Source organism: Nicotiana tabacum, chromosome 23 (genome assembly GCF_000715075.1).
Source record: "Nicotiana tabacum cultivar K326 chromosome 23, ASM71507v2, whole genome shotgun sequence".
Lineage (NCBI taxonomy): Eukaryota > Viridiplantae > Streptophyta > Magnoliopsida > Solanales > Solanaceae > Nicotiana > Nicotiana tabacum.
The window spans coordinates 82,620,814-82,684,843 of record NC_134102.1 but is presented as its reverse complement, the minus strand read 5'-3'; the positions used below and the strand labels follow the sequence as shown (position 1 = coordinate 82,684,843).

General features: G+C 39.4%; 2 protein-coding genes and 1 long non-coding RNA gene across 3 annotated transcripts; 2 read left to right on the top strand and 1 right to left on the bottom strand.

The window, feature by feature from the left end:
• The first annotated feature begins 10,334 nt into the window (after positions 1-10,334).
• On the top strand, positions 10,335-12,874 carry LOC142177629 (uncharacterized). The gene is made up of 3 exons (XR_012706189.1): positions 10,335-10,591; positions 11,483-11,550; positions 12,679-12,874. It is a non-coding gene; the product is annotated as an uncharacterized LOC142177629 (long non-coding RNA).
• Positions 12,875-23,054: 10,180 nt separating this feature from the next.
• On the top strand, positions 23,055-36,450 carry LOC107793287 (delta-aminolevulinic acid dehydratase, chloroplastic). Its single transcript, XM_016615614.2, has 13 exons — positions 23,055-23,195; positions 24,032-24,345; positions 25,373-25,484; positions 25,565-25,638; positions 31,209-31,277; positions 31,352-31,435; positions 31,552-31,621; positions 33,473-33,528; positions 34,515-34,636; positions 35,064-35,135; positions 35,230-35,311; positions 35,394-35,471; positions 36,027-36,450. Exons 2-13 carry the CDS (start codon positions 24,052-24,054, stop codon positions 36,192-36,194), a joined length of 1,281 nt encoding a protein of 426 aa, XP_016471100.1. The 5' UTR covers positions 23,055-23,195; positions 24,032-24,051; the 3' UTR covers positions 36,195-36,450.
• Positions 36,451-50,048: 13,598 nt separating this feature from the next.
• LOC142177242 (uncharacterized) lies at positions 50,049-53,648 on the bottom strand. Its single transcript, XM_075245713.1, has one exon. The coding sequence runs from the start codon at positions 53,646-53,648 to the stop codon at positions 50,049-50,051; it is 3,600 nt and encodes a 1,199-aa protein (XP_075101814.1).
• Positions 53,649-64,030: the final 10,382 nt, after the last annotated feature.

The window sequence follows — 64,030 nt, the reverse complement described above, 5'->3', positions numbered from 1 at the left end:
TAGGAGACAATTTAAGTGGGAAACACAACATAGTGAGAGACAATTGGAAGTGCTGCTCCTTTCTTTGATAAAACAATGAAGCACTCCTTGGATTAATTAATCCACCCTACCAAATAAGACAACTTGAAGTGCTGCTCATTTTCGGCATGGAACAGAGCACTTCTTGGATTAATAAATCTAGCCCATCTCTCTTGAAGGAATCTGAGATACATTCCTCGAACCAAATACCAAATACACAACAATACTCATCTATAAGAACACTGGCAAACTCAAGGACTGAACTGCGCAAATACAAACACTGTCTTCTAAGTCTCTCTAGTTCTTATACAAACACTGTATTCTTAAGTCTATAAGTGCCACAAAAGATAGGAAGAACTAGAACACAAAAGAGAGTTGTGTCAACATCCAGAAATTATTGTTGCTAAAATATCGTTGGTGGTGAACGAGCTAAAACCATCACTGTTGTAATTCTTTATCAAAGATCTAAGAGAACCATTGTAACCCAAAAGAAACTGGACGTAAGTACCACACCAATACTGAACCAGTATAAGAACCATTGTATCTTGTTCTGCTTTCAATTCATTGCATTCATCTCTATCTTATCTGTGTGTTGTTCGAAAACCAGTCGACTAAACTCAAACTTAGTCAACTAAGTTTTAATAGCCCACAATTCACCCCTCCCCCTATTGTACTTTCAATTAGTATCAGAGCCAAACTCACAAACTTTGCTTAACAACTAGTGAGGAAAAGATCATGGGATCAAACACAATCGCCGGTGCATTATTTCAAGAAGGAATCTCTCAGGTATGACCTCCATATTTCAACGGACAACATTTTCTTCACTGAAAAGTTCGTATGGAAACATACACTATGTCATATGACATCAAAGTTTGGCGCGTTATAAAAAAGAAAAATCTTCCAACTGATCCACTTGACTTAGATGATTACACTAATGAACAAGTTGTTGTTATAACTGTGAATGCCAAAGCAAAAAATCTACTATATAATGCTATCAGTGGAGAAGAGTATGAAAAAATTTCAAGCTGTGAAACTGCCAAGAAAATGTGGGATAAATTGGAGATCACATATAAAGGAACCAACAAGGTGAAAGAAACAAGTATTAATCTTCTAGTTCGTGACTATGAACTATTTCAAATGAAGGATGGAGAATCAGTGAAAAAAATATTCTCCAGGTTTAGCAAAATTCTTGGAGATCTAAAATCCTTTGGTAGACCAATAAAGAGCGGAGAACAGGTTAGAAAAATTCTTAGAAGTCTGCCCACAATTTGGCAGCCCAAGTTTATTGCTCTGTAATGTCAGGACCTTGACAAAGTGTCTTATGATGAACTTAGAGGTGATCTAATTGCCTTTGAGAAAACTCACTTCGACAGGCAAATTCAATAAGAAAAGAAGAAAATAGTAGCCTTTAAAGCAACTGTGGCTGAACCAGAAAATGAAGAGGAAAAGGAAGGAGGAGAATAGGATGAAAACATAGCCATGCTTTCCCAAGTTGTAGCAAACATGATGAGGAAGAACAGATATAGCATAAAGGGAAAATCAAACTTCAGAAAATGAATGACAAATAATGAAAATGATAAAAATAATAAAAGATGCTATGAACGTGAAAAACATGGACATATTCAAGCTGATTGTCCTGTACTGAAGAAGAAACTCAGTAGGAACCTTCAAAAGAAGAAGTCTTTTGGAGCCCGGAGTGATGAAGAAGAATATGACCATGAAGAAGTTGCAAACATGTGTTTCATGGCCATAAAAGAAGATAGAAATAAGGACTCAGGAGAGCTCGGGCTCATGACGGACGAAGGAGCAGATGAGGAAGAAAACTCAGGTGAACTTGGTCTTATGGCAGACGAGGGAACCAGTGAGGTAGGTCTCCTTACATGTCCCAATTGTTATGAACTTCAAGAATTTGTTGATATTGCTCTTACAGATATTGAAAGAGCTTTAAATGAACTTAGAAAAATCCAAAGAGAAAAAAAAAGATTGGGCTTTGCAGCTGGAAGTTTGTGAAATTGAGCGTGACATGCTTTAAGATGAAGTAAATGAACTTCAACTTCAACTAAATGGATTACAAAAATTCACTAGTCATAGTTCTGTCAAATCAAATCAGACTACTCCTCATAACTCTTTGATTAGAACTAGAAACTCTCATGCATGCTCTTACTGTGGTAAAAATGGTCACAACACTAACCAATGCAGGAACAAAATTAGAGCAGAAAAAGGCTATGAAAATTTCAATAATCCGTCGTGTTTTTATTGTGAAAAACGTGGTCACACCTCTAAGCATTGCAAGTTCAAGGACAACAGGAGATGGGTCTGGCGACCTAAATCCTTTCGTCAAGCTAACACTCAGAAATCTAACCATTCAGGACCCAAGCAGGCTTGGGTACCTAAAAATAAGCAATCTTGTTTTGCAGGAATACCGGAAGAAGAATCGAAAAGGAAAATGGTATCTTGACAGCGCGTGTTCCAGACATATGACTGGTGACAAACAATTATTCAAAACAGTCACCAAACTAGATGGAGGAACATTTTCCTTTGGAGATAAATCAAAAGGAAACGTAATTGGAGTTGGAAAAGTTCCTCTAAGCTCAACATGTGATGTGGACGAAGTATACCTTGTCAATGAACTCGGTTACAATCTTCTCAGTATCAGTCAACTATGTGACAATGACTATGAAGTTCGTTTTAAGAAACATGGCTGGTTTATAGAAGACAAATCAGGTAAAGTTATTCTTTCAGGTAATAGAGACAGGAATGTCTATACTATCAGTAATGTAGATAGTCTTGGTGATCAAATTTGTCTTGCTTCTATGATTGATGACCCTTGGGCTTGGCATAGAAAGCTTGGACATGCTAGCATGCATACTATTAAAAAACTTTCTAAACATGATCTTGTCATTGGTCTTCCAAAGCTAGATTTTTTAAAAGATCATATTTGTGATGCATGTCAACTAGGAAAACAAACTCGCTCATCCATCAAATCAAAAACATTGTTTCTACTACTAAACCACTTCAACTTTTGCATATGGATTTGTTTGGTCCAACTAGAACTGCTAGTATAGGTGGTAGAAAATATGCTTTTGTCATTATGAATGATTTTTCTCGATTTACGTGGGTTATTTTTCTAAGTCATAAAGATGAAGCCCTAAGGAATTTTGAAGTTTTCTGTAAGAAGGTCCAACATGAAAAAGGATACTACATTTCCACTATAAGAAGTGATCACGGAGGAGAATTTGAAAGCAGAGCTTTTGAAAACTTTTGCAATGACCAAGGAATCTCTCATAACTTCTCTTCACCAAGATCGTCTCAACATAATGGAGTGGTAGAACATAAAAATAGAACCTTACAGGACATGGCAAGAACCATGATTGTGGAAAACTCTCTACCTCACCACTGCTGGGCAGAAGCTATGAGCACAGCATGTCATATTATCAACAGGTGTTTGATTCGACCCATTCTTAAAAAGACTTCATATGAGCTATGGAATAGTAAGAAACCCAACATCAGTTACTTTCATCCTTTTGGATGCAAATTCTTCATTCACAATAATGGAAAGGACAATCTGGGTAAGTTTGATCTAAAAAGAAACGAAGGTATATTTCTTGGATATTCTCCCTCAAGTAGAGCATATAGAGTTTATAATAAAAGAACCTTATGCATAGAAGAATCAATTCATGTTATTTTTATTGATACTAACCCCCGTTCAAGGAATGAAAAACTTCCTGAAGATGAGGAAATTTCTATTGTTCCAAAGTCTGTTGTTGTAGGAAAAGACTGTCAAGAGGAGTCAACTGGTCACCAAAATCAGTCAATTGAGGAACATAATGAAATTCAGGAATCTTCTTCAACAGAACAATCGACTACTGAGGAAAGGGAACCAACCACAAACATCCCAAATGAATGGAAAAGTGAACCTGGATATCCTCACAAATTCATTATTGGAAATCCACAGGAAGGAATCACTACCAGAAGATCTCAAAAGCTCAACTCTCACATGGCTCTAATTTCTCAACTTGAGCCAAAGAAAGTGGATGAAGCACTGAAAGACGTTTACTGGATCAAAGCAATGAAAGATGAACTTAATCAATTTGAAAGAAATAAAGTAAGGAAACTAGTTCCAAAACCTTCAAGTGCTTCTATTGTAGGAACCAAATGGGTAACATAAATAAATTAAATGAATCCGGACTAGTGGTACGAAATAAAGCATGGCTTGTTGCGCAAGGTTATTCCCAGCAAGAAGGAATCGACTACGATGAAATATTCGCACCTGTAGCAAGATTGAAATCTATTCGAATATTACTTGCCTTTGCTTCTCATAAAGGATTCAAACTATTCCAAATGGATGTAAAAAGTGCTTTTCTAAATGGATACATCTCTGGAAAAGTTTACGTAAAGCAACCTCCTAGATTTGTAAATGACACTCTCCCAGATCATGTATATAAGTTGACTAAAGCTCTATACAGACTCAAGCAAGCTCCCCAAGCCTGGTATGAAAGATTAAATTTCTTCCTTCTAAATCAAGGTTTCAAACGAGGTAATATCGATACAACTCTATTTATTAAGCACACAAATTCACGTAATCTTATTACTCAAATTTATGTTGACGATATTATTTTTGGAAGCCCTAACTCTGTTCTATGTGAAGAATTTGCTCATTCTATGAAAGGAGAATTCGAAATGAGTATGATGGGAGAGCTAACTTACTTTCTTGGACTACAAATCAAATAGTCTCTCAAAGGGATATTTATCAGTCAAAACCAAGTACATCAAGGAGCTTATAAAGAAATTTGGCATAGAAAATGATAAGCCCATTGGGACTCCAATGAGTCCAACAACTATGCTTGATGAAGATAACAATGGAAAAAGTGTAGATCAAACTATGTATAGAGAAATGATTGGATCTTTACTATATCTCACTACTAGTCGACCAGATATAATGTTCACTGTGTGTAAATGTATAAGGTTTCAGTCAGCTCCAAAGGAATCCCATCTTACTGTTGTTAAACGCATTATGAGATATCTTATTGGGACCTCTAAATTAGGATTATGGTATGCTCACTCTAACAATTTTGTCTTAAAAGGTTTTTCAGATGCAGATTTTGCAGGTGATAAGACGACAGAAAAAGTACTAGTGGCACATGCCAACTGTTGGGAAATGCACTAGTTTCCTAGCATAGCAAGAAACAAAATTGTGTTGCCTTGTCAACAAATGAAGCGGAATATTTAGCTGTTGGAAGTTGCTGTACACAAGTTCTTTGGATCATGCATCAACTTCTCGACTATGATTTATCTCTTACCTCTACTCCTATATGTTATGATAATACGAGTGCTATATGTTTGGCAAAAAATTTTGTGCATCACTCCAAAGCAAAGTATATAGAAATCAAGCATCATTTTATCCGTGATCATATTGCTAAAGGTGGTATTGTATTAGAGTTCATTGGTACTGAATCTCAACTTGCTGGTATTTTTATAAAACCACATTTAGAAGAAAGATTTTGTCTACTACGGAAAAAGATTGGAATTATGTCTATTTTATAAAACAAATCATTTGTATATGTTTGAAATATTTTATTTTCATTATTATGTGTGTTTAATTTTACCTTGATGTAAGTATAATTATTACACCTCCATCAGTACCGCCGAAACATCTCCTCAGAAAAGTCACTTCCTTCTGAATCTGTCATTTCCTTTAACCAATGCAACTCTTAAACCTTCCCAACGCCTAGATAAGAACCCTCTTCTCTTCCTCTCACTCTTCATCCTTTCTAAAGAAACCCTCACCATGGAAAAAAGAAACCTCTCATCTACCACTACCACCAGACGAAGCAGAAGGTTTCGGAAAACCCTCAACCTTGAAGAAACTGTAGACTTGAAATCATCCATCGACTCAGATTTTCTCAAAATCGACAATGAAAACAGTAAATCTTCTGAGGACCTTCTTATTAGCCAAAAAAAGGCAGTAAAGAGGCCCATGGAGCAGACCCCCAAAAAATCTGCATGCAAGAAAGGGAAAGTGGAGAGTAGAGAATTTGGGTCAGAGGAAAAATTAATCTTCTATGGTCCAAGTGAGAAATCAAGGTTTGAGTGCTATAAGTCAAAATCTATGGCTTATGGACGCACTGTAATCTCTCGCTTATGAAAAATCTGCATTATGATGTGATTGCTATTTTTGATTTTCAACATCTTTCCTCTCTGTTCGATACTATTGAGAGCTCTGTGTATGAAGAGCATGTGAGAATGTTCTATGCAAATTTGTTTGTGAATGATAAAGATGACTTGGAATCCATGGTTTTAGGCACTCAAATTGTTCTTGACTCTTATAATTTGAGAAGATTTTTTCTGCTAAGTTTAATGGGTATGAGGTTTTTGTGCAAAATTCCTGGCCAAAAGACTTTGAAGTTTCCTTAGAAGAAGTAAAAGCCTTCCTGTCTGATAATCCTCTCGACATTGGTCCCAAAAATCTAAAATTTGAACACCGGGTTTTGGCCCACATGATAGCCACCACTTTACTTCCTATAACTGGGTCCCTCAGCACTTTGTCTACCAGAGATATCTTTGTTCTTTACTATCTTGTGAACGATAAAAGACTCAACTAATTTGTATGGATTCGCCAATATATGCTTGAGAGTATCAGGGATATATCCTCTTCTGATGCTTGTCTACCCTATGGCCTACTTATCTCACATATTCTCGAAGTTATGAAGGTTGATCTGGCACCTTTTACACCCAAGCATATTACCAATACCTATGATAAGACAGCTTTTTCTATGATGGGTTACACTTTAAGTAATGATGGATGGATCAAGTGCGCCAAAGTTTAAAGTGTCCCAGCACTGGTTGAAGCTCCCACTGAACCACCAGAATCTCAGTCAACCGCCTCTCAAAATCTTCAGCAGATTCAGCAATATCTAGATGGTATAAAACTCATGCTCGTGGAGATGAAAGAGCAGGTAGACAAAATCAGGGAAGTTACCAAGGAAACAGGTACATGTGTGGCCAAGCTTAGGATAGATATGGGAGCCACACGGAGACAAGGAACCAGGGCATTCAACTCTATGACAGAAAAAATGGACAAGCTCGTCAAAGATGTTGAAACCTCCTATGACTCTTTCTATACCAAAGTGATCAATACCCTCAAGTACTTCCTGAGGAGAAATTAAGGCATGTTTGTGTGTGTTAAAAACAATCTTTTTTGTGCTTGCTTTTGTTTTAGGACCTTTTTTTTTTGCATTGGTCTGTATGAACCATCACTCTATGCCTCTGCTGAAGGCATTACTTTTGTTGTCCTAACTAGTATGCATATTCTCTGTATATATTTTCCTGTGTTATATATACTGGGCTTGCATTTTCTTTTCTTTTTATTGATGTCAAAGTGGGAGAACAATATGGAGAAGTAAATCAACAACTCAGGGGAGCAGTAATGAGTACAACAACTCAGGAGGAGTAAGGGAGCAGGCATCTCAAAGTGATGAAAGGGAAGTATACTTTATTTACTCTCTCTTTATTGTCTTCATCAAAAAGGGAGAGATTATTACATCTAAGTTTCAATGATGACAATTGTGCAAAACTAATTCCTATCTAGTTTGATTGTAGGAATCAAGGCACCAACAGAAGAAAATGAGATCAAAGAAAAGTTGGTGATGCTAAATCAAAGGAGATGATACTAGGACAAGAAGCTATCAAAAAGGAAACCAAATTCCAAAAGATTCAGCAGAAGCACAAGCCAAAACGACCAAGAAGGAATGACAAAAGCAATGGGAGACAATTTAAGTGGGAAACATAACATAATGGGAGACAATTGGAAGTGTTGCTCTTTTCTTTGATAAAACAATGAAGCACTCCTTGGATTAATTAATCCACCCACCAAATGAGACAACTTGAAGTGCTGCTCATTTTCGGCATGGAACAGAGCACTCCTTGGATTAATAAATCTAGCCCATCTCTCTTGAAGGAATGTGAGATACCTTCCTCGAATCAAATATCAAATACACAATAATACTCACCTATAAGAACATTGTCAACTCAAGGACTGAACTGTGCAACCACAAACACTGTTTTCTAAGTTTCTCTAGTTCTTAGTACAAGCACTTTATTCTTAATTCTATAAGTGCCACAAAAGATAGGAAGAATTAGAACACCAAAGAGAGTTGTGTCAACATCCAGAAATTATTGTTGCTAAAACATCATTGGTGGTGAACGAGCTAAAATCATCACTGTTGTAATTCTTTATCAAAGATCTAAGAGAACCCTTCTGACCCAAGGAAAACTGGACGTAAGTACCACACCGGTACTGAACCAGTATAAAAACTGTTATGTCTTGTTCTGCTTTCAATTCATTGCATTCATCTCTATCTTATATGTGTGTTATTCGAAAACCAGTCGACTAAACTCAAACTTAGTCAAGTAAGTTTTAATAGTCCACAATTCATCCCCCTCCCCCTTACTTTCAAGATATAGTTAAGCAAACATTAGAAAGATTCTTTCAAGACAAAGACAAGCAAGACAAATATATTATCAAAAATCCCAGTCCAGAAAGAAATCCCAGTCCAGAAATAAATCTCAGTCCAGAAATGTCCCAAAGATCAAGAGAAGATGATAATTACGAAGATGAGAACTACCTAGACTATCAAGATGCTCAGGATCCAAATGATGATTCGAAAATGAGTTTCGACTCAATAGCTCTACATAATCTTGACACGTAGAATAAAATTTTGAGAACAAAACAGAAGACAAAACGACAAATAGTGAAGAATCACTCTGGCACAGAAGGTACAATAATGCAAAAGACATGTGAAAAAAGAAGAAACGACATAAAGTAGTGATGAGAAGACGTTAGAGTGTTTGAGTGGAAAAAATAATTACAAAGTGACAAATAAAAAGGAATCATCTTTGCTCAAGCCATGTGACGATGGGGCCTAATGAAGTACCCGACAAGGCTAGAAAAGAAAGGTTTCTGAAGATGTTTGAAGTCTGTTTTAAAATCTGCTAAAAAGACTCGGCTATATAAGAAGAGCAAGAATGAAGAAGAAACAACACAACTACAACAGCCATCCGAAGAAAACACACTCTCTCCTTCACCATTTCCTTCACCCAAAGCCACCAAAAAACCATCCTCCATCCATAACTCCCTTTGTAAAATATTTCCCTATGTATACTTTAGTATTATCTGTCTCAAACCTGTAAAATAAATAAAAGTTTTATGCTTTAGTGTGCAAGTTTTTATTCAAGTCAAGTAAACTCTTTTGGGTTTACCGAAAGAGAAATCTCTCTCCTGTAAACATGTAAGTTACTGTTTTATCTATAAATTATGTTACTGTTTATTATCCCGATTTATTTATAGCTTTATATTATGTCCATGTCTTATATATTTAATTTCTTAGTTGCTAGTTTGTAAATAATCAAAAAATCACTCTAAGTATATGGTTATCTTTTCAATTTCTTAATAACTCTAATGGATTAACCTGTAAATTCCTAGGAGAGACCAGTTAAAGCCCAAAATATTACCACAAAAGTGTTAGAATGGGCAAATGTGTTTAACTGTGGCCAGGGTGATGTTAAAGAAAGAGATATTAAAAAAAGATCCAAATCTTTAAAAAAATTGGAGAAAAGATATGAACAGAGTTAAAAAATTTAAAAATTTAAAAAAAAAAGAGTATATTAAGGGGTAATATCAGTTCATATAATTTTGATAAAATATTAACAATACAAGTTTATAAATTAAGAGAGAGAGAGAGAGAGAGAGAGAGAGAGAGAGAGAGAGAGAAACTGAGAGTACCGAGTAGGATTTTGCATATATATAAGAGGGCCTAGAGAGGAGTGATGTGGCACTTCCCATCAACCAGAAAATGCATTTATCTATTATCTCAATTTTTTGGTTTCTATCCTCTCATTTTAACACAAAAATAAATTATTGCATTCAAAAAATAAGGGGTCGTTTGGTTTGAATATAGATTATGCTGGGATTAGTTATATTGAAATTAGTTATGCTGGAATTATTTTTTATCCATTGTTTGGTATGTTGTATTAAAAATGACATTTGCATAATTTCTAATAAGAAGGTATAAGTTATCCCGGCACTAATTACCCTATCCCCTACAAGGTATAATTTATTCTGGTATTAATTTTAATTCTGGGATAACTTATTCCAGATTTGCTAACCAAATAAAGTATTAAGGTGATATTAAATTTTTATCTCAATATTATTTGTACTTATACCTCATACCAAACGATCCCTAAGGATATTAGTTGTACCCTAATAAATAAGAAAAGTTGCTGCTTCAAACTTTAACCAAACGTTCCTTTCAAAATGTAATCAGACGTACCGTTTCAAAATTTTATCAAACGCCAATTTAAGAGGTTTGCCTTTTCAATTTCTCAATTTAAGAGGTGCAGGGTATAAATAAAAATAAAGAGAATTCCAGAATGTCCGCAAGCCAATCATCAAATAGTCCCCCCCACACAAAAAGAACACAAGAACGTTTTCATTCTCAAGGAACTCTCAAAAGATTTGTGATGAATTCTACACCAGCTTTAAATTGTGATTGGGGAACAAGTCAAGAAGATATCAGTAATAACTCACTTTTGTTATCTGCTTACTTTGCATATATTTATGATTATTCTCAATATGATCTTCATTCACATGTGTTTGAGTCGAATATGACTGTAACTCAGAAACTGAGTTGTGCGAGTTCTGAGGCTTTCTACTTGGAGAAGTATTTTTGTAAGTTCTGACGTGTAACGACCCAGATGGTTCTGGAAATTGGAATAGGTCAGTTATTTCATTTATAATTTGTGTGTAAAATTTGAGGTCAATCGGACTTGATTTGATAGGTTTCGGCATCGAATATAGAAGTTAGAATTTTTTAGTTACATTAAGCTTTAATTGGGGTATGATTCATATTTTTAGCGTTGGTTGATGTGATTTAGAGGTTCGACTAAGTTCGTATGATGTTTTAGGACTTGTTGGTGCATTTAGTTGACGTCCCGGGGGCCTCGGGTGAGTTTCGGATGGTTAACGGATTGAATTTTGGACTTTGAACTTTGCTGGAATTTTTCTGATGCACTGTCTGATTTTCTTCTTCGCGTTCGCGATGGGGTTCCCGCGTTCGCGAAGGAAAACTGGAGGCAAATTGTTCTTAACTCAATTTTGGTCAAATTACCCGAATCTATTGCTATTTTTAGCATTTAATTGGTGTTTTAAGTTGGGAAAATTTTGAAAACCCTTAAGTTTAAATTGACGATTTGAGGGTCGAGTTGATATCAGAATTTGGTAAAATTGGTATGGTTGGACTCGTGGTCAAATGAGCGTTCATATTTTGTAACTTTTGTCGAGTTACGAGATGTGGGCCCCACTATCAATGTTTGAGTGGAATTTCGGATTTTATTGGAAAATTAGTATTTTCATATGGAATTAAATTTCTATAATTTATATTGACTGAATCTAATTAATTGTGACTAGATTCAAGGCGTTCGAAAGCCGATTCGCGAGGCAAGGGCATAATGGAATAAAGAATTACACGGTTTGAGGTAAGTAACATTTCTAAACTTGGTCCTGAGGGTATGAATCCCTGAATTTTGTGTTATATCAATTATTTGGAGGTGACGCACACGCTAGGTAACGGGCGTGTGGGCGTGCATCGTAGAAATTATTATTTAATTGATTCCGTGGAGTTGTATAATTAAATAAATGTCATTATCCACATATCCTCCACGTGTTAGAGAAATTGAGCTGAGACTCATATTGAAGATCATGTTCAGGCTACGTGCCGATATTTTTGGGACCCACATGGGTCGTGTTGTTGTGAAATTATTTGTTTAAATTGTAATTGTGTACTCAGTCACATCCATCATTTGCATATCATATCTTAGTCTCTTTGTCATTCATTGATACATCAAATCATCATGTCGGGTTGATTTTCATGTCATTGAGAGCCCGAGAGACTGGAGATTTTGAGTGATATTTATGGGATCGGGCTGCACGCCGCAACATATTTTATTTATTTATGCCTGAATCTGGCTTATTATAGCGTTTGGGCTGAAGGAGCTCCTCCAGAGTCTGCACCCCCACAGTGAGCGCAGTTTATTTATTTTTGGGATTGAGTTCCTAGGCATGGAGTTGCCTTATTTATTTATATTAGGGATGGAGTTCTCTAGCATAGAGTTACCTTATTTATTTACATTTGGGATGGAGTTCCCTAGGCATGGAGTTGCCTTAATTTACTTATACTTGGGGTAGAGTTCCCTAGGCTAGATTGGCCTTGTATAATACTGAGTGACTGATTGACAGTTGATATATATATATATATATATATATATATATATCTGTGATGGAGTTCCCTGGGCTAGATTGGACATATACAGTACTAAGTGATTGAGTATTCGGAGAGTGTGAATACACGAAGTTTCCATTGTGGTACATCACATACATCATATATTTTGGCATGTAGATATAGAAATGTCATATTACTCATATCATGCAGAATTTATCTATTTTACCTGTACTGAGTTTAACTGGAAAACATGCCTACATTTCTGTACTATTATTTCTATATTAAATTGTACCTGTTGAGCTCGTCACTACTTTCAGCCCAAAGGTTAGTCTTGTTACTTATTGAGTTGGTTGTACTCATATTACACTCTGCACCTCGTGTGCAGATCTAGGTACTTCCGGATACGGCGGTTGCCAGATTTGAGGATTTATCTATTGGAGACTATCAAAGTAGTTATTTGGCGTCCGCAGACCTTGACTCTCTTTCCTTTCAGTTATTGTATTGTTCTATATTTTCACATAGTGTTCTTATCAGTCAGACTTTGTTACTATTTAGATGCTCATGTACTTAGTGACACCGGGTTTTGGGAGTATTTTATATAAGTATTTGTAAGATTTTCTTATATTGAATGTTAATATTATGTTTTCAAACTTATATTGAGATTGTCGGCTTGCCTAGTATTGAGATAGGCGCCATCACGATATGCGAATTTTGGGTCATGAAAAGTTGGTATCACAGCCTAGGTTACATAGGTCTCCCGAGTCATGAGCAGGTTTAGTAGAGTCTTGCAGATCGGTACAGAGACATTTGTACTTATTTTCGAGAGGCTACCGAACCCTTAGGAAAACTTTCACTTTCTTGCATTCTGTCGTGAGAATTTGTTTATTTTGAAAACTAAACTTTTGTTATTCTATTCCCTCTCAAATGGTGAGGACACGTACTACCGGATCGAATGGTTAGCCACCAGTGCCACCAGTTAGGGCCATGAGAGGTCGGGATCATGGTAGAGGCCGGGGCTGTGGTAGAGGTCGAGGTGTAGCTCGTACAACAGTAAGAGCAGCACCTGTAGAACCACCAGTTGCTCCAGCTCAAGAGCAGGTTCCAGATATAGTAGAGCCGGCGGGGCCAACTTAGGTACCAGCTATGCCTATTGTGATCCCAGGCCTTCAGGAGGCTTTAACACAGATATTGACTGTTTGCACTAGCCTTGCTCGGGTGGTTTCGGGTCAGGCCGCACCAGCCACTTCTCAGGACGGGGGAGGTACTCATACCCCTGTCGCCCGTACTCCAGAGTAGGTAGTGCTGGGACTTCAGATATCGGGGGAATTACCAGTCCAGCCTGTTGTAGTTGCTCAGGCCCAGGTGGGTCCTATTCTGAATGACGAGGAGTAAAAGAGATTAGAGAGATTTGGTAGACTTCATCCTCTAACTTTCAGTGGAACTGAGTGAGAGGATGTTCAGGATTTCTTGGACAGATGCCAATGGATGCTTCATAAAGCGGGTATTCTGAAGACCAGTGGGGTCTCATCTACTACTTTTCAGCTGACCGGGGCAGCCTTCAGATTGTGGGAGACTTATGAGAGGAGCAGACCAGTTGGTGCAGCACCACTATCATGGCATGAGTTCTCCGTATTATGTTTGGAGAAGTTTATGCCACAGACCCGCAGAGAGGAACTGCATAGGCAATTCGAGTATTTACATCAGGAGGGCCTGTCCGTGACTCAGTATGAGATGCAATTTTCAGAATTGGCTCGTCATGCAGTTTGGTTGGTTCCCACTGAGAGGGAAAATATCAGGAGGTTCATTAATGGCCTCAACCATTAGTTCCGTTTTGTTATGACTCTGGGAAATGTAGTGGGTGCTAAATTCGAGGAGGTGGTTGATAGTGCTCGACGGCTAGAAATGGTCCGTACTTCGGAGCGTGAGGAGAGAGAGGCCAAGAGGTCTCATGGTCTGGGTAATTTCAGCGGTGTTTCTTTTGGGGGACAGACCTATCACAGTAGGGGTCGACCTTAAAGGCCCACTCAGATGGCTCGTCCAGCTCATCGTGGCGCATCAGCTAGCCATGGTTCATATAGTGCTCGATCGAGTCAGTCTTCTCTTAGTGCACTTCCAGCTCAGAATTCATCTCGTGCACCATCAGTTCAGGGTTCATCTATACCAGGTTCTTCTGGTAACTATTCTTAGCAGAGGAGTCAGGTTGCGGCTCCCGCACCAGTTAATTCACTACTCGCCCAGCCAGCATGGGGTGGGGCACATGCAGCTAGAGGTCGCCCTAGAGGGGGAGGTCGATCCGGTGGCGGTCAGTCCCGATTTTATGTTATTCCTCTCAGGCCAGATGCTATTGCTTTAGATGTAGTGATCACATGTATTGTCTCAGTGTGCCACATGGAAGCTTCTATATTATTTGACCCTGGTTTCACATATTCGTATGCTTTCTCATATTTTTTTCGTTATCTGGATATGACCCGTGAGTCCTTAGTTTTACCTGTTCGTGTATCTTTGCCTGTGGGCGATACTATTATTGTGGACCGTGTGTATTGGTCATGTGTGGTAAGTATTAGGGAATTAGAGACTAGAGTGGATCTCTTATTGCTTAGTATGGTTGATTTCGATGTAATCTTGGGTATGGATTAGTTGTCTCCATGTCATTCTATTCTGGACTGTCACGTAAAAATCGTGACGTCGGCGATACCAGGATTGCCGAAGGTTGAGTGGAGAGGTTCTCTAGATTATGTTCCCAGTAGGATAATTTCTTATTTGAAGGCCCAACAGATGGTTGGGAAGGGGTGTTTGTCATATTTGGCCTTTGTGAGAGATGTTGATGCAGACACTCCTACTATTGATTCTGTACCGGTAGTGCGAAGATTTTTCGGATCTATTTCCTGCAGACCTGCCGGGTATGCCACCTGACAGGGATATTGACTTTGGTATTGACTTGGTGTCGGGCACTCAGCCCATTTCTATTCCTCTGTATCGTATGGCACCTACCGAATTGAAAGAGCAACTTCAGGAACTTCTTGATAAGGGGTTTATTATGCCTAGTGTGTCGCCTTGGGATGCACCGATTCTATTTGTAAAAAAAGATGGTACTATGTGGATGTGCATCGACTACAAGTAGTTGAACAACGTTACAATCAAGAACAAGTATCCTTTGCCCCGTATTGATGATTTATTTGATCAGCTCCAGGGAGCGAGGTTGTTCTCTAAGATTGATTTGAGATTTGGGTACCACTAGTTGAAAATTCAGGACTCGGATATTATAAAGATGGCATTCAGGACCCGTTGTGGTCACTATGAATTTCTCGTGATATCTTTTGGGCTAACCAACGCCCCAACAATATTTATGCACTTGATGAATAGTGTGTTCCAGTCGTATCTTGATTTGTTTGTCGTAGTATTTATTGATGATATCCTGGTGTACTCACGTAGCCAGGAGGAATATGCACAGCACTTGAGTATTGTACTACAAAGGCTGAGGGAGGAGAAACTTTATGCCAAATTCTCCAAGTGTGAGTTTTGGCTTAGTTCGGTAGCATTGTTGGGACACATAGTGTCCAGTGGAGGAATTAAGATGGATCCGAAGAAGATAGAGGCAGTTCAGAGTTGGCCCAGGCCATCTTCAGCTACTGAGATTCGGAGTTTTCTCGGCTTGGCTGGTTATTATTATCACTTTATGAAGGGCTTCTTGTCTATTGCAGCACCTATGACTAAATTGACCAAGAAAGGTGCTCCATTCAGGTGGTCGGATGAGTGTGAAGAGAGCTTTTAGAAGCTCAAGACTGCCTTAACCACAGCTCCAGTTCTAGTTTTGCCTTCAGCTTCAGGCTCTTATACAATGTATTATGATGCTTCTCGGATTGGTATTGGGTATGTCTTAATGCAGGAAGGTAGAGTGATTGCTTATGCTTCGCGCCAGTTGAAGCCACATGAAAAGAACTACCCTGTTCATGATTTAGAATTGGCAGCCATTGTTCATACATTGAAGATTTGGAGGCACTATCTCTATGGTGTGTCTTGTGAGGTATGTACAGATCATCGGAGCCTTCAGCACTTATTCAAACAGAAGGATCTAAATTTTAGGCAGCGGAGATGGTTGGAGCTGCTAAAGGATTATGATATTACTATTCTGTATCATCCCAGAAAGGCAGTGTGGTGGCCGATGCCTTGAGTAGAAAGGCGGTGAGTATGGGTAGCCTCGCATTCATTCCTATTGGTGAGAGGCCTCTTGCAGTTGATGTTCAAGCCTTGGCCAACCAGTTCGTGAGATTAGATGTTTCGAAGCCCAGTCGGGTTCTAGCTTGTGTGGTTTCTCGGTCTTCTTTATATGATCGCATCAGAAAGCGCCAGTATGATGATTCTCATTTGCTTGTCCTTAAGGACACCGTTCAGCATGGTGATGCCATAGATGTTACTATTGGGGATGATGGGGTTTTGAGGATGCAAGGTTAGATTTGTGTGCCAAATGTAGATGGGCAGCGTGAATTGATTCTTGAAGAAGCCCACAGTTCGCGGTATTCCATTCATCCGGGTGCCGCTAAGATGTACCAGGATTTGAGGCAGCACTATTGGTGGAGAAAAATGAAGAAAGATATAGTTGGGTATGTAGCTCGGTGTTTAAATTTCAACAGGTGCAGTACAAACATCAGAGACCGGGCGGATTACTTCAGAGACTTGAAATTCTTGAATGGAAATGGGAGCGTTTACCATGGACTTCGTAGTTGAACTCCCACGGACTTTGAGGAAGTTTGATGTTATTTGGGTGATTGTGGATCGGTTGACCAAGTTCACGCATTTTATTCCGGTCGGCACTACTTATTCTTCAGAGCGGTTGGCCAAGATTTATATCCGCGAGATTGTTCGCCTACACGGTGTGCCAGTGTCATTCATTTCAGATCGGGGCACGCAGTTTACATCACAGGTTTGGAGAGCAGTGCAACAAGAATTAGGCATACAGGTTCAGTTGAGTACATTATTTCACCATCAGACGGATGGACAGTCCGAGCACACTATTCAGATATTAAGATATGCTACGTTCTTGTGTTATAGATTTTGGGGGTTCTTGGGATCAGTTTCTTCCACATGCAGAGTTTACCTATAACAACAGCTACCAATCGAGCATTCAGATGGCTCTGTATGAGGCTTTATATGGGAGACGGTGTCAGTTTTCGGTGGGTTGGTTTGAGCCGAGTGAGGCTAGGCTATTGGGTACTGATTTAGTTTAGGATGCTTTGGAAAAGGTTAAATTAATTCAGGATAGACTTCGCACGGTACAGTATAGACAAAAGAGTTATGCCGACCGGAAGGTTCGCGATGTTACTTCAATGGTAGGAGAGAGGGTACTACTTTGAGTTTCACCTATGAAAGGTGTTATGAGATTTGGGAAGAAGGGCAAGTTGAGTCCTAGGTATATTGGGCCTTTTGAAATACATAAGAAGATTGGAGAGGTGGCTTATAAACTTGCATTGCCACCTAGTCTATCGGGTGTTCATCTAGTGTTTCATGTATCTATGTTCCGGAAGTATGTCAGAGATCCGTCTCATGTTTTGGATTTCAGTACAGTGCAGTTGGATGATAATTTGACTTATGATGTGGAGCTAGTGGCCATTTTGGATCGACAGGTTTGAATGTTGAGGTCAACTAACATAGCTTTAGTGAAAGTACAGTGGAGAGGTCAGCCAGTCGGAGAAGCTACTTGGGAGACTGAACGGGAGATGCGGAGCAAATATCCACACCCATTTGAGACTCTAGGTATAATTCTAAACCTGTTCGAGGATGAACGTTTGTTTAAGAAGGGGAGAATGTAATGACCCGGCCGGTCGTTTTGAGTATTACAGCACCGTTCCCTCATTTATTGCTTATCCTGTGTCAAATTATAATTATGTGACTTGTCGGGGAGGTTTCAGAATGAATTTGGAACACTTAGTTCCAAGATTTAAAGCTTAAGTAAAAAAAAAATAGGCTGGATGTCGACTTATGTGTAAACGACTCCGGAATAGAGTTTTGATGATTCCAATAGCTCTGTATGGTGATTTTGGACTTAGGAGTATGTCTGCAAAATTATTTGGAAGTTTGTTGTTAAATTAGGCTTGAAATGGCTAAAATAGAAATTTAAGTTTGGAAGTTTGACCGAGGAGTTGACTTTTTGATATCGGGGTCGAAATCCGATTCTAGAAATTAGAATAGATCCGTTATTTCATTTATGACTTGTGTGCAAAATTTGAGGTCAATCGGACTTGATTTGATAGGTTTCGGCATCGAATGTAGAAGTTAGAATTTCTTAGTTTCATTAAGCTTGAATTGGGGTATGATTCGTGTTTTTAGCGTTGTTTGATGTGATTTAGAGGTTCGACTAAGTTCGTATGATATTTTAGGATTTGTTGTTGTATTTGGTTGAGGTCCCGAGAGCTTCGGGTGAGTTTCGGATAATTAACGGATTGAATTTTGGACTTTGAACTTTGCTGAAATTTTTCTGATGCACTGTCTGGTTTCTTTCTTCGCGTTCGCGATGGGGTTCCCGCGTTCGCGAAGGTTGAGGGTCAGTGTGCATCGCGAACGATAGAAGGCGGTCGTGTTCATGAAGAAGAAGAGAGAGGGCTGGAGTGTTGGCCTACGCATTCGCGAGTGAGGCTCCGCGTTCGCGGAGACCTGGGATCTCTGGTCATCGCGTTCGTGTAAGAGAAATTTTTGGGCAGTGAAGTTTTGTGCTTCGCGAACGTGAGGGAGCTTCCGCGTTCGCGAAGAAGGAATGCCTGGGCAGAGAGTTTAAGTTCTGAAAATGGGACTTCTATTTTTAATGATTTGGAGCTCGGGGAGAGGCAATTTTCGGGAGATTTTCAAGAAAAACAACGGGGTAAGTGTTCTTAACTCAATTTTGGTCAAATTACCCGAATCTATTGCTATTTTGAACATTTAATTGGTACTTTAAGTTGGGAAAATTTTGAAAACCCTTAAGTTTAAATTGACGATTTGAGGGTCGAGTTGATATCAGAATTTGATAAAATAAGTATGGTTGGACTCGTGGTCGAATGTGCATTCATATTTTATATCTTTTGGTGGGTTCCGAGACGTGCCCCCGCCCCGGCAATTTTTGAGTAAAATTTCGGATTTTATTAAAAAATTATTATTTTCATATGGAATTAAATTCCTATAATTTATATTGACTGAATCGAATTAATTTTGACTAGATTCAAGGCGTTCGGAGGCAGATTCGAGAGGTAAGGGCATATTAGAATAAAGAATTACACGGTTTGAGGTAAGTAACATTTCTAAACTTGGTCTTGAGGGTATGAATCCCTGAATTTTATGTTATATCAATTATTTGGAGGTGATGCACACGCTAGGTGACGGGCGTGTGGGCGTACACCGTAGAAATTGTGATTTAATTGATTCCGTGGAGTTGAATAATTAAATAAATGTCATTATCCACATATCCTCCACGTGTTAGAGAAATTGAGCTGAGACTCATATTGAAGTACATGTTCAGGCTACGTGTCGATATTTTTGGGACCCACATGGGTCGTTTTGCTGTGGAATTATTTGTTTAAATTGTAATTGTGTACTCAGTCACATCCATCATTTGCATATCATATCTCAGTCTCTGTTGTCATTCATTGATACATCATATCATCATGTCAAGTTGATTTTCATGTGTTTGAGAGCCTGAGAGACTAGAGATTTTGAGTGATATTTATGGGATCGGGTTGCATGCCGCATCATATTTTATTTATTTATGCCTGGATCTAACTTATTATAGCGCTTGGGCTGAAGGAGCCCCTCCGAAGTCTGCACCCCCCACAGTGAGCGTAATTTATTTATATTAGGGATGGAGTTCCCTAGGCATGGAGTTGCCTTATTTATTTATATTAGGGATAGAGTTCCCTAGGCATGGAGTTATCTTATTTATTTACATTTGGGATGGAGTTGCCTTAATTTACTTATACTTGGGATGAAGTTCCCTGGGCTAGATTGGCCTTGTACAGTACTGAGTGACTGATTGTCAGATAATATATATATATATATATATATATATATATATATATATATATATATATATATATATATATATATATATATATATATATCTGGGATGGATTTCCCTGGGCTGGATTGGCCATATACAGTACTGAGTGATTGAGTAATCTGAGAGTGTGAGTACACGAAGGTTTCCATTGTGGTACATCACATACAGCATATATTTTGGCATGTAGATATAAAGATGTCACATTCCTCATATCATGCAGAATTTGTCTATTTTACCTGTACTGAGTATAACTGTTGAATTGGAAAACATGCCTACATTTTTGTACTATTATTTCTATACTAGACTATACTTGTTGAGCTCGTCACTACTTCCAGCCCAAAGGTTAGTCTTGTTACTTATTGAGTTGGTTGCACTCATACTACACTCTGCACCTCGTGTGCAGATTCAGGTACTTCCGGATACAGCGGTTGCCAGATTTGAGGATTTATCTGTTGGAGACTATCAAGGTAGCTGCTTGGAGTCCGCAAACCTTGACTCTCTTTCCTTTCAGTTATTATACTGTTTTATATTTTCAGATAGTATTCTTATCAGTCAGACGTTGTTATTATTTAGATGCTCATGTACTTAGTGACACTGGGTTTTGGGAGCGTTTTATATCAGTATTTGTGAGATTATTTTTATATTGAATGTAAATATTATATTTTCAAGCTTATATTGAGATTGTCGGCTTGTCTAGTATTGAGATAAACGTCATCACGACATGCGAATTTTGGGCTGTGACTTGAGGCTTTCTAAAGGGAGCAAGCCTTAGGTGATCAGGGTCCAATGGCTTGACATAAAGAGTGAGTCATAGACTTGTAGCTAATTAGTTGTTTACAGAACTTAAAATTGCAGTATCCTCCGAAGTGGACATATAGGATGCTAGCCCTTTTCTTTTGCTTGTAATAATCACATGCTGACTGAAACTTAATAATTGGTAAGCCATCAAGAAGTGTAAATTGAGACTTAGATCAAATTATCAAGTTTGCTTTAGGTGGGAATTAGATCATGTTTGTCCTCTATCCTTAGGTATTTCTCTTTGTTGCTCAAGTTTTTTTGGCCAAAATGGAATATGGGCATGTTTCGGATGCCAAAGTACGACTGTCTTCTTTTTGGTATGTTATTTTTTCTGAAAGAATTATTGGTGGTCAAAGTCTCATTTCTTCAATTCATTCGTTTGATCTCTTATTTTTTTTGCAAGTTTGATATAGCATTTAGAATTTACAGATCTGTTCTTCAAAGTTCTAAGAATAAATACCTTTTAAAATAGTTATTTGGTGCCTAATTGAGGAATTAATGTGCCGCTGCAGATTATATTATCGAAAAGCTTGGTTATCATTCTTGTGAAAGTTGTTAGTACGTTTCTTTCTCTCTTTTTCTATAAAGGCGGGCTAAGATTAAGTTCTTATTTAGATGCTGCAATATAATGCAAAGTCCAAACTTTTGCTGATAAAGCTATGGATATTTGGTGGCACATAACGAAAATGTATCCTTTTGCAAGTGTTTTAAACGCGAAAAATAGATTTTGATACCTCATTATCACTATACCACTGTGGACAAATATCACACACTTCACCAACCAAAAAAAAAAATCACATGCATATGCTTCACAAACTTAGAGTATATATAGATCTCCATATAAACCATGTTTCACCCTAATGCAAAATCTATTATCTGTAAGAACCCATAGTAATCAACATTCAGTCTAGAGAAAGAAGCCTCTGAACAAATCAACTGTTTAATTTCGACAAACTGAAAAGACTCAAATTCAAAGAATACACTAACATACATTTTCACTCTTAATTCTGATGCACGACTATACTTGCTTTGCATAGAGTTGGTGGTCGCGAGTACTTTTGGAGTTGATTCTAATATAAACCGTTTATCATATATTGGAGACATTTGAAGGATTTAATTTCTTTTATTCTAACCTTATTGTCGAATAACTTGTCTTTCCTTTTTATTTTTCATCATAACTTTATGGTCAAAGAGTAATTTATTTTGTTTGAAATACTAAAACAAATTTAGTAGAAAAAATGTAGTCGACCTTTAAAATAAGTAAAAAGCATATGAAAGAATTTATGATTTTGAAAGTTTGTAACCATAATAGAAACATTAAGTGTTTTTAAGAAATCAACGTAGGACGCTTAACTTGAAACTAAATCTTGATGAGAACTATTTCTAGAATAAATTACAAATACGAAATTGGTTTTGAGAAATTTAATTTAGGATAAGCTAATGTGAAAGTTAAAATCTGATGTTGTTTTTAGTCAAATATCTTAACATAATTGATTTATTCACGTTGTGCACTGGTATGTCAAATTGATGATATGAAGAGGGTTCGAGCTAATTGTAAAAAGAGTATTTGCTGTTATCAATATATAAAACTAATTTTTTGGCATACATATACGTGAAAACTTTATATTTATATTGACTACATTTAAAGAGAAAACTTATGTAATAATTTTACTGATTTCTTCATCATTGCGCGAAGCGCAGACAATATTCTAGTTTTGTTAATTAATTTCGAAACAGTAATAATAAAAGAAACTTACACCAAATCAACATTGACAAACAAATAATAATTCAAAGTTATATCCCTAAATCCAAAATTCAAGATTTCTTTTGTTACCGTCGAAAATTCAAGATTATGAGTGATAAAGTACTCAAACGGACGGTAAGAAACTAACAAAACAGGGCCCCAACAAGAAGCATACGATATTTGACTGGACGAATAGAATGGAATAGATTTTATATGTACTTAGAAAATGCCAACCGAAATCTATCTTCTTGTCAGAAGTTCACGTCAATTGGCCTTCTTTATTGATAAGATTCTTCAATTCTCCTTCTCCCTCTCCCTCTCTTCCTCTATTCTGAAGGTAAAATTTTCCTTCTCTTTTTCTAGATTTTTTCTGCAAAATTACTTGCGAAAAATCACATCCTTAGCTCAATTTTGCTCTTCAATGCCTCAAATTTTAATTCTTATAATATAAGCTAGTTGGGTTTTACTGCAGTTCATTGATGCATATTAGAATTTATTGTGTTCTGCAAAAATTACTTGAGAAAAATCACATCTTTAGCTCAATTTTGCTTTTCGATGCCTTAAAGATGAATTCTTCTAATATAATCTCTGTTGGGTTTTACTACAATTCATTGATGCATATTGGAATTTTAACCAAATTTTCAACAAAAAAAAAATCATATCTTTAGCTCAATTGTGGTTTGGAAAGCTCAAATTCAATTCTTGTAATTCAATCCTTTTTTTGGGTTTTTTGTTATTGGATTTGCTTAAGTGGATAGATGAATTTGAAAGTTTCCATCTTTTTTGGGTTTTCTCCAAATAACTTAAGAAATCATATGTTCATCTCCATTGTGCTTACTAATGCTAAAATTTCTAGCCTTGTAGTGATACTTTTTCTTGGTTCTTTTTGTTATTGGTTTTACTAATAGAATCATTAGACACTTTCTGGGTTTTGGTCAAATTTTGGAGATAATCACAACTTAATCTGAATTATGTTTTGGAATGCTCAAATTTCAATCTTAGTGATATATTTTTTTTCTTGGGCTTTTGCCAAGTTAATTAAGAAATCACTTCTGTTGCTAAATTATGCTTTGTAAAGCTCAAATTCCAATTTGTTTTATAATGTAATCTTTTTTGGTTCTTCATGTTATGGATTTGGGACCCTAATTTGTGCATTTTTCGTCATACTTGTAGAGCTGCTTATCTGAGCAATAATGGCTTCCGCAGCAATGTTGAACTCACCTTGTAATATTAGAGCTGTGAAGTTTGAGGTGACAGTGAAGCCATCGCCAAATTTGTTTTGTGCACGGCCTTCTATTAGGTTGAACCGTAGGAGGGTGTTGACCATAAGGGCTAGCAGTGAAGGGTCTGGTTCAGGGCCCTTGAGAAAGATGGGCTTGACTGATGAGGAGTGTGAGGCTGCTGTGGTTGCTGGAAATGCGCCTGAAGCTCCTCCAGTTCCACCAAGGCCGGCTGCACCTGCCGGTACTCCTGCCGTGTCTTCACTGGTTAGTTTGAGGCTTATCATTACTTGTAAATTTGTTGAATGTCCATTTTGGAAATGGTGAGGAAGTGTTCAAAATATCCATCTTTTTCATTCTATGCTGCTGAAAGTCAGTTTCTAATTTCTTATCAAATTGTTATCAGAATTAGATATTAAAGAGTTCAGAATGTTCTATTTGTTTTTAATTGAACTTGCCAGATGTATTTGACTGTGGTGTAATTACATTTCTTTTACATTGTTTCTGAATGAAATCTAACTTACCAACTGTACATGGGAATAGCAAAAGATGTGGAGAACAAATATGATGTGATAACTTAGTCACAATTGAGTACAGGCATCTCAATAAATGATAACTAGCTTAGGATATAAAAAATTTGTTCACCTACTCAATTGAAATGATATAATGGGAGTTTCATAAATAATACTTAGTATGGTATTGGAAGACTGCGAAACTGATGCTGAAGGGTGTTATTACATTTTGAGGCATTATCTAACCTTTCCAAGATTTTGTGTAACATTTTCAAGAGTTCCTGCTACAGAAAGCCTTATAGCGGAAAGCAACCACACTTTAAAAATTATATCGAACTATAAAATCTTGAAGTGTACGTATAAGGTCTAACAACTTCTTTGAACATCTTTGGCTATTCTTATCTGGACGCAGGGTGCGGAATGTTCAAATTGATACTTGCAAATTAAATGACATTTATGTATAGGGTGTTTCTGGTAATTTTAGAAACGTCAAAGTGTCTTAATTCCATTTACACAATCAAAACTTGACTTTGAAGATGGTGTAACTAAAGCTTAATCCTTCAAGTTCTAGTATGTTTTCAGTGCGTACCACGTTTATTATTTAGTAAGTAGTATAGTTTTTACTTGTTTTTTGTATAAATGATATCATCTTGGTTGAATTGGCAGACTGTATTGTGAATTTTTGGTGGTAATGTTTTTATATTGACGCAATACTGCATTGGAAGTTGATGTGATTGATTTTCTATGTGCCTGTAGCTAATGATCAGATTTCTCTTGTATAGCCAATTAATAGGCGACCACGCCGTAATCGTAAGTCTCCAGCAGTTAGGGCTGCATTCCAGGAAACAAATATAAGCCCTGCGAATCTTGTATATCCACTATTTATTCATGAGGGTGAGTATCTGACTGAACTATGTTCTTCTCTACTAAAACACCTCTCTCAATCTGTTTTTACAAATTGCACGCACTTGCAGGTGAAGAGGACACACCTATTGGAGCAATGCCTGGATGTTATAGGCTTGGATGGAGGCATGGTCTTGTTGAAGAGGTCGGTGACTCAGCTATTCCTAGGATTCTTCATCCTCCATTTTGGCTTTGCCTTCTTTGACCAGAGTTTCAGCATTTTGATTCCTTAATTCGATTCTTCTCTCCCTAATTGATCTGGTAGTATAATAAATCCACTTCCCCCTCCTCTTCAAAGTTTTAGCTGGTGAAAAATGAAGTACCTGATGCATTAGATCACATAAATAGCAAGCAAACATACTCTATCAAGTATCTAATGTGTAGCATAGGTGGGAGGTGGTGACAAACAATGACCACTCCTGAAAGACCACCTTTTGTCTAAGGATGACAAACCGCCGCACCTCCACTTTGGGCCATAAGTAGCTCTCTCCTTAATTTTGATATGATCGACTTTGTAGGCATGCTTTGTATTGGTTTCATAGTGTTCCTAATTTGATGATGATGTGCTGCAATAATTGTCATGTTGCTATGATTATGCTAAATCTCGATGGTGATGTATTTTCCGTTGTCTATGTTATTATGACTAAGACCACTATCATAACAATATTGCTACTATTAATGATAAAACTTTTGCGATAGCATTAGATTTACAAAACGCTATCCTTGTTGTAGGTTTTATTGTTTCTGGGCTGGGCAGATAAACTACTTGATCTGTTAGGAACTGAGGGTGTTGCACATAGACTTGGAGCGTAGGTTATATAACGACTATGATCCTTTTTGGGTATCACTCAATCTTGTCAGTAATATCAACAAACATGAATGTCTATGTTCTCTTTTCTATTTATATAGTTCTGAGAATCATACATACTTTGCTCTTCTTTGGCAAAATATCAAAATAACACTGTCAGAATTTCTGCTATTAGATTCTTTACAGTCACTTTACTGTGTGTAATAATGGTCCCTACTTTGATTAGGATAGGCATGCAAGCTGGATATGCGTTTCAGTATTCTAGATATATACAAGACTTCAATTTTAGCTACCGGAACTATGTTTAAACTGGGATTCAGGTCTAGATATTCATTTTCACTTTTAAGGGGTTGAGCAGGGTGAAAGACTGATTTATTCACTGGAAGAGGATTATTAAGTACTGTTTTGGTAGAAATTTCTGTAGGTGCAGGTATGAGCGTGCAGATATCAGGAACAAGGAAAAGAGTATAAACAGAGAAACAAAGAAACTCATGTATGTACTTAAAAGCTGCTAATAGTTTAAGAATGTATAGGACGAGTCTTCTAATGGAGGAATCACCTTGGGACTAAGAACTGCTTTTGGCAATAATTGGTACTAAACAATTCTTATTGTCCTACTTATAAAAAATAAAAAAAAATCTTCCTCACATGCAATACTTGAGGAGACTCACATTTGATAAAGCAGAAATTAAATACATGGAAAATAAAATTAGATACTGTAAATCTGTTGTAACAGAAATGAGGTCTGCTAAATAAGAACAACAACAACGACGAACCCAGTGTAATCCCATAATATGGGGTTTGTGGAGAGTAGTGTGTACGCAGACCTTACCCCTACCTTATAAAGATAGAGAGGCTGTTTCCGATAGACCCTCGGCTCAAGGAACAATGGAGATAAGGCAAAAGTAGCAAACAATAGTAACAACAATATATTAAGGTAACATGCACGAATGACACAACATGTAATAGTAAAGAATCATGAATAAGATAACACAAAAATAGTCCTAGTACTACTGGTAAGCCTAGGAGGAACACACTACTAACTGTCAACCTTTTATCGTAATTCTCGACCTCCACGTCTTTCTATCGTGGGTCATATCCTCGGTAAGGTGGAGTAATGACATGTCCCGCCTAACTACCTGTCCCCAATACTTCTTAGGCCTGCACCTTCCCTTTCTCAGACCCGCAATTGACAACCTCTCACACCTCACACCTCATGACCGAAGCATCTATGTCTCTCCTCTTCACATGCCCGAACCATCTCAGCCTCGACTCCCGCAACTTGTCCTCCGCAGATGCTACTCCTACCTTGTCCCTAATAACTTCATTCCTGAACCCGTCCTTCCTGGTATGACCACACATCCATCTCAACATCTTTATTTCAGCTACTTTTATCTTCTGGACATGGGACTTCTTGACAGGCCAGCACTCAGCCCCATGCAACATAACCGGTCTAACCACCACTCTGTAGAACTTGCCGTTAAGTCCAGGTGGCACTCTTATCACACAAAACCCCCGAGGCGAGCCTCCACCTCATCCACCCCGCTCCAATACGATGGATAACATCTTCGTCAATCTCCCCATTGCCTTGAATAATCGACCCAAAATACTTGAAACTATCTCTTTTGGGGACGACTTGAGTACCAATCTTCACTTCCACTCCTTTTTCATGCATCCCATCACTGAACTTGCACTCCAAGTACTCAGTTTTCGACCTACTCAACTTAAAACCCTTAGACTCCAGCGTCTGTCTCCAAACTTCCAACCTAGCGTTAACTCTGTCACGCATCTCATCAATCAGGACTATGTCATCAGCGAATAGCATACACCATAGCACCTCCCCTTGCATGTGTCGCGTCAGCACCTCTAACGCTAAGGCAAACAAAAACGGGCAAAGAGCCAATCCTTGATGCTACCCATCTCCACTGGAAAATGATCTGAGTCTCCTCCCGCAGTCCTCACCCGAGTCTTCGCTCCCTCGTACATGTCCTTAATCACCCTAATGTATGCCACTGGGACACCGCTAGCCTCTATACATCTCCATAGGACCTCTCTCGGGACTTTATCATAGGCCTTCTCCAAGTCTATGAATACCATGTGCAAGTTCTTCTTCCTTTCCCTATACTGCTCCACCAATCTCCTCACAAGGTGAATGGCTTCTGTAGTAGACCTTCCCGGCATAAATCCGAACTGGTTCTCAGAAATAGTAACACTACGTCGCACCCTCCTCTCCATCGCCCTCTCCTAAATTGTCATAGTATGACTCAGCAGCTTGATACCTCTATAGTTGTTGCAGTCCTGAATATCACCTTCGTTCTTGTACAACGGGATCATCAAACTCCATCGCCACTCCTCGGGTATCTTCTTCCCCTTGAAAATGACATTAACCAACCCAGTAAGTCATTCCAAGCCTGCTCGCCCCACTTCCTTCTTAAATTCTACTGGGATCTCGTCAGGCCTAGTTGCCTTACCCCTGCTCATCTTCCGCATTGCCCTCTCAACCTACTCGCTCCTAATGCGCTTGCAAAACCCAAAATCGCTCTGACTCCCTGAGTTTTCCACTCTCCTAGCATGATGTTCCTGTCCCCTTCCTCGTTCAGGAGTCTATGAAAGTACTCCTACCATCTACGTTTAATACACGCCTCTTCCACCAGAACCCTACCATCTTCGTCTTTGATGCACCGCACTTGATACAGGTCCCGAGCCTTCCTCTTCCTAATCTTGGCTAACCTGTACAGCTTCATGTCGCCTTCTTTGCCCCCATGATCCTCATACAATCGCTCAAAAGCTGCAGTCTTAGCCGCAGTGACTGCTAATTTTACCTCTTTCCTTGCCATCTTATAATGCTCCCTACACGTCCTCTGCTCCTCATCTGTGCTCCCCACTAGCTTCAGATATGCCGCTTTCTTAGCTTCCACTTTTCTTTCGACCTCCTCATTCCACCACCAGTCCCCTTTGTGGCCTCCCGAATAACCCTTCGATACCCCTAACATCTCTCTAGCAGCTTCCCTAATACAGTTCGCTGTCGTGGTCCACATACTACTCGCGTTCCCATTACTCCTCTAGGCCCCCATGGCCAACATCTTTTCCCCCAACTCCTGCGCCTTTGCCTTAGTCAAGGCTCCCTACTTAATCTTCGGCTGGCCGTACACTGCTCTCTTCTTCCTTACTCTCTTGACCTCCAAGTCCATTATCAAGAGTCCTATGCTGCGTCGACAGACACTCACTCGGGATAACCTTGCAATCAGTACAAAGGCCCCTATCACCCCTCTTAAGGAGAAGGTAATCAATCTGAGTCCTGGAAACCTTACTCCGAAAAGTGACCAAGTGTTCCTCCCTCTTCTGGAAACACGAATTAGCTAACACCAGGTCAAACACTTTAGCAAAATACAACAAAGAGGTACCACCCCCATTCCTAACTCTGAAACCGAACCCGTCATGCACCTCGTCATAACCCCTAGCAGTCACCCCTATATGGCCATTAAAATCACCCCAATGACGAGCTTCTCGGAGTGTGGAATACCACGCACAACCTCATCTAAATCCTCCCAGAAGTGCCTTTTGACTTCCTTGCCCAGGCTCACCTGAGACACGTAAGCGCTAATCACATTAAAAGTGACCCCACCAACCACTAGTTTAATACTCCTTCTGTTCCAGTTTATGTGAACTTATTTCCTTTTTGGCCCGTTCCAAAAAAAATGACCTCTTTCTAAATTTGGAAATAATTTAGCTTAAACTTTCAATTCTACACTTAATGAGAAACTTTTATAACCACACAAATACTCTGGGCCCATTTCTAACATGTTTAGGACCACAAATTCCAAAAGTCTTCAATTTTTCTTAAACTTCGTGCCCAGTCAAACAGGTTCACATAAATTGAAACGGAGGGAGTAGTAATTAGTCTATCATTCACCCTCCTAAACATACCGACCCCATTCTTGCCCGTTGCTCCTCCTGAATACCATAGCTTAAACCTGTTAACATCCCGTGCCCTCGTACCTTTCCATCTAGTCTCCTGAACACATGCTATATTAATCTCCCTCTTATGAAGAATCTTCCCTAAAAGGAGATATAAAGGGTAAAGAAATGGACATGCTAAAATCTAGTGGGTGATAAATGGATAGGCTATAGATGGGTTTGTACTTTGTAGGCAACAATTAATTCCTATGCTTGCTGCCTCAGACTGAGAACTAAATACCAAATGGAACTGCAGCATTTCTAGAATTTAACCAGCTTTCAGAATGTCACCATTCTATTTTATGCTTTTAGATGCCCATATAAATTTTCTTAGTGCTTCAATTTCAATCTGGCCATTTGCCAAAGATGGCTTGGTTAAATACTATGTCGCGCGGACTCTTCATTTTAGCCGCCGCACTTATGTCGACATGGCACTAGTACTAGTAAGTGTGTGGGATTCGTACTGGGTGTGGTCAATCAAGATATGGGTACTTTGACCACAATCCATGGACAAATTTGACGAAAAATGGAAGATTGAATTGTAGTTGCTGCCTACTAGTGCCTAGTGCCTACAACTTGAGAAATTCTCAAAATGAAAGATTGAATTATTGGCTGCACTCCATTACCAATAAGTTTCCACATAATATCTCTCATAACTTTAGATATTTTTATAGATCTATTTGTAGAATTTTAAATTATTTTTAGCCGAATTCTCGCACCCATATATGTACTTGGATCTGTATCCCCGAATAAAATTTAGATCACGAAGAATCCGACCTCTAGATCCGCACCCGAATCGGGTACCTGCACCCGAGTCCGATCAACATAGGCTAAATATACAAAGAATATCATATTCACAAATTCATAATTTACTACAATAATAATGGCGCCTTTGCAATACTTTTGTGCATTTTCTTGAAACAGTTAGAGGTACATTTTTTCTTTTGCAGGTCTCAAAGGCGAGGGATGTTGGCGTCAACAGCATTGTGCTCTTCCCAAAAGTGCCAGATGCTTTAAAGGTCTTCTTTTACCAGCATAAATTTCCATGTACCATCTGAATTGCGATTACATAACTTTTTTTTTGTAACTTCAGACCTCTACAGGAGATGAAGCATACAATGAAAATGGATTAGTGCCTCGAGCTATACGCTTGTTGAAAGACAAATACCCCGATCTTGTATGTATATACACATTACCGGGTTTCATTTTATCTGCTTAGACTGCTAATTAAACAGCTAAATTTTTCTGTGGGGATGTCTGGATCTTCCTCTGATGTTTTATGCTCGTCGACAGGTTATCTACACTGATGTTGCTTTGGATCCATATTCATCTGATGGGCATGATGGCATTGTCAGAGAAGATGGTAATACATAATTTTCCATTCATCCCAGCCTAAAAGAAAAACCGTTTATTGCAGAATTACATCGAACCAACTATGTCAGTTTGCTAGATACATACCAAACCAAACCAAATTTAAATATACAATCAAAACCAAACCAAATAGAATCGGTTTCATGATTTCAGTTTTTTATCAAATGAAATACAAATTCAATCCACAGCTAAGGATAAAACTTCTCGTATGCCAATTTATGTTTAGCAAGAATCCAACAGAAAATGGCCCCCAGGGCTTGGTTCAAGTGGCAAAGGTTGAAGGACTTGTGACTAAGAATAAGCATAGTATTTAAGTGGAGAAGGGTGAGGGGCTGGCCCATTATCCCCGTTTTCGAAGGCTGCGGTAGGTCGGCCCCAGACAGATTTCTCTTCATCAAAAACAAAAACAAAAAATCCAACAAATAGATGAACTTATTATCTGTTGAAACTTCCGTAGGTGAGAAGTTCACTGTGAGACATGATAGCTATTCAAATTCATAAATCAAACAACGATCTAACATCCATATATACTTCCAAACTCAACTAACTTTAGTGAATAAAACAATAAACAAATCACTCCTAAATAATTTCAATGTAAAAAAATAAAAGAATCGAGCAAGCATCATGAATATGTTTAGATGACTTTTTTTGTTTGCTAAAAATATATAAAGTTCTCAAAGATCTCAGTAAAATAAGTAGTAAATTGATTATATATATAGTCAGTTCAGTTTTTTTTCCTCCTTTCTAACAGTGAACCAAACCTAACATTATGGGTTTTATTTATTTAATACTCAAACCCAGAGGCGGACCCAGGATAAGAAGATGGGCACTATTACAGTTTACAAAGAGATAAATCTAGAATTTATATTTGACAGGTTCAACCTTTAGATTCTTACCATGAATCCATTATCACTTAGAAATTGCAGGTTAAAATTTAAAAAATTCTTGTAATTTTGGTAATTTTTAACATATATATCTATACTCCATATCAAAAATGCCGGAATCATTGATTCGTGCTACATCATCTACTGCTACTAGTTTTAATTATATAAAATTTTGCAATGACAAAAGGAGATCAATGATTTCAATGTGTTAGATTTGGGGAATTTGAATGAATAACCAAATAAAAAAAGATAGAAACAAAAATAATGTTTAATTAAAACACAAGAGGGACACTAGACATGCCTACAAACTGAGATTTGAACCTCTAACTTCACTTGTAAAGATGCACCGAATAATCATTGCACCATAGGATTCTTTGAGCTTGGGTGCAACAACAACAACATACCCAGTGTAATCCCACAAGTGGGGTCTGGGGAAGGTAGAGTATACGCAGACCTTATCCCTGTCTTTAAGAAGGCAGAGAGGGTGCCCTAAAGGAATTTTCAAGAAATATAACATTATTATACATGGTATCGAGAGAGGAGCATGGTTTCACGTGCCCCATGCTCCAACACATAGATACGCCCCTACCCAAACCAAGTCAAAGGGCATGCCCGTATTTTGGTCTCAACGGTTGATAGCTTTAGCATGGTGTCAGTTGTGAATGATCGTTAAAATTGTGTTGGGAAATTTGTACTTATCCCCCGTTTGATTGTGTATCTCTTTTCTCCATCAATGATATTTCCTTTTCCATAAAAGGAACTTAATTGGACTAATTTTCTTGTTAATGGCAGTCGAGGGAAGACTGAAAGTATAAAGACAAAGAAACATGAAAATTTTTGCCTTTTGTTGTTTCTTATGAATGAATGACCACACATATACAGTGTTAAATTTGACATGCTGAATAAGTTTCATTGAGGCATGGATTATGAACTATTTTGTCAACTGTAATGGCGTCCAGGAGTTATCATGAATGACGAGACTGTGCATCAGTTGTGCAAGCAGGCGGTTGCCCAGGTTATCTTTTATCTCATATGATAGTGTTTCTTCATTCACACAATCTTCTGTCACTCTTTATACACTTAATGTGTACATATTGTTTGCTTTCACCTTAGTTGAGTTGCACCAGTTTTTCGTGGTCCTTGAAAATTATTTCTACGAGTTATCGCCACCATCTCTTTCTTTTGTATTGTTTTAAGACTGAACATGATTTTAGTCATTACAAAGTACAGAATTTGCAACTCAAAAAGGTTAAGTCATCCCAAGTGGGACACAACTACATGGAGGGAGAAAGTAACATAAAGGAACAGCTGGCTAAGTGGGTGTAAGAGGGTGAAGGCAATGGCGCTGCAGCCCTGGCAAGGGGGAGACTGTCAAAGAGAATAATGGAAAAAGAAAAACCATCATTATAAGCGGCAGTACATGTAGTAGTGGATGCTACTCTGGAACTTTTTTGCAAGAGTGTTTGGTTAGGAACTTCTCTGTCATAAAAGACAAGGGACCTCACTGGAGAGTGTTGCTCGAATACTACTTTTAAATCTTCTCTAAGTGAATCATGTAACTTGCAAAACGGCTTTGGTTAGTCAAACCAGCTTGCCATGAATTCTTCTAGTGTTTTCAATTGCTGCTCTAGTGTCTACTTGTTTGCCTTCATATCCACAAGAATCCCAATAGGATCTCAAAACAACAGAGAAGAAGGAACCAGCAGCGCACCAAATATGCCAGAAGTGTACTATAACAGTGAAGCAGTAAAATTCAACATACAACATGGAATAAAATATCCTAAAATATAATTGGGTTGAGTAATCCTTCAAATTGATGATGCTGCTCTTGAACTTGGCTTCTCCTTGAACATGTAATGCTTTTCAAACCTAAAAACATATATGCATCAGGTGTCCGTTTGTCTTTTCCTTTGCAAGTTTTTATGCTTGCATGCAATTCTTTAGAACTTCTAATTAGAAATGCAATTTCCAATCTTGTTACTCTCCTTTTCTTTGCCTTAGGCCAGAGCAGGAGCAGATGTTGTCAGTCCGAGTGACATGATGGACGGTCGCGTGGGAGCAATTCGAGCAGCTCTTGATGCTGAAGGGTTTCAGCATGTCTCTATCATGTCCTATACGGCAAAGTAATTGTCAAAACTCATAAGTTCTGTTATGCAAATGCGTATTATATATTTGTTCTGGAATATTTAGCCGTCTGCACATTGATTCTCTATTCAGTTAAGCAGCTTTCCTATGTTTTGCCTTTTCCTATATTGTACATTGAGCAGCATGGTTTCGGTCGTGCTTAAATGGATAAACAGCATTTTATAGTAATTTTCTCATGTTATTGTTTAATATAAGCACTGACCGGAAGCTTTAAAAAAACTAGTTCCTTTCGCGCAATATAACTTCGATAATCAGTCATTGTGATGGTTTCGGGCACTAGTAGTCTAATAACTTAGAATGCAGACTTTTTTTTTTCAGATTTTCTTCTTTCTTTTTATAGCTTCTTTGTTATTGAAACTCGACTTCCATCTCTTTCTCAACTTGTAAGCTTGAACCATAATGCAGGTATGCAAGCTCGTTTTATGGACCTTTCAGAGAGGCTTTAGATTCAAATCCACGTTTTGGAGACAAGAAAACGTACTGAACAACAAACTAAAACAGATTTTCCTTTTTACAGATATATCATTCATTATATAGCTTACTTTTCCATGAACTTGGTTTTCACATGCAGTTATCAGATGAACCCTGCAAATTACAGAGAAGCACTAGTTGAGCTGCAAGCAGATGAGTCTGAAGGAGCTGATATTCTTCTTGTCAGTATTGCTTTTGTTGTTCTGCATAATAGTGGATGTATACTACTCATTCTGTTCTAAAGTTGCTTTATTTGCATATCAGGTTAAACCAGGTTTGCCTTATTTGGATATTATAAGGCTTCTTCGGGATAAATCTGCCTTGCCCATTGCTGCCTATCAGGTACTCACATGTTCGTTTAGCTTGTTTGTCATCATTCAAAAATTCCATTGAACATTACGTGATGCTCAATCTTAGCGATACTTGTCAAAAGCGATGATCTAATTGTTGCTCCGTCGGATCTGTAACATTATGATGAAGCAGTAGGCTATATTGAAGGCTTTAGAGGGGATAAAATGAAATATCTAAGGTTGCTGTGGAACTTCAGAACATTTGTCTTTGCGTTTGTGCTTAAGATGGTTTACTTCATATTCAGCATTGTCATTTAGATGGATTGCACTAATAAGAAATCCAGCGAGTTCACTCAAGGTTTTCAGTGCTTCTGTGTGACCAATTAGAGATCTCGTCGATTTACTGAACGCTTTGCTAAGTGAATCATTTTGATGAATGATGCTTTGAATCTCGTTTTTTCAAAACCGCCGAATTGTTCAGTTCTGTCCAGTATAAGCGTATAAATAAAGTAGCATCCTGGTGTATTGATGACAACCATTGCTAGTTGAACACTAGTTTTTGCCTTCAATTCTGCACTATCATTTTCTAAAGTTTCTTTCTCTATAGGTTTCAGGTGAATATTCGATGATTAAAGCAGGTGGGGTTCTAAAAATGATCGATGAAGAAAGGGTTATGATGGAATCATTGATGTGCCTTCGACGAGCTGGAGCTGACATCATTTTGACCTATTTCGCTCTGCAAGCTGGTAGATGTTTGTGCGGAGAGAAGAGGTGAAAGCTAGCCGTACCATAAAAGGAACCTGTGTACCAAGAAGAATTTTGAGCCAACTCTTTAGATTAGTTTATGTAGCCTCAATTTCACTATCTTCTTTCTCTATTGTCTAATTTTCTTGCTAACTCAAGTACGAATGAGTTTAGATTATTTGAGTGAGCTTTAGAGGGAGGCTATTGTCTCTTTGTAACCATTTTGTGCATTAGTTATTATATTATTAATAATAATAAAATAATAACAGATCAGTAATTTGTTTAAACTTCCACAATTTGGCAGTACTACTTCTGCATACCTATTTCGTTTCATTTCCCTAAAGTCCATTGCTGTTAAATTCTTTACTCCCTAGGTTATCATGATATTTACATTGATATTATAAGTTGAGTGAATTTGGTCCTTTCACATTAAAAATTGGATATAATTCAACAGAATATAAGTAATGCTGCAGGCATCTGTGTTTCTTAAACATCTGAATGTCATGTCTTACACTCTTACCATTACCCAAAAATCATCATGGAACCCTGCAAAATGACTTAAGCTTGCATTCAACAGCTTGTATTGGACCGGGGTGGATGAAAAAGAGGCTCTTATCCGGTGTCTTGTGTGATAAGAATGTGCTACCAAGACTTAAAGGTAAGTGTATAGGTTAAAACCGGGCTCATGGTACGCCCCGATCTCCGACAAAATAAGCCAAGCTCGAGTCATGATGACAGAGGACCGAAATCGAGGCAAAAGTCTCATTGAGTTAGAATCCGGGGGCATGACGCCCGCCCTCGAGAATATCGGGGTCATGGTTCGGAATCGGTCCTAGCCTTGAACGACTTGGAAGAACATTGTCGGGCAATCAAGCACGGCCAGCGGAAGGCCGTTATATCCTTGACCGACCGGATATCACGGCGGGGATCTCGGCACGTATCAATGAAGAACCGACAATCAGTTAATCAGAGAATTTTTTTACCTTTTATAGAGTTGTACCTAGAGTAGGATTCCCCTACTATATAAAGGGGGTCTGACAATTTATGACATCTATGGTAACATGCATTCCAAAGCAATATATTATTATTTTCTCTATTATTAGTTCTTTCTCTTGTTCATAAGTGCTGGCCATAGCCAGTCCGGATCGAGGGTGAATATTTCACTAAGGCTGGAACTATCCTCCTCGTGTGGTTTGAATCTATTTTATCTTTGTTTGTTCAATTTGACTTAATTTATCGCTTTGTATCAAATTAATTCGCATATCCTTAAAATCACTTACAAATTTAATTGTTATCCGATTTTGAGAGTAAGCAGTTTGGCGCCCACCGTGGGGCTAAGGATAATAGCGGCAATTTGATACAAATTCCCATAACACACCCTATTTTACACTTGTTCTTTGGAATATCATTGATTCCAGGTTAAAGTTTGAAATGTCGAACTCCCAGTCCGCCCCTCTAAACGTGGTTGCCGAATCTGGCCACCATGGCGAGAACAACAATGTAGCACCCGGTAACGAGGTTCCCCCCGTCGATCTCGGCGAAGTTCCAGCCATGGACTCGATCGACGCTAGCTCGCATGTGGCCATCAATGCAAATTTGCCTACCAATCCTGAGAACAACGTCATCAGGGAAGTCCGATCGATTGCCCAAAATATGCACAACGGTGAAGGTGATGGGATCAATTTGCGGGTGATCTTTGAATTGTTACAGGCTCAACAGGCAGCGATATCCCAGTTGCAGAACCAAAGCCGCGTGCCGAGCAGAATTGAGCCTAAGCCATCCCGGGAAGTCACCCGCAGAAATGAACCGGTCACAGAGAGACCGAATGAAAATGAATCGGGGACCAATCCTGAGATCATAAAGATGCTTGAGGAGCTGAAAAAACGGGTAGAATCGGGAGAAGAAAATCGAAGCCAATGACAAAAAATGTGGAAACCTACAATTCCAGGGTCGACCAAATCCCAGGAGCACCGCCGATATTAAAAGGTCTGGATTCCAAGAAGTTTGTTCAAAAACCTTTTCCTCCGAGTGCAGCTCCGAAGCCGATCCCTAAGAAGTTTTGCATGCCCGAGATTCCTAAGTACAACGGAACAACCGACCCAAATGAGCATGTGACCTCCTACACGTGTGCCATCAAAGGGAAACACTTGGAGGATGATGAGATCGAGTTTGTCCTGCTGAAAAGGTTCGGGGAAACTCTGTCAAAGGGAGCTATGATATGGTATCACAACCTACCTCCTAATTCTATTAACTCGTTTGCTATGCTTGCAGATTCCTTCATAAAATCACACGCCGGGGCTATCAAGGTCGAGATCAGGAAGTCAAACCTTTTCAAAGTGAAACAGAGGTATAATGAGATGCTCAGAGAATTCATGTCCCGGTTTCAAATGGAACGGATGGACCTTCCTCCGGTCGAGGACGAATGGGTCATTCAGGCCTTCACCCAAGGACTCAATGTTCGAAGCTCGTTGGCTTCACAGCAGTTAAAACAAAATCTGATAGAATATCCGGCTGTTACTTAGGCCGACGTGCATAGCCGGTATCAATCAAAAATCAGGGTCGAAGATGATCACCTTGGGGCCCCTTCCGGGTCCGGTTATCCCGTCAGAGCCGTCGATGGAGTCAAGAGAGATATTGATCGTGAACCAAGATTAAACATGGATCGATATCAGCCATACAATGGAGACCGAAGAAGTAGTGGGTCTGGGCGAAACCCTGAGAAGTGAAAGGAGGAGTGATCGAGGTCAAAAAAACCGGGGACTCATGAGCAAAAACAGTTTTGACAGGCCCATCGGGCCTAAGCAAGCGCCAAGGTTATCGAAGTACAACTTTAAAATCGACTCCGCCGCCCTCGTATCTGCCATCGGGCGCATCAAAGACACCAAATGTCCTAAACCTCTACAGTCCAATCCAGCCCAAAGGGATCCTAACCTAATCTGCAAATATCATGACACTCACGGCCACAGAACAGAGGATTGCCGATAATAGAGAGAGGAAGTAGCCCGGCTATTCAACAACAGACATCTCCGAGAGTTCCTGAGCGATAGAGCCAAGAATTATTTCACGAATAGAGATTCTAATAAGCAGATCGAGCAGGAGGAACCTCAGCACATCATTAACATGATCATCGATAGGGTCGACGTTCCCTAGGGGCCGATGCTGAAGTGCACCAACGTATCCATCATAAGGGAAAAACGGACTCGAGATTACGTGCCAAAGGGAACCTTGTCTTTCAACGACGAGGACGATGAAGGGCTCGTGCAGCCCCACAACGATGCACTAGTAATATTTGTACTCATAAATAAATCTCGAGTTAAGCATGTGATAATTGATCCAGGTAGCTAGGACTACATCATCATATCGAGGGTAGTGGAACAGCTTGGTCTACAAGATCAAATTGTGCCTGCAGTCCGAGTTATAAACGGATTCAACATGGCATGTGAGACCACTAAAGGGGAGATAACATTACCAGTGAATGCCGCAGGGGCCATTCAAGAAGCCAAGTTCTATGTAATCGAAGAAGATATGAAGTACAATGCTCTGTTCGGGAGGCCATGGATCCATAACATGAGGGCAATACCCTCGACTCTGCACCAAGTGCTGAAATTCCTAATGCCAGGAGGGATTAAAACAATCTACAGAGAACAACCGACCGCAAAGGAAGTGTTCTTGATCGAAGAGGCGATTCTGATATCCGCACTTACAATGACAAAAGGTCTGGGTTCGGTCGCCAAGGAAGAAGCCAAATAGCAATTACCAACATCGGCCCTGACCCAACCGGAGAAGCAAGGGACCGATGAAGATGATGACTATGGGGTTCCCAGTCTTTTATAACCCCCGATGACTCCGACGCCACCAAATCGATGGTCGAAGAACTGGAGCAGGTCATATTGATCGAGCATTTGCCCGATCAGAAGGTATACCTGGGCACGGGGCTAAGTCTCGAGCTCAGGAAAAAGATCGTTAAATTCCTTATAGCTAACATGGATTATTTCGCTTGGTCCCACCTTGATATGACAGGGATCCCCCCGGAAATAACCACTCACAAGCTGATCTTGGACCCGAAGTTCCATCCAGTCAAATAGAAAAGGTGACCTCAGTCCAAAGTCAAGCATGCATTCATCAAATATGAGGTATCTAAACTCCTTAAAATAGGGTCCATTCGAGAGGTTAAGTGCCCGGATTGGTTAGCAAACGTAGTGGTAGTCCCAAAAAAGGGAATAAATTAAGAATGGGTGTAGATTATAGAGATTTGAATAAGGCATGTCCCAAGGAATCTTTTCCTTTGCCCAACATCGATCGCATGATCGATACGACGGCCGGCCACGAGATCCTCAATTTTCTCGACGCCTATTCCGGGTATAATCAAATTTGAATGGACCCGAGCGCTCAGGAAAAAATGTCCTTCATCACTAAGTACGGTACCTAATGCTATAGCGTAATTCCATTCGGACTAAAAAATTCCAATGCCACTTACCAACGCCTAGTAAATCGGATATTCGAAGAACATATGGGAAAATCAATGGAGGTTTATATTGACGATATGTTGGTTAAGTCCATGCGAGCAAAGGACCATTTGAAGCATTTGCAGGAAACCTTTGACATATTGAAGAAATACAATATGAAGCTGAATCCAGAAAACTGTGCATTCGGAGTCAGATCAGAAAATTTTCTCGGATTCATGGTGTCCAACCGGGGGATCGAAATCAATCCTGATAAAATCAAAGAGATAGAGGACATTACCATAGTGGATAACGTCAAGGCCGTACAAAGGTTAACTAGACGCATAGCCGCTTTGGGTCGATTTATCTCGAGGACCTCCGACAAGAGCCATCGGTTCTTCTCACTGTTGAAGAAGAAGAAGAAAAATAACTTCTCGTGGACTCCGGAGTGCCAACAAGCCTTGGAGGAATTCAAACGATACCTCTCGCGCGATCCCACATTTGCTTCACACTCCGAAGGCAGACGAACAGATATACCTATACTTAGCAGTATTCGAGGTGGCGGCAAATGGAGTCCTGGTCCGGGAAGAAGAAGGTACGCAATTTCCTATCTATTATGTTAGCAGAACTCTAGGCGAGACTGAAACTAGGTATCCTCACCTAGAAAAATTGGTGCTCACTTTGCTAAGCGCCTCTAGAAAGCTAAAACCATACTTTCAATATCACCCCATATGTGTTGTAACTACTTACCCATTGAGGAACATAATACATAAACCCGAACTCTCAGGACAACTGGCCAAATGGGCCGTGGAATTCAGTGGGTACGATATTGAATATTGATAAGTAGGGATTTTAACATATTATTTGCTCTCTTTTACTTGTGTTTAGGGCAAAAAATACGTGAAGGTATTCCCGGAAACTAATGTAACATGCTTGCTTGCAGGGATTATTCAAAATGAGCCAAAGGAGTCATAATCAACTCATAAAGGAGTCAAAACTTGAACAAAAGCCAAGACTGGGCCAAAAGATGTGAAATGCGGATCGCACAAATATTGTGTGGCCGCGAAAGCTACAACGCGGTCGCGAGCACTATTTCAAGGTCCGCGAAAGGAAGATTCAGAGAGATGGATTTTTGGGCCAAAACATGAACGCGGACCGCGTCAGAAAGGTGCGGTCGCGAAAGTACCTGCACGGCCGCGATTGGAATCACGCAGACCGTGGTTGCTGAGGTTCAGAGAGCTTACATTTTAAGCAAAAACAAGAAGTGTGATCCGCATCAAGATTATGCGGCCACGGAAGTCTCATACGCGACTGCGATGGAAATTACACAGTCTGCGAAACCATGCTCAACCCAGATCTAGAAGTGAAGAACGCGAACCGCGATCAGAATTACACGGCCACTAAAGCAAGAGTGCGGCCGCGGTCAAAATTACGTGGTCGCGTAACCTCCGCAACGGTGTTTTTGTCCGAAAATTTTAGCTTAGTATAAATAGAACTTTTTGTCATTTTTAGGGTATGGTGTATTTTGCTGAGCACATGAGATAACTGGAACTTCCCTTTTGGGCAATTTTATATTAGATTCACCTTATAATATTAGATTTTCATCTTTTAATCTAGTATTATGAATTTTATCTTTTTTTCATCTTTGATTTCTGCTATTTCTATGAGTAGCTAGACCTATAGTTACGGTTGTGACCCAACCCTAGTGTGGGTATTTAATGGGTACTAAATTTTAGGGCTTGAATGTTTATGGGTTAGTGATATTTAGCCTAGTTCTTGCTAGAATTGTAGAATTGGTGGTTGCAAACACTGATTCATGCCTTTATGACTTAGTCTCTTCTTGAGAAAGAGGGACTAAGTCTAAGAAAACTAGGCTAATAAGGAATTGGGGTGAACTCAAGAAATTGATAGCTCCAATTAAAGGGTTAAACCTAGAGATAGTAATACCCGACTTGAGCTAATATCACGTGACTTGCATAAATACCCTCATTTGGACTTGAGAAAGCCAAATTGGGCAAAATCATTCAAACTATCGAGAGGTATAGAGTGAGTACTTGGGTATGATAGTTATATTACGACCCCAAATTAATCAAGCTTGCCCTAGATTCTTGCTACTCGTTAGATATCCACCTAGGCGGAAGTCACTACCCTAGTCCTTTTAAACACTTGAAAACCAACATCAAAAAGATATTGTACTTAGTTTTAATCATTGCATACAATAGAATTAGAAGTAAAATCAAAACCAAAATGTGTGGAAGCATAATTAGGAACAAAACACGCATCTAGACTTAGACATAAACCTAATTCCAAATCAATTAACTCCCTGTGGATTCGATCCCGACCTTGTTGGGTAAAACTGCATCGACCATCCTCGCTACTCAATAGTAGTGCATGCTTTGATCCGATCAAATATTGACCCCAGACCGCCATCAAATCTCAAATTTTGGCAGACTTCGTGGGCGACTTTACGCCGGCCCTAATACTCGAGGTCGAAAGAGAGTTGTTGTTGAACTCGAGGACTTTTTCGGGAATCTGGACCCTCTTTACAGACTGTGCTTCGAACGCAAAGGGGTCCGGACTTGGCATCGTATTGAAGCCACTGACAGGTAATGTAGCTAGACAATATGTTAGGACTATAAAATTGACTAACAACGAGGACGAGTATGAGGCCCTAGTGGGAACGAGAAAGCGGACTCCACGAACAAAACCATACTCCAAAACCTCAAAAAGAAGTTGACTTATGCCAAAGGAAAATGGAAAGAAATCTTGCCCGAAGTCCTATGGTCATATCGTACGACCTCAAAATCCAGTACCGGGGCCACCCTGTTCTTGTTGGTCTACGTTGCTGAAGCTCTAATACAGGTCAAAGTGGGAGAATCGAGTCTTAGGTTCTGATATGCCACCAAAAAGTCTAGAACTTTTAGACGAAAGGTGTGAGGTCGCCCTAGTCCGATTGGCCGCTCAAAACCAACAGATCGAAAGGTATTACAATCGGAGAGCCACCTTCGACACTTCAATGTCGGGAACTTGGTGTTAAGGAAGGTCACACTAAGCACCCGGAACCCGAACAAAGGGAAGCTGGGCCAAACTGGGAAGGTTGTATCAAATTATCGAGATCATCGGAAAAAGATCGTACAAACTCGGAGCAATGAACGACGAGTGATTATCGAACAACTGGAACATAACTTACTTGAAACGATACTACTGCTAAGGTACGACCCCATTCATTTCTTTTCTTTACATATTGGACTAGCACTTGTAGGTAACGATCAAGAAATGATACAACTTTTAGATTTGAAAGCAATCGTTGCACTCTTTTTCCCTTGAACCGGTTTTGTCCCAAATAGGTTATCCGACAGGGTTTTTAACGAGGAAACATCGGATCGTGCCAACTTAGAATTGAAGACCAGCTATGAACCGGTGTCAAAGATCACGTCAATAGTATCCGAGGCTTCTCTAAAGTTCGGCCTCAAATACTGGTGGTATCACCCTCGGACAATGATTTTAGCAAGGAAAGAAACTTTGTGCTCGAACAGTCTAGGCTCGGTGGATAGGATTTACTCTAAGGGCCAAACACTCAAATGAGTTGTTCCCTTAAGACATCGAGCCCAAGGGCCACCTCTATTCGGGTCCAAGGGATCACTCTCACTCGGGGACTGTCATCCAAAGACAGACTCGAACGACATGGGCTATCGAAGCCCGGGGGCGCAAAACCAATTAGGCAGTGCCCGAACTTTAAAGGCTACTACCATCCCCATTCGGGGACTGTTATCTTGGGCAAGCCCAGATGACTTGGTTCGAAGGGATCACTCTCACTCGGGAACTGTCGTCCAAAGATAGACTCGGACGGCCTGGGCTATCGAAGTCGGGAGCGCAAAACCTATTAGGCAGTGCCTGAACTGTAAAACTTATGGATATCCCCATTCAGGGACTGTTATCTTGAGCAAGCCCGGATGACTCGGGGTAATAAGCCCATTGGGCAACACCCAAAATTTAAAGGCTACAGTCATCCTAGAACGGATCGGAGACATCTGAGACTCGTAACCAAAATATAAGGCCTTCAAAATTGCTTAATCGGTTCAAAGGCTACCTTCGGCAAAATTATAACCTAAAAAATCCTAAGTAAATACTTCAGGGAAAGCTTCCGATCATACCGAGCTACCACGTATCTTGAGCAAAATAATATCGAGAACTATCCTTGATCGAACCTCCGAACAAGACCTAATTATTATGTGCTAGGGCATTCAAAATCTTTGCAATCGTAAACAAAAAAGCAAAAAGCTTGAAATTTGTCGAAGGAAAAAAGCTTGTATATATATTAAAAGATCTTGACAAAGGCCAAACGACCTCAACAAAAAATACAAAAGTATAAAACATCTACAAAACACCTAAGCAGCCTGGCCGCCTCATCACCAGGACCATCAGGGTCCTTTCCGGCCCCGGATCAATTAGAACCCTCGGAGTCTCCCTCGTCCTCGGGATATGCCAACTTCTTGGCCTCGACCTTGAGCTCCTTAGTATTTTTTTTATCTTGCTCGATAAATCAAAACCTCGGGCATGTACCTCCTCGAGGGCCTCCCTTCAGGACTGCCACTTCCCATATCCAACGATATCTTTCAGGCGGTCCTAGGCTGCCTCAGCATCAACATTCTAGTGGGCCACCATCTCATCGATATCGGCCCTGGTTATTTTAGCCACTGACTTGACTACTTTAAGCTCTTTGGTGAGGGTATCCCAATCGGCAACAGCCGAGCCCAGTTGAGACTCGAGCTACTTGATTTTTTGGGACCGGGCCTCAACTTTCTCCCTTATCGCTCGAACATGAGCCTGCCTCCGAGGACGAACATTTATTCGGTACCTCTAAGTCACCTAACCCAGTGGCATCCTCCATGGCGGTGGAATCCACGCCGTCAAAAAAGTAGCGAAGGGGATCGTCCGCCCCGTAGGCCCCCTTGTTGGGTCGTTCTTTCACTATTTGGGCCTCGTTGTACATAGACTCGATAAACGAGGGTGACTCGGTGATGTCCACCATTCCAAGTGCCTCCTTCGGGGCACTACCCTTATCCCGGGAAGCCTCAGCCCCAGCCTCCTCATCGACCTCCCTAGCCTGAGGAAGATCGGCCTCGCGGGTCTCTAGTTCAACGGCCCCCTTATCTCCGAGGGGTGATGGCTCACTGGCCACAAAAGGCTCTTCCCCTTTGGACTTGTCCCTAAGACGATAGAGCAAGTCCGGAGCTGGTGCTCGGGAGCTGGTGTTTTACTTTGGCTTGCGCACCAGCTGATTGCCCTGGAGCAGGAGACTCAACAGGTAAGTCCTCATCCCCGACCGGAGGCTAAGCTCGACGTTCTTAGGCAAACCTACAAAATAAAGTAAAGGAAATAAAGACGCGATGTTAGAAGAAAAAGTTCAATACGACTTGTTCGGGAAAAGAACCTTACCATGGGAACAGGCCTCCCAACGGCCTTTAGAAAGTTTGTGCCATGAGCGCTCGGAGTATGGCATCTGTGATATAATGCCCTCGACCCACTCCTTAAGCCGAGGGATAGCATTCGAAACTCGAGCAAGGGCTGTAACATAACAAGAACCGATAAGAAAAGGGAAGATAAGGCATAAAATCGACGCTTAAAGGGAATACTTACGTGATACGTTCCACCTTTCGGAAAACGGCCTCCACTGGGCAGGTATCAGGTCGGCGGTCCTCACCCAAAAAAAACATCCTTGCCAACCCCGATCCAGGTCCTCGTCGATACTCGAGAACGGGGCTTTACTGGCCCGGCGTACTAGCTTTCTTAGTCCCCCCCCCCGGAAGATTCGGGGAATGTATAAGTAGAGTAGATGATCGATGGTGAACGAGCACCCATCGATTTTGTTCACAAAGAATCGGAGGAGGATCACGATCCTCCATAGTGATGGATGAATTTGGCCAAGGCATATGTTATACCTCATGCAGAAGTCTAAGATGATTGGGCCCAATGTAAAGGGATAAGTGTAAACACTTAGATATCCCTCGACATGGGTGGTAATAGCCTCTTCGGAGTTTGGAACCACTATGTCTTTGTCAGCCCAGTTGTAGTCTTTTTGGACCGTGGGGAGGACCTTTTCGGTAATTGAGCAGATGTATCTCGAGGCCTCCTCACGCCGACCCTATATAGAAGAAGGCTTCTCAACCTTGAAGTCACTGATGTCCGAACAACCACCAGGAATGAACATCTTCAAGGGGGCTCTTCCGCCGGTTCATCTACAACCGTATTGGGGACGGTCTCCTTGACCTCAGTGGTCGGTCGCGAGAAAGAAGGAGCATTCTTCTGCAGAACAGATTTTGAGGTTTTTGCCATTGTTATAAAAGAAAACGCTTGGAAAAGATGGAGAAAGATTGAAAGCTGAAAGATCAGACTTGTTGGCTTGAATAAGAGATGAGTAAAAGTTTTTGCATAGTACTAAAGAACTTTGAGTAACGGAGGTAAAAACACTAGAGAGTATTGAAATCCTGAAGGTACGAATGTAGAATATTTGGTGTAAAGTGAAAAATGGACAGAGGAGGGGGTATTTATAGGAGTTCAGTGACGTTTCGCATCCAGGGACAGCCGACCGGCGGCTGACTTGCATTTAACGTCGTTATGACATGACTGACGAGATGTTTTGGGTGTTTTATCATTTTTGCCACAATGTGTCGAAGTAAGAATCGGGAGCTCATGTCATTTCTCATCATTTACTCTCCGAGAAATGAGGAGACTATTTGTATACGGGTAAAATCGGGCTCATGGTACACCCCAGTCTTCGACAAAATAAGCCAAGCTCGGGACATGATGACAGGGGACCGAAATCAAGGCAAAAGTCTCATTGAGTCAGAATCCGGGGGCATGATGCCCGCCCTCGAGAATATCGGGGTCATGGTTCAGAATTGGTCATAGCCTTGAACGACTTCGAAGAACATTGTCGGGCAATCAAGTACGATCAACGGAAGGCCGTTATATCCTTGACCGGCCGGATATCACGGTGGGGATCTCGGCACGTATCAATGAAGAACTGACAATCAGTTAATCAGAGGATTTTTTTACCTTTTATAAAGTTGTACCTAGAGTAGGATTTCCCTACTATATAAAGAGGGTCTGATAATTCATGACATCCATGGTAACAATTGATACAAAGCGATAAATTAAGTCAAATTGAACAAATAAAGATAAAATAGATTCAAACCACACTAGGAGGATAGTTCCAGCCTTAGTAAAATATTCACCCTCGATCTGGGCTGGCTATGACCAGCACTGATGAACAAGAGAAAGAATTAATAACAGAAAAAATAATAATATATGGCTTTGGAATGCGTAATTAATTTGCGTGTCCTTAAAACCACTTACAAATTTAATTGTTATCCGATTTTGAGGGTAAACGGTAAGTCCTATAGAGTGGTTGTTAGGCCGACTATATTTTATGGGACAGAGTGTTGGTCAGTCAAGAGTTCTCATGTCTAGAAGTTGAAAGTATCAAAAATGAGGATGCTGAGATGGATGCGTGGGCATAGTAGGAGAGATAAAATTAGGAATAAGGATATTCGGGAAGAGGTGGGAGTGGCCTCCGTGGTGGATAAGATGCGGGAAGCGAGACTGAGATAGTTCGGGCATATGAAGAGAATATCATGCCCCAATGAGAAAATGTGAGAGGTTGGTCGCAGTGGATCTGAGAAAAGGTAGAGATAGACCAAAGATTTATTGGGGAGAGGTGATGTAACGAACAGAACAAGAAGAAAAGGAATAAAAGTTTAACAAGGAAAAGGATAAAATTTTGGTAATTCCAATGATAGTAAATTCTGTTACAACCCAGAATCTAAATAGGCAACGTTCCTATTGAACAACTGTCCTTAATTTCTACAGACCAAGAACCTTCTAGAATAAAGCCACGTGGCTATTAATTGCAAACCTGTCCCTAGGGACTTAATTGAAATAAACTAAACTTACAGACCAGAATAGAGATACCATGACTCTAATAAAAATAGACGACCAACTGCTCACTTCTATTTCCTATATTTGACTGCTTGTTCGTTACAATTCCTTCCTTCTTCAAAGAACCTTGATCCTTCAAGGTTTAAATTCTGGAAATTGCGACTTCAGAAAATTATAATCCTCCCAAGTAGCTTCTTCAGGAGATAAATTTGCCCACTGGACCAACACTTTGGCAGCAGCTCGATTTCCTTTCTTTACCATTCTGCGTTCCAGGATTGCCACTGGTTCAACTCTGATTTGGCCATTATCGGAACAATATGGAGGATCAATGGATGGTACTATTCTGTCGCCCACCTTCTTTTTAAGCTGAGAGACATGGAAGACGGGATGGATACGTGATCCTGGTGGCAATTCTAGTTCGTATGCAACAGCCCCAATTTTTCGAATCACCTTATATGGTCCATAGAACTTTGCTGCAAGTTTCAAACTTTTCCGCACAGCTATAGATATTTGACGGTATGGTTGAAGCTTTAAATACACCATATCCCCAACTTCAAAACTCCTTTCGCTCCTTTTTGAATCAGCTTGCTGCTTCATCCTTGATTGAGCCTTCAACAGATTCTCCCTTAAGGCCTTTACCATCAACTGGCGATTCTTCAACATTTGATCCACAGATTCGACCTTGGATTGGCAAATCAATTCAAATGTGGGCAATGGTGGATCATACCCATATAGTGCCTTAAATGGTGTCATACCAATCGTTGAATGGAAATTGGTGTTATACCAAAATTCGGCTAAAGGCAGCCATTTACTCCAATCTGTTGGTTTGTGGCCGGTCATACAACGGAGGTAAGTCTCTAAGCACCTATTCAACCTCTCAGATTGACCATCCGACTGAGGATGATAGGCACTGCTGAACCTCAATTTCTCCTGCAACTGACTGAATAATTCCTTCCAAAAGAGACTAGAAAAGAGAGGATCTCTGTCGGACACAATTGAACAAGGAACCCCATGAAGCTTACAAATGTTGTCAACAAAAACTTGAGCTATTTGTGAGGCCGAATAAGGATGAGTAAGTGCAAAGAAATGGGAATACTTGGTGTACCTATCAATCACAACCAAGATCATTTCCTTCCCCTGGGATTTAGGTAAGCCCTCGATAAAGTCCATAGCAAGATGTTCCCAAGCTTTGTCTGGTAATGGTAATGGCTGGAGCAGGCCTGGGTAGGCCACCTGTTCTCCTTTATTCCTTTGGCAAACTTCACACGTTTGAACATAGCTTTTGACATCCTTAGCTAATGAAGGCTAGTGAAACAATGCCCTAAGTCTCTGTTGAGTAGCGTAAATTCCAGAATGCCCACCCCAAGAAGTATCATGCATAGAATGGATCAGCTTCCCTCTAAGTTCTCCCTGATTGCCCACCCAAACCTTACCATTGAAACGTATAATCCCTTGTTGCAGAGTAAAATTTGGCAAGGCATTAGGATCTACTTGTAATTTAGTCAGCATCTTTTGGGCCTCCTCATCATTATTATAACTATTAAGAACTTCTTGAACCCATGCAGGCTGCACAACTGTAAGCCCATTACAGATAGCCTGGGTTTCGAACCTTCTTGAGAGAGAGCATCAGCAGCTAAGTTTTCAACCCCTTTTTTGTATTGGATTTCGTAGCTTAGGCCCAAAAGCTTAATAATCCCTTTCTGTTGTAAGGATATAGTAATACGCTGCTCACTCAAATATTTCAAGCTAAAGTGATCAGTTTTGATCACAAAATGATTTGATTGCAAGTAATGGCGCCACTTTTCCACTGCCATCAAAAGAGCAATTAATTCTTTCTCATAAGTGGAAAGTCCCAAATGTCGAGGACTAAGGGCCTGACTCAAGAATGCAATAGGTCTGCCATTTTGGGAAAGCACAGCCCCAACTCCCAATCCAGATGTGTCTACTTCAACGACAAAAGGCTCACTGAAGTTTGGCAATGCAAGAACAGGGGCTTGGGTCATCACAGTCTTCAACTCTTCAAAGGATTTAGTAGCATTTTCGTTCCATTCAAAGGCTCCTTTCAAGAGTAAATGAGTCAAAGGCCGACTGATTAAAGCAAAGTTCTTAATGAACCTTCGATAGTAGCCCGTTAATCCCAAAAAACCCCTTAACTCTTTGATAGACTTGGGCGGAGGCCAGTTAATCATAGCTGCTACCTTGGCCCTATCTGTTCTCACCCCTTTACCAGAAATAACATGGCCCAGATACTCTATACTGGCCTGAGCAAACCTGCACTTTGATTGTTTAGTAAATAACCTGTTAGCCCTCAGGACATCAAACACAATTTGTAGATGATTCACATGATCTTCCAGTGACACACTATAAATTAATATGTCATCGAAGAAGACTAAAACAAACTTCCGCAAATATGGGCTAAAAACAGTGTGCATAAGGGCTTGAAATGTTGCCGGTGCATTTGTTAGTCCAAAAGGCATCACTCTAAACTCCCATAACCCATGGTGAGTTTTAAAAGTAGTTTTATACTCATCCCCTTGCTTCATACGTACTTGGTGATAGCCTGAACGAAGGTCCAATTTAGAGTAATACTGAGCTCCCGACAATTCGTCCAATAAGTCCTCAACCACTGGTATTGGGTACTTATTCTTAATTGTGGCCTCATTTAGCTTCCTATAATCCACACACATGCGCCAAGTATCATCTTTTTTCTTAACGAGAATGACTGGCGAGGCAAAGGGTGACGAACTAGGGGTGACTGTTTGAGCTTCCAGCATCTCATTAACTATTTTCTCAATGGCATTCTTTTGTTCAAAAGAATACCTATACGGCCTCAAATTAACTGGTTTAGTTCCAGGAACTAACACAACTGAATGATCACAATCCCTAGAAGGGGGCAGTTCTGTGGGCTCCTTGAAAATGTCATCATAGTTTTGAATTAATTCCTCCACCGGAATTGGCATCTGCACCACCTCTTTGTTGTCCTCCAAAGAGCACCACAATCCCACATAATTATCAATCCCTTCACTTAGTAATTTGTGGAATGCCTTGGCCGCCACCTCAACATCACTGAAAGAGTTCTGATTGCCTAACAAGGTAATCAGCTTAGCATCCTTTATAAAAGAAATGCTGCGAGGCCTGGTATACAGTAAAATTGGTGAACATGAATCCAACCAATCCATCCCCAACACAATGTCACAACCTCCAGCTCTTAATACTCTAAGATCAAATTCAAAGAGTTCACCCTGTATCTCCCATTTAAAACCTCTACAAATCTGCTCACACCTCATAGTTTGCCTGTTTGCTACTCGAACAATCATGCTCCTTTTGATGGGCTCGGCCGTTAAACCCAAGTGCTTAATTAGCCAAGGATCCACGAAACTATGAGTTGCTCCACTATCTATTAACACTGTAACAGGCTTCTTTTTTACCATTCCCGAGATTCGGATAGTAGTATGACGAGAATTAGAATGACCCCACATGGTATTTATTACTGCCTCTTCAGGGGTCTCCTCTTCAGGACCTCCTGTCTCAACTGGATCTCCCTGGGCTTCGAAAAATTCTTCTTCTTCTGACCCCTCCAGACAATTCAATGCCTTGGTCTGGCACTGATGTCCCGGGAAATACCTCTCCTTACATCGAAAACATAACTTCTTCTCCCGTAACTGCTCTAAGGTTTGATTTCTAGAGGTTGAGGCCCTAGTGTTTATAGGAGGAATGGCCTTTAAGGGTGTGTTATGAGAGGTGTTGTGAGGGGTATTAGTGATGGCTAAAGGAGCATTGTGAGGAGTATTTGTGATGGATAAGGGGGCATGAGTATTGGATCGAGGGCTTGGAGGAAAGGTGATTCTAGGCTGTGACGATGAAGATCTGGGCTGAAGGTTCCTATAAATTGAAGCAAGGGTCTTCTCGTATAACTTAGCAATTTTAAAAGTTGCTAACATAGTTTGAGGATCGGAAGCCCTCACCATTGATTGTAAATCAGGTTTCAATCCTCCAATAAAATAGTAAACAAAATAAATTTCAGTGAGTGTGGGATTGATCAGTAACACATAGAAACGCATTTCTTCAAACTTGTTGAAGAAACTCTCAACATCGGCCCACTGTTGTAGCCTATTAAATTCCATAACCACGTCCATTGGCCTTATGTTACCATACCTACGACAAACATCCAAGCAAAACTTTTCCCAAGTTACTACACCCCCATTCTCCATGACATACACATCAAACCAAGTGTCCAATTTATCTTTAATGTGTATAGCAACATAGGACATCCTGGATTCTGGAGCAATTTGGTACAACTCAAAAAATCTTCTTAACCACCCACGAGGATTATTGGTGCCAAACTCAGGAAAAGCCAATTTAATTTTGGGAAATTTGTTTTGACTATGATTGTTGGCAGGTGTCAGGATATTGGGTTGAAAACTGGGTTGTACAATGGCTTGAAACAAAGAACCCGACCCTGGATTTTGGTGAGCATAAGGTTGGTTATAGGTTGAGTTTACAGGAGCTGCAGCAACAGAGGGTTGAAGTCGGTAGTTAAGCTGAGGTGTGGAGAAACTGGTGGGTATTGTGGGCTGAGCAAAAGAAGGAGGAGAGAAGTAGTTCATTGTAGTGGTGCTAGGTTGGACAAGTGAAACAGGTGCTGGAGGATATAAAGAAGTGGGTGTATAGTGTGTTATAGGGATGGGAGCAGAGAAATTTGAAGGATTGAAGGGAGCTAACGATGTTGACATTACCCGACTGACTTGAGGAAGCATCGAGGTGTGTACACTCGCCGGAGTGACAGGGGATGAAATTGGCTTTTGACGTCCAACAACAGAGGACTCTCCCTTGTCCCCAATAGAACCTCCACCTTCCATGGCTAGTCGGGAACGCGCAGATACAACTGATTCTCCTCTTTGCTCACCGTCCAAATGACCAAGCAGCGCTTCAAAATGACGATTGCTTTCTGCTTGTCGTTGAGTTGCTTCCGAGCTGATCCTAGCTTCATTCAATTCGATCTGTTCTAGACGTTTCTGATTTTCTCCCATGTAAGCTTGAAGCTGAGCTTCAATACGCTTCCACCCTTCATCGGTTTCTTTGAATTCTGGAGTTTCTACCATGATTGGAACTCACAGCCGCCGGAACGCCGGCTCTGATACCACTATTGTAACGAACAGAACAAGAAGAAAAGGAATAAAAGTTTAACAAGGAAAAGGATAAAATTTTGGTAATTCCAATGATAGTAAATTCTGTTACAGCCCAGAATCTAAATAGGCAACGTTCCTATTGAACAACTGTCCTTAATTTCTACAGACCAAAAACCTTCTAGAATAAAGCCACGTGGCTATTAATTGCAAACCTGTCCCTAGGGACTTAATTGAAATAAACTAAACTTACAGACCAGAATAGAGATACCATGACTCTAATAAAAATAGACGACCAACTGCTCACTTCTATTTACTATATTTGACTGCTTGTTCGTTACAGGTGATAAGGCAGGACATGATATATCTGCAGCTTACCGAACACATGACCGTTGATAGAAGGGTATGGAGGTCGAGAATTAGGGTAGAAAGTTAGTAGGTAGTCGAGCGTATTTCTTTTGCATACCTATAGTATCAATATTATTCCCGTACTTCCTTATACTATTATTTCTTTTGATTTGATTATCTTATTACGTTGTTGTTGTTACTGTTTCTTTTTTCATAACTTGTCTATTACTGCATCTCTTTTAAAAAATGATGCGACTACGCTTTTTAACCTCTCTATCTTAAGTGGTAAGATCTGCATCCACATTATCTCCCTAGACCCCACTTATGGGATTATGATGAGTTTGTTGTCGTTATTTGTTGTTATAATTAGGGAGTGGTACTGACATTTTGTCACGATCAAAATTCCATGATCGGCACTTCAATTTGGTTTCATGACCGGCTCTCGTCTAACATTAATTCCCACCGAGCGAACGCTTAATTGCATTCTAAGGCGATGAACATCGGACGTAATACTAACATGATTCATAATAAAGAGTGAGATAACTACATAAATCCCAAAATATGCAAATAAAATCCAAATGCGAAATAAACATAGCGTTTGAATTCTCATAAACAGAGTACATGGAGTAAGAATTAATTAGGAGATGTCCGATAACTTAAAAGCAACAAAATTAAAAAGTACTTGGAGCATCTACGAGTAATACGTACTAACTAGGACATGTTTGATAACATAAAAACAATAAAAAGTAAATAAGCATCGCTGCCAGGGTAGAAGGAGGTTGTAGTAAAAGAGAGGGGTTAAAAGTAGTTAGATCTAAAATGATTAATTTGGTAACAGATCAAGTAAATGGAGACGGAAATACTACGTGATTTCTTTCTATTTATCCAAGCCTAATAATATTTCGTAGAATTAATCAAGGTGCATGTTAAAAAAAAAAGAAATTTTGGTTACAAATTTCTCTAGTAAACAGAAAGGTGTTAGGAAAGTTAATGTCTCAAGGTCCTAAAATATGTAGTATAAATTCCTAAATTGGCTGTCATACCCTTTAAAATGCTGAATTGTATGATCTCTCTTTGTTGTGCATGTAATCTTTGTGGTCTGTGTATTGTTATTATGGTCACATGCACCACATTAACATCTCTTTTAGAGATTCTCACATTATTGATTTCATCCTTTATTGTTTACTAATTTGTCAGCGAAGCAAGGCGGCCATGAGAATGAGATAATGAAAAACAAAAAAAAGGAAGAGGAATTGAACATATGTGCCTCACCATTTCAACGTGTTGGGACTTTTTCTCCTCTCTTTCTTTTTGGACTTTATTAATTTGTTTATGTTTTGTTTTTTAAGAGAAAAGATTCAAATTTGCTTATGTATTATCTGCATTTGTTCAATTTTTTCCTCTATTATTTTTTTGTTCATTCATACTGTTGCCGTAACACACAATCTTGTAATTGCGTTTATCATATGGAGTTCCAACGTAAAATGAGTGAAAAAAAAGTTTATATTTATCACTCAACTTTTGGTTATAGCTTAAAACTACCCTCTTGTTGGTAAATAAACCAAAAGTTTAATAGAGGGTAAAATTGTTCTAGTTCGATTAGTGTATGGGCAAATTTAACCTGTTTTCGGTGTCCCTCGTTGATATACATGGAAAAGTGGGGTTATAGTACGCAAAAAACGTTTCTTATATTTATTCATCTTTTCCTCCTTTCATCTCCTAACACCAATTACTTTGATGACAGTAAAAGAGAAGATGGAGAGACGGGAAAGGATTAACAAAGTATTAAAATTTGTAATGGGTACTCCTAATTTTAGATGAGATGGACTATTATAATGAATTTAAACATTTTAAATGTTACTTATTTCTTTGCAGAGAGAATGAATGTGGTTTATAGTAACACTGGATTTTAATTAATGAGGAAATAGTTTGTGACAAGATTGTGAATAGGATTAATAATAGAGCATTATTTAATCCAGGAAATTGTTCAAACCCATTCCATCAGCACCTCGCAGGATTAAATAATCCCACTAAAAATAATGATTAAAATAACAAGATTAATTAGTTTGATGTGCCATATAACAATATTTATTAAAAGTTAGGAAACAAATTTTAACTAGACCCCGAATTAATTAATATCCGAAGATCCTTTATCCCTTGGGGTCTCTCCCTTAACACTTAAAATCTTCTCAATAATAATTCCAGCAGAAGAAAACAAAGGACGGCCGTGGAGTGATGGAGACCAAAGAATATTTTCTGCTTCAATTGAAAATAAATTATTAAAAGAGATGTAAATTTCATTTCATAAAGTATTTTCCACATTTGAATTTGACAAGGGGAAAAAAAGTGGAAGCTAGTTCTAAAACTGCTATTTACATCTCAGAGGTGCAAAATTTGGTTCTCCCTAAATAATTTCGAAAATCTCGGCAAAAATTACCCACACTATTTCCGACCACCAAAACTGTCGGAAAACGGTTGGAAGATTAAAATTTCCGACGGATTTCAGACCGAAGTCGCAATGGTCGAAAAAGAGATGGCCGGAAAGGGTCTTCGATGGAATCGATTGGAAATTTCCGACCGTTTTCATCGCAAATTGTAAAAATTGGGATGACCAAATATTTTGAAATATTGCGACCATTTTGGCGGTAATTTTGCGATCGATTCGGTCGGTCAATGAATGATTAATATTAATAAAATTATAATTATTCCGAGAATCGGTCGAAAGATTTCACCTCTAATGTGACACGTTCCTTACCAGTTATATGATCAACGGGATTAGTAGGCTAGAGAGCGGGGCTATTCTTCTTCCGGGGAGACAAAGTCGTCCCTTCTACTGACCGAACCCTCAGTTCGGGGACCTTCGTCAACATGTTACGAAGCTCCAGTCTTCCGTGGGTCTAAATGTATAGAAGACTTCGATTGATTGGTTGTAATGTTCACGAGGTTGTATATAATCTAATGTTCAGTGATATGAGGACTTGTATGTCCTCATAGGAGCCCTTCATGGTCGGGTACCTTTGTAAAATAATAAGCTGTTGTTCGTGCCTGAACACTCCCGACCATGAATTTTGTCCCGCAAACTGCTCTATAATGTCGGTTGCACTCATAGGAGCACCCCCCCCCCTTCTTTTTTTCCCTCATAAGCCTCTGCTATTTCCATAACATGGGCCTTTGACGTGTTCCCCCATATATGTGGATTACCCAAGAGTTAGTCAATGAATTGGTATATTGGAATTGCGGGTTGGATAGATGTTACAGATGATGAATCAATTTCTTTTATATGTCTATCTTTGTTAATGTTGTCTGCCTATAATGATAGATGAATCAAAAACTTTTCATTCAACTTCTTCTTTCAATTGAAATTTAGATTTTTGCCTATTATCCTATTTTGAAAAAATAAAAACTTAGGTAAGTGCTTTCTAAACATATGTATAAAAAGAACATCTTTCATTTAATTTAGCCATCCCATGTAGTCGGCATTATAGAAGCAAAGCTTCCCGGTCGCCTGCCTCCTTGTGTGAAAATACTTTTCATGATCTCCAGCTCTTTCCCACCAGCCCGTTCTTGATTTAATTAAAGGGAACTAAGATGATTAGCTTAGCTAGCGTTCCGGGTGAATCTAGTCATTTAGTCAGTTTATAACTATCTCTGTAAAGTAAGGGGTAAACCTTCTACGAAAGCTTTCCCCTCATGTAGTCGTCGGCCTTTCCCAGCCCCTTCCCCCTTCCCCTCCCCTCATGTCGCTTCTGGCGAAGCTCCGAGTTCATGATCATGTGAATGAAGGAGCTAGACGTCTAGACCTACTATACCCGAGCCGCATCCCCGGCACGATCAGCCATTCCATTTTTGCTTTCAGCAAGTAGGCGACGCGAATCTATGCTTTCTATCTTTCGATCGCATAGATCAAATCTTAGTGGAGAGTGTTGGTTTTTTTTATCTAATTAGATAAAAAGATGTGAATGGGAAATGGAGGGAAAAGATTACGAGAAAAATGAAAAGTTTGAAATAGTTTCCTTTACTAATGCACTTTGTCCCTCATCGGAAGAAGGAAAGAAAATATTTTTGCTTATATAGAGAAGCACATCTTCTAGCTCTTAAAGAGTTCAGAAGAATTGGTGCCTCGCATCGTCGTCGCTCCCTCGGCTCGGCTTCGGCTTCGGCTTCAGATTCGGTCAATTGATATGATTGATTGATAATTTTTTGGATCAAATTTATTTCCCGTTTTCCTTTATTTATTTTTCTTTTTCCTGATATTTTCGTGCAGATTTTATTTCGCGGATAATTTCCTAACGACTAACGGTCGTTTTTGAATTTGCGATCAAACAAAAAAGTTTCTGTCGAAACAGTACCTCATGTGAACATGTACTTTCGCACATATTCAACCCGGACTGCGTAAGCATCAGTGTGGTTTACTGTCGTTTGTTGAGTTCGATGAAATTTTGTAATTTTCATTACCGGTATTACAGAATAGTTGTTCCGTTCTATCCTGGGAGGAATTAATCCAACAACCTTGGGCAATACTGAGCAGCTTAAATTCCTTAAGGAAACACAGTTTTCTGTTGGGCTCGAAACGTTATTCATTTCATTCTATTTCTGTCTTTGGTTTATAGTTTTATTTTATTTTGCAGAAATTATATTTTTGAATACAGATTACAACAAGCTTAAGGAATTTAATATTTTTTATATTCGGTGTTCATCTTATTTTATGATGTGGGAGACTAAATTCCTAGCGATTTTCTACTCCCGTTTTGGAGATTCAAGTCTTTCTGACTTTAATCTCAATTCGAGATTAAAATCTTGTTATTTTCTACTCGGTTGTTTGTATTCGGTTTGAAAATATAAAAACTTCACCGACTTACTAATTCTATTTGTGTCAATTTCTTTTACAGAAAAAAATGACAATAAGTACGGAACAACATAATGGTTATGATGGGACTACTGCTGCAATGGCTACTGCGTCTTCAAGTCGCACAACTCCTGCACCAGCGATAGCACCGGCAGAAAAACCGAAAGGTTTTTCAGTGTGGACTTTAAGCATTGGCAGCAGAAAATATTCTTCTATATGACCACACTCAGTTTACAGTGCTTTATCAGCGAGGACGTTCCAGTTCTGGGAGAAGAAACTCCTAAAAATAAGCGATTCGTAGTTACGGAGGCATGGAAGCATTCTGACTTCTTATGCAAAAATTTTATTTTAAGTTGCTTGGAAGACGGCTTGTACAATATTTATAGCGTCATGAAAACATCAAAAGAATTGTGGACTGCTCTTGAAAAGAAGTACAAGACTCAAGGTGCTGGACTTAAGAAGTTTGTAACCGTCAAATTTTTGGATTTCGAAATAGTTGACGGCAAATCTGTCATAACACAATTCCAAGAATTGCAAGTTATTGTTCATGACCTTATTGCTGAAGGTATAAACAAAGTCAATATTCTTATTCAAGATATTGATTATTTTACTAATTATAAATTTATGATTGAAGGTATGGTCATAAATGAAGCGTTTCAAGTTGCGGCATTTATTGAAAACCTGCCTCCGCTGTGGAAGGACTTTAAGAATTACTTGAAACATAAGCGCAAGGAGATGACGCTTGAAGACTTTATTGTTCGTCTACGGATTGAAGAGGACAACAAGGCTGCTGAGAAGAAGTCTCGTGGTAACTCAACAATAAAGGGAGCAAATATTGTTGAGGAAGTGTCTACAAGTAACAAAAAGAGAAAGAAGCCATCTGGTCCAAAGAATTACCCGAGCAAGAAGAAGTTCAAAGGTAAATGTGTCACGACCCCAAATTCCCTTCGTAGGATGTCGTGATGGCACCTCATCTCTAAGACTAGGTAAGCCTATCAATGCAAAAAAATAATAAATAACTGAAATAAATAAACTACAATTCAAACAATTTCAACTCCCAAAACCCGGTAGAAATAAGTCACAAGTTTCTAAAAATTTATTCTCAATGTCTCTATACATCAAGGTCTAAAGTAAAATAAGGAAGTAACATAAAAATGATAGAAGGGGACTCCGGAGTCTGCGGACGCTGGCAGATATACCTCGAAGTCTCAGTGCGCAAGTAACTCACTAACGTCTAGGCTGGTAAGATATATCTGGATCTACACAAAAAGATGTGCAGAAGTGTAGTATGAGTACACCACAGCGGTACCCAGTAAGTGCCAAGCCTAACCTCGGTAGAGTAGTGACGAGGTCAGGTCAGGCCCTACTGAAAAATAATAATTGGCAAGGTAAAATGTTTAACAATATAATAAAATAAAATGACAATAGAAATGAGTCAAGTAGCATGTTACCATTTAATTACACAAAATAATGGCAAATAACATCTCGTGGAAACAAAACAAAATTTCCTTTCAACTTCAAGAAAAGTCACAACAAATAATCAAAGGCGACTGCGGCCATCAATCAATATCAACAAGGGCACTCCGAGGTACCGCCTCGTAGTCTCAAATCATAAATAAACTCACAATATCTCATTTTCTTATCTCACCGCGGGAGCCTTCACAATTTATTTTAAAGAAAATATTTTTTTCCGAAATAGCATCCCGCGTTTTAGCCATCCTTATCACACCGCATGACTTCTATTAGTTTCACATACTAGCCACGCGTATCAAGCTACCCTTATCTCACCGCATGCGTTTCAATACCCAGACCTCATACCACCGCATGCGTATCAATATCACAATATATCACAATTTGTACCTCAAGTGCTCAAATAATTTAACTTGCCAAAATAATTCAACAACAATATTTTTCCACAATAAAGAGCTCACGGCTCATGCCAAAATAAATCATCAATAATATTTTTCCACAATAAAGAGTTCACGGCTCCATCACAATGAGTACGAAAATCTTACAAAAATATTCATGAATAAACAATTCAGGAAAATAATATTTAAAAATCTTTAATACGTTGCTTCAATATCAAATTTAAAAATATCAAATACTTCATATTAATAATATTTAATTTAAAGAAAATCAACCTTCAAATAATACACAAAATAAAAGAAACCAAGTTTCAATTAACAAGTAAAACAATTAGCAGGAGAAGGTCAAACAAATTTAAAATACAAACATTTAATTAATGATGAAGAATATAACAAGATAGAATATTTGAATAAATGCGCAACAATGATCTACACAATTTAAAAATATAATCCTTCATATTTAGCCCGTGTACACACTCGTCACCTCGTACACATGACTTTCAACACATTTCAATAATTACATCAATACCAATCCTAAGGAAAATTTCCCATACACAAGGTTAGACAAGTCACTTACCTCGACTTGCTCCAATTTAACCAAGTATTATGCTTTTTTCTCGATTTTTCGACTCCGATCGACTCGTATCTAGTCATAATTAATTCGATACAGTCAATAAAATTTATAGGAATCAATTTCATAAGAAAATATTACACTGTTCAATAAAATCCGAAATTAGAGCAAAAATTGCATGTGGGGCCTACATCTCGGAATCCGGTAAAACTTATAAAATCCGATAAATCATTCAATTACGAGTCCAACCATACCAGTTTCACTCAAATCCGACTCCGGATCGACACCAAAATCTCAAAAATTCGTTTCTATGAGATTTCTAAAAATTTTCCAAATTTCTATCGCAAAACACTAATTAAATGGTAAAAGCAATGATGTATTCATGTATATTGACCAAATCCGAGTTAGAATCACTCACCCAAATATTTTTCCTTGAAAATATATCAAAATCGCCTCTCCTCAAGCTCCAATTCGTCAAAAAGGCAAATGGGATGAAATCCCCTGTTTTTATAACTTACAGATTTCTCAGGGAGCTCGATTTGTCACGGGGCTCGATTTGTCAGGGGGCTCGATTTGTCAAGGAACTCAATTTTGTCAGGGAGCTCGATTTGTCAGGGAGCTCGATTTTGTCAGGGAACTCGATTTGTCAGGGAGCTTGATTTTGTCAGGGAGCTCGATTTGTCAGGGAGCTCGATTTTATCAGGGAGTCCGATTTTGTAAGGGAGTCTGATTTTGTCAGGGAGTTCGATTTTGACAGGCAGTCCGATTTTGATAGGCAGCCCGATTTTGACAGGCAGCCCGATTTTGACAGCATTTCCAGCAGAAAAATTGCAGCAGCTAAGTCCCACTTTTGATCTGTTAACCATCCGAAACTCACCTGAGGCCCTCGGGACCTCAACCCAATATACCAACAAATCCTAAAACATCATACAAACTTATTTGAAACCTCAAATCAGATCAAACAACGCTGAAATCACGAATCATGCTCCAATTCAAGCTTAATGAAACTTAGAATTTCCAACTTCTACATTCACTGTCGAAACCTATCAAATCAAGTCCGATTGACCTCAAATTTTGCACCCAAGTCATAAATGACATAACGGAGCTGTGAAAATTTTCAGAACTGGATTCCGACCCTGATATCAAAAAGTCAACTCCCCGGTCAAACTTCTAAACTTTAAATTCCAATTTTAGCCATTTCAAGCCTAATTTCACTACGGACTTCCAAATAAAATTCTGATCATGCTTCTAAGTCCAAAATCACCATACGGAGTTGTTGGAATCATCAAAACTCAATTCCAGGGTCGTTTGCACATAATTCGACATCCGGTTACTTTACTATTTGAACTTAAACTTTTATTTTATTGTTTTAATCAAAATTCTGCATCTCGGACCAGAGAACTCGGAATTTAATTTCGGGTATATGTCCAAGTCTCAAATCATGATACGGACCTACCGAGACTGTCAAAATACTGATCTGAGTCTGTTTGCTCAAAATGTTGACCAAAGTCAACTTAGTTGAGTTTTAAAGCTCAAATTCACATTTTAATCCATTTTTCACATAAAAACTTCCTGAAAAATTTTATGGACTTCGCACGCAAGTCGAGGAATGATAAATAGTTCTTTTCGAGATCTTAGAACACAAAATTAATTATTAAATTTAAAGATGACATTTTGGGTCATCACATTCTCCACCTCTAAAACAAACGTTCGTCCTCGAATGGAGCTAGAAAAAATATCTAAGCTGGTGAATAAGTGTGGATAACAGCTGCGCATATCATGCTCGGTCTCCCAAGTTGCCTCCTCGGCCGGATGACCCCTCCACTGAAACTTCACGGAAGCAATGTTCTTTGACCTCAGCTTTCGAACCTGCCTATCTAAAATAGCCACTGGTTCCTCAACATAAGATAGATCCTTATCCAACTGAACCGAACTAAAGTCTAACACATGAGACGGATCACCGTGATATTTCTGAAGCATGAAAACATGGAATACCGGATGAACCGCAGAGAGACTAGGTGGTAGAGCAAGTTTGTAAGCCACCTCTCCAACTCTCTCAAGAATCTCAAAAGGCCCAATATACCTAGGGCTGAACTTGCCCTTCTTCCCGAACCTCATCACACCCTTCATAGGCGAAACCTGGAGCAATACCCGCTCACCAACCATGAATGCAACATCACGAACCTTCTGATCCGTATAACTTTTCTGTCAAGATTGGGTTGTACGAAGTTGATCCTGAATCAACTTAACCTTTTCCAAGGCATACTGAACTAAGTTTGTATCCAATAGTCTAGCCTCGCCCGGTTTGAACCAACCCACTAGAGGCCGGCACCGCCTACCATATAAAGCCTCATACGGAGCCATCTGAGTGTTTCACTGGTAACTGTTATTGTAAGCAAACTCCGCAAGTGGTAAGAATTGATCCCAAGGACCCCCCAAAATCTATCACATGCACGAAGCATATCCTCCAGTATCTGAATAGTGCGTTCAGACTGCCCGTATGTCTGAGGGTGAAATATTGTACTCAACTCTACCAGAGTACCCAACTCACTTTGTACTGCCCTCTAGAACCATGATGTAAACTGCGTACCCCGGTCAGAGATGATAAATACAGGTACGCCGTGAAGTCTGACAATCTCGCGAATATAGATTCGAGCCAACTGCTCGGAAGAGTAGGTAGTCATCACAAGAATAAAATGAGCTGACTTGGTCAATCTATCCACAATCA

What these genes read in the sequence shown, in the direction of transcription:
- LOC142177242 (XM_075245713.1), bottom strand. Translation starts at nt 53,648, where the DNA reads ATGGTAGAAACTCCAGAATTCAAAGAAACCGATGAAGGGTGGAAGCGT.
- LOC107793287 (XM_016615614.2), top strand. Translation starts at nt 24,052, where the DNA reads ATGGCTTCCGCAGCAATGTTGAACTCACCTTGTAATATTAGAGCTGTG. An exon ending in GCAAGCAGGCGGTTGCCCAG is followed by an intron (nt 33,529 to 34,514) that starts GTTATCTTTTAT and finishes TCTTTGCCTTAG; the next exon opens with GCCAGAGCAGGAGCAGATGT. An exon ending in CGTTTTGGAGACAAGAAAAC is followed by an intron (nt 35,136 to 35,229) that starts GTACTGAACAAC and finishes TTTCACATGCAG; the next exon opens with TTATCAGATGAACCCTGCAA.